This window comes from Lycium ferocissimum, chromosome 10 (assembly GCF_029784015.1).
Source record: "Lycium ferocissimum isolate CSIRO_LF1 chromosome 10, AGI_CSIRO_Lferr_CH_V1, whole genome shotgun sequence".
Taxonomy (NCBI): domain Eukaryota; kingdom Viridiplantae; phylum Streptophyta; class Magnoliopsida; order Solanales; family Solanaceae; genus Lycium; species Lycium ferocissimum.
The window spans coordinates 20,929,321-21,001,409 of NC_081351.1; the positions used below are offsets into that span (position 1 = coordinate 20,929,321).

Sequence of the window (72,089 nt, forward strand, 5' to 3'; positions counted from 1 at the left end):
GATAAGTATTAATACTCTCAGGGGAGTTGATATCATTTTTATATGCCAATGAGTCCATACTTATTTATTATTAGAAAGAATCAGATAAAAAAATTGAAACTAAATATAATATTTAATTCTTTCTTTCATTTAATGCATGTTAGTATTTTCAAAGTTTCTTTATGGGGTCTTGAAGAGTAAGATGCATCTTGGGTTTAATGTGTAGCGTGACTTGTTAAATATGATAAAATATATTTAGTGTAATATATGCTGTAAGTTAAATCTATAATAAATAATCTCTTGGCAATTTATAACTTGATATTTTGGATTACGAATAGTTTTATGAAAATGGAATTTTTGGCTATGTTCTTAGAGGACGAGAATTGCCAGTTGTTGACTTTGGGACCAATTAGAAAATGATATATGGTGGTACACTAGTATTAATAAGAGCGAATGGATGAGCATCAGGCAAAGTGAATTGACCGAAAAGCCCTCACTCTGAATGATACTTCCTCCCTCCGTTTCATAATAAGTGTCACTTTAATTAAAAAAATTTATCCTATAATAAATGTCATCTTAGGAAATCAAAACATAATATGACTAGTTTTTTACAACTCTACCCTTCGACTAAAACTACAAGTTAAAGTAACATCTAAATAATAATTGAGAAATAGCCACACATAAGAATTGTTAGATTAAATGTCAAAAGAATTACTATTTATGCATGCTCTAATTACGAGAAAAAAATAATTTATTTTTATTATATAAGGATAATTTAATAAATTTTATATTGTATTATTGATTTTTTAATATGCGTATTTTTGAAATTTAAAGTAATCTTATTATGGGACGGAGGTTGTAATTTGGATATTACACTGTCAGGCAAAAAGCTGCGCCTGAGCCATTCTTTGGGGGAAAACTGAACTTGCAGGACCACTTGACGGTCTTTTCCTATGACCCGTTGCCTTTTAATGTTAAGCTGTCAAGTGGCAAACGTGTATAGGCACAAAATCTATGGCCCCATGGAGATTGTAAATTGCTTCTGTAGTACATTTGGTTGCTTAAATTCTAATTATACCCCTTATTTGGTATAAAATATCTTAGTGGTCGTTTGGTAGGTAGTTAAAATTATCCCGAAATTATAATTTAGGGACTAATTTATCCCACTTTTTGGTATTATTTTATCCCATTTGGGTGATGGGATAAAATAATCTTAGGATAAGTGGGATATCCCACCCTTAGAATAAGGCTTCATTTTGTACAGTGTTTGGTAGGAGGTATAAATTTACCTCAGGGTAAATTTATACCTTCTATCAAATACGGTACAAAAAATTAATGCTGGGATATCCCAGCCCATACCATGTACCAAACGACCCTTATAGTTGTAGGACAAAAGTTTTGTTGGGCTATACATATTTTAGGTATTAATAATTGATTCACCAAATATTCAATTTGTTAAAAAAGTGGCACACTAATCAATTAAGTAACAACTCCAAGTTGAAGCGACGGAGGTGAAAACATCGTAATCCCTTTATTTATGTATCGCATAGCAATACAAAGAAATATTCTAATATTTAATATTCCACTAAAAATACCTAGATTAGTTTTAAAGCTTGACAGAAGCTGATGCATTAATTTTTTAATTAAAATTATCATAGTGAAATTATAAATTGAGGATCGAATGCTTAATTTGTACTACATTTATCGCATTGTATATGCCACAATTGCCATAAGGAGATTTTCACAACAATTTCATTATGAATTTTAATAATTTTCATCAGAAAAGTTATGGAATTTGAAGTTTGAAATTAAAAAAAAAAAATTAAATAGCTTGACCTAATGAGAGGCGATAGTACTTTTATAACTTAATGTTGTATTTAATTATTTGTCACACTCATAAATTAATAATTACTATCTAGATATTTATAATTTTGTAAAATATTATATAGAGATATTTTAATCTTTCTAATAGCATCACTTTTGAATTTCAGCCTAATTTCAACATCCTTATTGTGTTACACTGAATAATCATGGAAAGATACCTTTAAGAAGAATTATAATCACCATGCTGTGCCCGTGCTGAACAGAATGCTCACTTTTATATTAGCCATGTTTTGAACATACAAATTTAATGTTCGAGTAATTGCCATTAGAAAAGTTGAAGAATTAAGATGTAGTATTATTTAAAATAAGATCGAAAATAAATATTAAAAAAACTTGAGTATGCTCATAATTGTATCCACTGTAGCCGTGAAATGACAGGATTAAGTTACTTTATTACTTCTAAGTATTTTCTAATTATGCTTTGGGGTTAGTAAATGTTGATCATATTATAATACATGAACCATTTTTAATATATTCACTTTCTCTTTAAAAATTTTAAGGTAGACAAAAATGATTAGTTGAAAGTTTCAAATAGTGTATGATAAAAAAATATTTTGTTCATGTTGGGCCCGGGCAAGGCCGTTCTATCGTTACTAGTCTCTAATAAATCATGTTGAATCTTATCTTTGACATTTTGGATTGATTGGTTGGGGGAGAGACGAAATTATTTAGTAGATATATTTTTATGAAAGATAGATGTTTAGTTTATCGAATTAAAAGTAAGGTATATGAGGATAATACAAAGTAGGGGTTTGATTTAAATTGTATGATTTGGGTTTTAACCTTGTTTTTCTTAAAAACAATTGTGAAAGAAATTTTTTGGAGAAGGATAAATATGTCATTTTATTATTTGTATCAGGATTAGCAATTAATATTGTGATGGTTATCTTACATAGATTGTGGTATAAAAATAATTCCATATCAATAATGGTATAAACAATCTCTGGATTATTAATAATGAGATAATAATAGAAAAACGAACATGAGTATAAAGTTCTTCATTAGTTCATAAATCAATTGTATCCTATTACTGATAAACATTAGAATAAGCGATATTCACTGGACCGAGAGCACCCCCTCGAGTAAAATTTTCCATGGCCATCGACAAACGTAACGACGGCCAAATTGTTAGTGATATTGTTTGTTAGGCTGAAAATGGCAACTTAAAATGCGTTCTTATGAATAAGTATGCCGCATTAACTTATATACCCAACATTTCTTCTATTTTTTGCCCATGTAAAACTTTTCTCCTAAGCTAGGGCGTCATAATTTTCTTTGCAAAAAATAAAAATAAAAGAACAACTCCAAGTTTTCTTGCCGAGCAACATAGAAGAATTTTCTGAAGTCGAGAGAAAAGTTATTGCCAATTGACCTAAGTGAAAAGCAAAATATTTGTTAAAACGCTCAGCAGTACAGTAGCAATATCAAATCAAATACAACGAATAGTGGGGTCTTGAATGAAGCCTTTGCTGAATCTTGAAAATTCTATACTTTTCCACTCCTCCTGGTCCTAGTCATTATCTCACTGCAATAATGTGCATGCATGTTGTGACGATGCCACCTACAAGGTAGGAGTACTCCTACAACACGCCACTTATCTATCTCAAAGTTTATCTCGAGATTATAATTGCTTAACCGTCCAACCTATCAAATTTAATATAAAAAATTTAGGTTATTTGTTATAACATATTAGAATATACGTACTGATGCTATAAAAAAAATTGCGCTTCTGTAATAAATAATTTGCAATAGATTTATACAATGTTATCCTCCACCAACCATACATGTCATGTGATGTATTTAATAAAATCACGTTCAAGAAACCTGCTTTAGGAACAACTTAAACATTATGGAGGTCTATATATGTTTGAAATACTTAAAATTGGTATAAATATCCCGCACGACGTTTTTTTGAATTTAACTTGCAATCAGCATCTAAAGCCGGTTGACATGCATGACTAATTCAAATTCGTATCAAATAAATTTATTAGGGTGTAAAGCGTTTTCTATTGAATTTTTTTCATTACAAATTTACTAGAAAATAAAGCCTTCCCTACCGAAAATTTTACAAAATTTACTAGAAAGTAAAGCATTTCCTGTCAAAAATCTCCATTACTAACATTCAAATAATCTGAGATGCTTTGATTAAAGATGGGAGGATCACAACCCCTACTACATCCCTCGATAGTCAACATATAAATCAGTGTATACTTTCTGCAAGTCAATGCGTAGATTATGGTTACAATTACACGTGGTTCATGTGTTTGCTAATTTTATATTTTTTTTAGTTAAAATCATAACTTTGACACAGCTTGCTTTAGCTTAGTTTCTTCAAATTAGTTACATGAACATGTAAAAATTTGTTATATACGGAGGTACATCCAAAATTTTAAATTAGTTGATGTGATGTACCATACCATTTAGGGAAAATTTCACGGATGGATATATATTTAATTTTTATTTTAATGCAGTAAAATTATTAAACTATTTTTTCAAAACTCACTAACTTTACCTAAGTATCAGCAAGTCACTAATAATTTTCTAACAAAAAAGCCACTTAATTTTGCTTAAATATTGTAGAAGTATTTTTGTTGTATTCCTTATCGAGCTAGTGGCTTGATACCAGGGGCGGATCCACATGTTGTCGGGGTGTTGGCAACACACCTAAAAAAATTACATGTATATATAGGATAAATTTTACGTGTTTATGTGCATATATTAACTTTTGAACACCCTGAAATTAAATTATATTTAGCTTCTTCTTTTTTCTGAACACCCTGAATGAAAATTCTAGATCCGCCACTGCTTGATACATAGGCAAAATTGAGTGACATTTTATTTTAGTTAGAAATATTGTTCAGTGACTTTCTTTGATATATTTAGATAAAGTTGAGTGACTTTTTCATTAAAAAAATAATTTAATAATTTGTAACAAAGTAAAAATTAAGTAACCATCGGTGTAATTAACCGTACCTCTTATCACTGCTCTAGTATTGCTATATCTAAAGCATGAACTTTAAACGATTATATATCTTTCAAATAATTACTTATTTACGTATTATACTTTATTTTTGAGTAGAAGAGAAAGAGAGCATCTAGTTATTCTAGGCAAACACCAGAAGTCCGGCTCAAAACCAAATAAAACATATACTAAGTACTAATGCTAATAAAAAGAATGGAAATAGTGCTAGAGTCATATTTCTACTGCAGCAAAAAATGGTTATCTCAATTTCTATTAAAAAATCAATAGAATCTTCTTTGAAAAAAAAAAAAAAAGGAATTAGTTAATGTCTCCAAGTTTCATATATAGGATGTTAGACCACACGATTAAAAGAATCCGAATTTCTCACGATTCTGTTGGAAATTGGCTTGTTGGAGATGTATTCAACAAATCTTTTATCGCGCTTTACCTTGCTTAAAAATATATAATATGTGTTTTTTCAAGTACATATAATATGTATGAAAAAAAAAATCTGACTGTCCTTGTAAAACCACAGAAAAAAGATAGCCTATATTTTTAGGCCACACCAATGATAGATTGGTCCCAAGACTTTTATATACGATCACATCAAATAATTTTTGGTTCTTTTTTTTATCTTTCCAAAAAGACAAATTATTAGGCTGTCCATTTGAAAAATACATTCATGTAATTCATGCCCACCCTTGACCAAAGAACATTAAAGACAAAAGAAAAATAGTATGTCTAGAAATATTATAGAAAAAATGTGAGGTTAAAAATATAGATGTGCTTAAATGGTCCCCTATTGAAATAGTGAATTTATGATGAGCGATATGTATCATCGCGATGCGTTTAGTGATCAAGATTCTTATCGGTGTAGCATATTGCCAAATTGAAAAAACATTGCTAATGTTTCGTGTGACATCTTATAATTTGTCATGAAAAAGAAAAATACTTCAATAAACTTTTATATGTAAGATGTTATTGTGTGCTTGTATATGCACATGTTATGTCTGCTGGTCTTTTCTAAAAATTCTCGTCGTCGGCTACCTCTCACTTCATTCTGGCTGAATTACATCCACCCTCGAGGTAGAGTTTGTTTTGTAATAGGAGCTTCATTGGGCTTTTACGGAGCTTGGCCTGTGCTTTCGCATTGACTCACCATTTGGTGACTTGGTTTGTAGCAGTCCAAGTATATCCGGGAGGTCCTTTTACAAGCTTTGATAATAGCTAGCCCATGTTATGTTTAGAAGAGAAATATCATGAATAAACTTTTAATTACATAAGAAACATGAATTAGTGACGGACATCACTACATGAAAGTATAAAAATGGCAACAAAAAATTTAATATTTGGCAACAACTTAGTTTTATTGTTGGCAAATGAAATTTTTTGTTGTCAAAAATTTAAATTTGTTGCTTGTAATAGTATTGATTATTGTTGCGAAAAGCTTTTTTAGAACAACAAAAAAAGTTGCTTTAACGTTGTTGCGATAACGATGATCAAAGAAAAGTACATCAACGATTTTTTTTTTGTTCCAAAATCTTTTTACTGACAATAATCAATCCCATGTTGCAACAAAAATTTATTTTTTCTTGTAGTGATGCATCTTTTATCATAAACAACAAATATCTGTAACTATTCCTATTTAACGAGGGATTATTCATTATTGGCCACACATCCCAGCAACATGCATGGTTTTTGAGCTAGTTTTGTATATATGTCATAACATGAGCCTAAATATCTTTGATTTTGTGTCTAATAATATAAAATGATATAAAACTGCCATTACTCTATAATGACGACGATTTTACCACCAATAGTTGTGGTAGGATGGATAATTTTTCTCCACCCTTAATAAGAGATCTGGGATTTGAGCCTCGAGAATGAAAAAAATCTTGCTAGGGAGCGCTCCGCTTCCCCCTTAATAGGCATTAAGCATCGCAAATTTGGATTAGTCGAAGCCCAATTGGGTGCCAGACGCAAGTTGGGAAACAAAGAAAGAAAAGTTAGAGATTTTCAAGTGAAGTGAATCTAACATTATATTAGCAGCTCTGGAAAACATTTACTTCTTTTTCTTCATTCTAACGTCTGTTCTTGCCTATTTTTAGGCGGTCAGTTGCCATTGTGATAAACATATATTTTCAGCTGACCCCAGAAATAAAGTGACCATTTTTCAGTTCTTACACGGAGAATGGAGAAAATCAAGTAACTTAATGTATTACCTACAATTGCTATGTTGCTCGGATTCTTTAAAAATGTCGACGGCTCCATGCCGGATCCTTCAAGAGTAGTGCATTTTCACGGATCCGACATGTATGGGGGGATTGTAAGTGTAGTTTGTAATATGTGGGAGGAGTCCCACATCGATGGCCAATAGCCATTGATTGGCTATAAATAGCTAAGCCCATGTAGTCCAATAAAATGACATATTTATAAGATATGTGCATTTATATATATTTAATTATATATCTAAATGACTTGGACGGGGCTTGGGCGCGGGCCGGGTTGGATCTTTAAATATAAATTTTATTTTGAACAGTTTTCTTTTTGTTTATTTAAAATTTGAATTTAATATTTAATTTTAAATTTAACAAAACGTTGTGTCTGTTCAGAAAAAGAGTGTTTCTTCAAGAATAGTCTCCTTCTAAACTTCATAAGTACGGACCATCCCTTAAGAAGCGTACTGATTTGCATGTATACGATCAAAAAGCTTTATTGTATCACGATAGAGATTTGCTTGTAATCCCCAAAGAATATACAGACATAAACTCTTGAAAGATAGTGATCTTTCACGCCTCAAAGCCTTAATTTTCTGTTATTCTTCTATAATTTTTCTAACACGACAAATTTTGGAGAGTCCACATTTCTTCTACAACAAATGATTTTGTTCCTCTTATTGCTGTTTTGAGTCTCAGTTTGATCCATCCTCAGCAACTTTGCTAATCCGAAATCCGATATTCTTGGACCATAATGATCATCACGAAGTATGTTCTGTGGTTATGAATGATCTGTGTGCTGAACTCATCGAGCAAATACAGTTGCCCTCTTGCTATCTCGAGAGCCACTTGAGTCCTCCGGTTCCAGATCAATTTTTAGATCACCAAAAAGGAAACTTGCTTATGTCTCATTATTCAAGAATTCATAGACAAGCAATCGATAAGGACTGTCATCACAAAATCCGACTAAACGGATGATAGTCTTGCAAGTTCATTTCTTGAACCCTTCTGTGGATTTTGACAGATCTTTGTATGAAAAAGTATCTCAAAGTTTGATACATGGAACTTCCATTTCCATCAAACCTCGATATGTTGTTACGATAAATGAGTAAAAATCTCAGACAAAGTACTCCAAGAAGTAAGCAACAAAAACAGAACTACCTAAGCTAAGAACGCTGATATTAATAAGGATGATAGTATCTTGCACGAAATACATTATGCAACTTTTATAATCATCCTCTGGATCAACTAAAGAAAATGCTCGCGGGCATTGACAATCCGGTATTTTGTCTATGTTAATTCTCCAAATTCTGCTATGTCCACAAACTCCACTGCCTTTACTAGTAAATCCATAACAGATATTATCTAGAAATTGACCAAACAGCAGACCAAATCTCATCACCTTTAGGCTTTAGGCTTTTTTGGGTGCTGATACAAAGTACTCAATCAAAATTGAGCGTTGCTCGGTGCTGAAACCTTGTTGACAGTCCTATTGTTGCTTGGTGCTGAAACCTTGTTGATAGTCCTATTTCACCCTTTTAAAGAACAACCTTGAAGTCTTAAAAAATGTCGTCAGGCGCATGTTGGACTATCCAAAATTAGTGCAATTTTTTAAGGATCCGACACGGGGGCGGCAATACTTTTTGGGAGTCCGTGCAATATAGTTGTTCACCTAGAACATATAGCCCATTCATTGAATTTGAACTGGTAATTTGATGCATTAGAACCATCAATACTTCGAATCCAAAAATAATACTCATTCGTATGCTCACTTGGCAAGAAAAGTAGAAATAAACCTCTTGGGGTTGTACTATTTCTGTCCGAGTTAATGCATCTTGTTTTATAAAATCAATTATGATGCCACAATTTATCTTATTACTTCCTACTTTGGTTGTTGCTATAAGTTAATAGCTTACCTCAATACTTTTCTATAACACTGCAATTAAAATGCATGGCAACTTATACTCATCTCCTCAAATCTCGAGGAAGCATTTTAAAAGCATATCAGTTATTGCTTGATAAATTTCACTCTCCTGTTATCATTCATTATTTCATTTAACAAGGGGCATTTTTAGTTCATAAAACAGTAAAATCAAGATAAAGATATACAACTATGTGCGTACAATTGAAAAGTGAACCATTCGAAATAAAGGGAAGAACTGCTTCATGTATAGTACATCACTAGTTTCTAGATAAATGCGTTACACGTATATCCCATGTTAATTGATACAAAAATTGTAGACATTCAAAAAATACATATTGAACCAAAAAGTAGGAATTAAACTATGCAAAAGTGAAAGTTTGCAAGAATAATGGATATTTATCTTATTTATTAGTAGCAGCGTAATACATATATTAGAAATAATTGGTTATGTGTCGATTGAATAATTAAATTAAGGTAGATAGTATTTACAATTATGTAACTTTATATTGTAAGGCGCATACACATAATACTATTTCCTAGACGGTTATGGTGTATGTTCTGTATTTCAATTACCTTTTTTTGACCAAAAACATTTGTGGAAATTCATATTTTTTTATCATCATGCAATAAACAGTTGTCAATGCGGGAAAATAAGTTGTCACAAACTACTATTATTTAGGATGCTAGTATTCATACCCGCGCGATGCGCGGCCGGTATCAAAAGAAACTAATCATAGAAAATTATTATCTTATTTGTTTAACATTTAAAATTATTTAATTTGTGAAATATTAAAAATGACTACTGATTAACATCATGAGTAACGTAAAACTTAAATAAAATTTTATTGAAAATTAGTTGATGCGGGAATAATATTAAATTATAGTTTTACTTATTTGAGCACATTGAATTATATTAATTTAACAAACTGTAATCAGATTTATTTGAGCACATAAATCATATCGATTTAACAAAATTATAATTATGATTGTTTTAATGCAATATACCCGATGTCAAATTCTCTATAAAGTTAGGGAAAAAAAAAAATCAAATCATCCTCGAATTACTTGAACAGTTCATTCGCTTCTCTCACAATGTACTACACCACGATTTCAATAATATACATTACACATCAAAGCCAAAAACTTTATCGTATTTACATACATACACCAAACAAAAATAACATTAATGCCCCCTCCTGAACTTTAATTTATATTTACACCTTTATTCCTTTGCTCGAAATTCTTTCATTATTTAGATTTATCAATAATTTTAGAATAGTATTTAAAAAATATTTACTTTATTTCATATGCTTGTTTCTTATTTTTGTCATTTCATTACCTACTAATTAGTGTTAAACATTATAATATGACCTTTCATGAACTTCCCACTATGTTTGATCTCACTGAAACTGCTCCCAATTTAATATCTTACTCCCTCTGTTTCAATTTATGTGAACCCATTTGATTGAACACAGAGTTTAAGAATGTAGAGAAAACTTTTAAACTTGTGGTGTTAAATGAGTCACGTAGATTTTGTGTGACTATAAATTATTGCATAAAGATCAATTGTTTCCAAATATCCAAATATGGAAAGAAGTCTTCGTTTTTGACACGGACTAATAAGAAAATATGTTCACATAAATTGAAACGGAGGGAGCACATTATATGTATTACTATTAAGGACCTTTATTGAGAAAATAATAATCGACCTTCATAATCAAAGCAAACATGTCTAAATGCATCCATTTAAATTCCGCAGAAGATTCAATCATAACTTAAGAGAATGTGACAATGGCCAATGTAGCATGTGATGCTCCGCTAATCACTTAATATATAATGTGATATTAGGTAGAAGATAATCTAGCTGGAGCTTTAAGGAGTTACCTCAAGGTATTTGCTTTCATAATCACATTTTCAGAATGTGGCATCTTGAGTCTCCAAAGCAAAGTACTACATGAATAAAGCACCTGACATTTTTGGGGTGAACTACAAATTAAAAGCAACCAACTTATAACTCATCAATCAATATAATTAAGGAAAATATAACTCTATGTTATTCCCACTCATCAGTTAATTCTGTTAGCATAGATATGCATGCAGGACAAATATTCAGCATATTTTATAATTATTTTATTCGATTCAAAAATATTTGTTTATATGAATTCATATCTAAAGACTTTATCCTTATTGCTAGTATGACCGCGATTGGTCCGTAAGGCTTGTTTGAGTTTAACTTAATGTTTCTCGAGTATGTTAAACAGCAGGATATTCACTACATCAAAGTCATAAAGAAAGATTCACTCAAAGAAATAAAAACAAAGAGGATAATTGGTGAACATAATTAAACATACACACACTAATAAAGAAAGCCGATGAAGACAGATGCTCCTTAAACCCCCAATGTTTAAGAAAATCTTGACATTGTTAACAAAGTTTGTACCTTTATTAAGTTGATCTGATATTGTGTTACGATATATTATTCTAACACGTCGTTATACCTAGCATTAAAGCAGTAATCAGGTTAGATGAAAAGCAAAGTTAATCTAAACCCAGCTACGCAAGTGACCTGTAAGAATTGTTAATCAAAACATTATAAACCAAAAAAATATATCAATATACTTAGTGGCGATTCAATCATTTGGAGTTCTTCACTTCACCTTTAGAGAACACTAAGAGCTCCTCTCGTTCATCTTTATCCTCTTCAATTTAGTTGTTGGAGTCGACCAAGTCCATACAACAAAATATCACCTCAAACTGATGCTTACAACATCGAGAATAATACTGGGTATGAGAGGCTCATTAAGAAAAAGTTCTTCTTCTTCTTCTACGTTCAACTTAATTTGTTGCACCAATCTTTTCTATCATCACCTGTATGGCAAAACAAAATTATTTTCTTTTGATAGAAGAAAAGTACAAATAGACATAATGGTCAATAACAAGAAGAGGAGAATGAAGTCTAACATCGATTTGTTTATATGTCAGTCCGGTATATATATATATATATATATATATATAAGACATTAAGAAGTTAAGCTTCATTCGAATTCAAAATCATATAAGTTTGTTAGAAATAGTTCTTCAATCAAATTGGTATCTAGGTTGGCATGACCTGTCGTAAGCCCTTCAGTCTCACATCTATGATTATCAACATACTTTCCTATCTTCCAAAGGTTATATCCAACCTTTCGGCCTCGAACAAACCATAGACAACCTAATAAATTATAAAACCTGCATCTCACAACCCATAGAATTTTGTTTGACGTTACCACCTCGAACTCTTTATTTTTGCGCAAACTCCCAATCGTCACGGCCCGTTTCAACTTTGCTTTGCTGCTAAAATACATATTTTTTTCCAAGTCTTTTTTGGCATCCTCGGACCAAACTGAACAACATCCCATCTCAGATTCTCGTGTAGAGATAAAAATATCTTCCTCATTCTCCAATGTTGTAAAGTAGGGTATATCATGACATGTAGTTTCGGACACACCATGACCAAATTGATTATGAGGATTTATGCCAATATTATTTTGAAGTAAATCTCCAATATCATAGATATCTTCATCAGGTTGACTTTCTATTTCACTCTCTTCATCATCTCCTGAAGGATCGTCATCCTCTGAACTTTTAGAGCTAATTTCAGCATTTGCATCATTATACAAATCAACGTTGGCCTCTGTTTCTCCGTGGAGAAAAGGAAGGAACCATGTTAATAAATTGTAGTAAGATTGTAGGATATATAAGAAAGTTTTTTATCGATCTTAGCAAAAAATTTATACGAGTACTAACACATTTAAAAGTTAAAAAATGCAACAATTTTGAGGTTTCTAATAAACCAGTTCTAGCACTAAATAATAGTGCAACAATTAAAAACATGTAAAGTGCAACAATTGGTAGTACAAATATCTTCTTGGGAGTACATGTAATTTGACTAATTTTTTCGTTGAAGATATATAAACCCAAGCTATCGGAAAACTATAATTTGTTGCTTTACCTGACCTCATATTCTCTGTGGTTACTACTAATATGTCTTTGATTACTTAAGCCTTCATCAAATGATCGATAACCATGCCTGCTAGGACCTGCACCAAATGATTGACGGAAACCATGTGTTGCACTATATGATGACACATCGGTGTGATATTGATTGTAGAAATTTGGATTGTCGTGCATCGGCAATTGGAACGATGGTTGAATAATCGGTTTTGCAAAATGAGGTTGACTGGCCATAGAAAATCCATAATTTTGAGCCAACAAATTCATGTGATAACCATATTGACCACTCATTTGAAATACATTATTTTGATTTGTTGACTTGGTCTTTACATAAATCTCCAAAATATTTATATCGATTTTATCTGCAAATTTTTGAGGTATGGCAAAAAATTGTAGCAAGGACTGGTCATTCTCAATTTTAAACTAAATGAACCTTGTATTGTTACCTTGAAATGAGCATGGATATTTTCCAGAAATATCGATTTGAATATTTTCACTATCTGTCCCCATTTTCTCATGCAATAGTTCAACCAATTCAACATAGTTTGTTGAAATAGACATGCTAATCATTTTGGCACCTTCAGTATACTTGAATCCATTCATTTCAATAATTATTTTGCCACTCCAATACAAAGCAACCATCGCATTATGTTCAAAATTGGCCATCTTTACTCCTACACACGACAATAAGACACTTACTATCATTAATATAATAGAAAAATAAATTAAAACTATAGTCTTATTTTAACATATTACAACATATTTGACGTAATTAACTCATACCTGTTGAATTTTTGAATGTTGTTCCAACAATAGGCCACACAAGTAGAAGCTTTGCTGAAAATTGTTGGAATGTGTTTGAACATTCGTTAGTAAGAAAAGAAAAGATAGAAAGAGAAAGTCTACCTTCTCTCTAAAAAGTCAAAATTACCTTTACCAAATTATAACCGTTACAAACCCAACCAGCCTTCACCGATGCCGGTGACCCTCCAATGACGATGACACACCAACTGAGCAACCCTCTAGAACCACCCGCCATCGCGGAGGCTGTAGCAGGTGGCTCTTATGCCACCACTCTATCGGAATCTCCAAAACAATCAATTCATGGCAAGGAAAACTGCTCATAATGGATTACCAGCTCTCTTATTCAAAACTCGAGACTACTACAGTCCGATGGCTAATCTATGTAGACGGACCATTGTCGGACGCTACTTGAAATCAAGACCCCAAATTGACACAATTAGATCAAAATTTGATGAAAAATTCTCTCTAAAAGGTACAGTCAAGATTGGGGTGTTTGATAATTTTAACATATTTTTGACTTTCAATAATGATGAAGATTTCAATGTTATTCTCTACAAAAGAGCAATTGATCTTGATGGGTATCAAATTTGGTTTCAAAAATGGTCACTAGACTTCAAACCCGAAGAAGATATTCCGATTGTGCCGGTGTGGTTGCTACTGTCAGGACTACCATTTCATATACACACATGGCACTACGTGAAGCAAATCACTGAGGCAGCAGGTACTCCTACTGAGCTTGACACAACCACTGAAACTATGAACAGACCAAGCATGGCAAAGGTACGAGTTGAAATTGATCTTATGAAACCTTTAGTTCATAAAGTTTGGATTGTAACTGAAGATGAAAATGATCCCATAAGAGGTTTTGTTCAAAAAATTGAATATGAAAATATCCCCAAATACTGTAAACATTGTAAAAAACTTGGGCATGCTCTGATGGAGTGCTGAGTGTTGGGGAAGAAAAAGCAAAACGAGAAGAAAGAGGCTGAGAGGATTAAGCAACACAATACTCTAATCGAGCAGGCTAATCCCTCTGGCCTTGAAGCCCAAAATGACGAGAGTGATAAGACGAAAGAGAGAGAGCAGGGTAGGAAGAAAAAAGAAGTTATTGGTGGACCTGATTTTCAAAGAGGAAGGGAGCCTAATAGAAGAAACTTTTATAAAGATCAAAGGGGTAAAAGTGCTTCTGCCAAACAGAATAGAGGGAAAAGCATTCCTCCAAAACAGTCTTTCAAGCCAACTGGTGTTATTTTTGGAGTGGATAAGACTCATCCCTCTAACTACATCAATAATGAGGATCAGAATACTGTCAAGGATCAAGATGCTATCTTGGATCAGGAAAAAGATGTAGAAAGGGAGGAAGTCATGGTTAACTCTGTGCAAAACGTGGAAAATGAGTACATCATTCAAGATGATGGGAGGAAAAAGTGACCAGAATAAAAAGGGTGAAGGTGATCTTATAATCAATACTGCTAATGATGATAAAATGCTAGAGGGTCAAACAATTGGTGGTGATGAAGTGGAGACCATAGCTACACCTTGTGAGGGTAATAAATCTATCACTTACCTCAATGATCTGCAAGTTATAATTAATCAAGAGGAATGGCAGACTATTAGTAGTAGAAAAAAAAGGAGATCCCAAAGAAAGGATATGAGTAATTTGGAGAAAGGGGACACACACAAGGACTAGAACAAGAATCAGATTCAGGACCATGATTCAGGATTAGGGCCCAAAATCAGTGACACATCTCAACAACATCTGATGAATGGGCTGAAGAAGCATCTACTGAGGATAATGCTTCTGATGAGTCCTCGGAGGGTTCTATGAAAGAAGAGGTTGAACAAGTAGATGACTGCACAAGCAGAGTTAACACTGGAAAAAAGGTAGGAAAAAGTGACATGAATACAAGGAAAGACCTTAGTTTTGAGGCTGTTACTAAACATCAGAAAGCAAAGCAGGATCAGAAACCTCCTTTAACTAGGAGACAAAAGAAGAACCTAAAAAAATTTCCAATAAGCACCTTAATGATTAAGGTACTTAATTGGAACATTAGGGGCATGAAGTCCCAGGCAGCTACTGAAAGACTTGAAAACACCATCAACCAATACGAAGTTTCTTTGTGGCAATTCAAGAACCTTTCATCAAAGAGGAAAAAATTGACGATAATAGACAAAACCTTGGCATGCAAGGTTGTTTTGTGAATAGCAGCAGCAAAATTTGGATTTTTTGGGGTTTTGACATTAAATGTGATGTGTATGCTAATGATGATCAAATGCTCACTTGCAAAATATGTCATAACAATAGTGATAAGGACTTTTTCATATCAACTGTCTATGCTAAATCCAGGTCTGCAGGAAGAGTCCAGTTATGGGAACATATGAGGGCTTTTGCATCTACTATTAATCACCCTTGGATGGTGTGTGGAGACTTTAACTGTATAGTGAGCCCAGAGGAGAAATATGAGGGAACACCACACAAACTCAGCTAAAGCTTGGATTTCATTGAATGTATTACGGATTGTGGGCTTGCTGATATGGGCTACAGTGGAAATCCATTTACTTGGTGCAATGAAAGAAAAGAGGAGGAGATCATATGGAAAAGATTGGACAGCATGATTGCCAATGATGAAATGGGGGCTATGTTCTCCTCTATATTAGTCCAACACATTGCTAGAGTGAGCTCAGACCACTGTCCATTACTTATAAATCTTCAAGATTAGAATGTCAACACTATTAAGTATTTCAAGTTCTTAAACTTCTGGACTGAGAAGGATGATTTTCAGGATTTAGTAAAGGAACACTGGAATCAACAGATTGATGGGAATATTTTTTGGATAATTCAGCAAAAAATGAAAAGAGTGAGCAAGGCCTTGAGTGATTGGTCAAGGAATAAAATTGGAGACATTTTTATCAAAACAAGCCAACTGGAGGAACATGTTTCAGATTCAGAAGAGATTTACACGAGATCTTTGGCTCAGGATGATATAATGACTTTGAATAAAGCAAAGGCTGATCTGGTCTTGCATCTCAAAACAGTTGATGCTTATTGGAGACAAAAAGCTCATCTCAAGTGGCAATTAGAGGGTGATGAAAACACTAAATATTTTCACTCTGTGGTTAGAGGAAGAAGACATCATATGAAAATTCATAGAATTAAAAAAGGTGATAATTGGCTAGATGAAGAGGATCACATTGCCAATGCTGCTGTGGAGTTCTACCAAGACCTCTTCTCTCAAAGTCATGCTTATATTGATTTGAGTGTGATGGAGTGCATCCCAAAATTTATTAGCAATGATGAGAACAAATTTCTCATTTAAGGATATCACCAGTGAAGAGGTCAAAGAAGCTTTGTTTGATATTGATTCCAATAGCTCTGCTGGACCTGATGGTTTCTCAAGCCTGCTTTTCCAAAAATGTTGGGATATAGTTGATAAAGATATGATCAACATGGTGAGAGGGCGTGCTTAAAGGGCATCCAATGCCTAAGTATTTCACCAGCACCTGTCTAGTGCTAATTCCAAAGGTCCAGCACCCCCAAGAGTTCTCTGAATACAGACCTATCAGCTTAAGTAATGTTACTCATAAGATTGTGTCAAAAGTTTTGAATAACAGGCTGTCTAAGGTCCTCCCTAATATAATATCTTAGAATCAGAGTGGGTTCCTGAAGAATAGGGCTATAGGGGAGAATGTTCTTTTAGCACAAGAAATTTTTCATGAAATTAGGAAGCCTAACAAAGGAGGAAATGTTGTGATAAAGCTTGACATGAATAAGGCTTATGACAGAATTTCATGAAACTTTATCTGTGCAGTTATGAGGAAAAAGGGATTTAGTGAGCATTGGATTTTTATTATTTGGAATCTCTTATCTAATGCTTGGTATTCTATCATCATAAATGGAAAAAGAAATGGTTTTTTCAAGTCTCAAAGGGGTGTCAAGCAAGGTGATCCAATATCACCATCCCTGTTCATCATTGCGACTGAGGTGTTATTAAGGAAACTAAACAAATTGTTTGATGACTCTAGATTCAATGGTTTCAACATGAATGATAATGGTCCTACCATAAACCATCTCTCCTATGCAGATGATTTAATAATTTTCTGCTCAGGGAAGTCCTATACTCTGAATAAGATCATGCAGTGCCTAAAAGATTATCAAGAGAATTCTGGTCAACTGATCAGTATAGGCAAAAACTGCTTTTTAATGGACAATTCCATTTCTTAAAAAAGAATCAAGATTGTGGAAGGGATATTAAAGTTTCAGAGAGCTGAATTCCCAATCACCTACTTGGGATGCCCCATTTTTGTGGGAAGGAAAAAGATCTAATATTTTAGTTTCATGGCCACAAAAATTTTGCAAAAACTTGACTCCTGGCAGTGTAAAACTCTGTCAAGTAGTGGTAAAATGATTCTCATAAAACATGTTTTATCTTCTATCCCTGTACACTTACTGTCTATATGTATGCCTCCTAAAACAATTTTTAAACAAATTGAAAGTATTTTTGCTAAATTTTTCTGGGGACAGTGTGATGGTAAATACAAGTATCATTGGTCTTCTTGGTCTAACTTTTGCTTGCCCACAGATGAAGGAGGTATTGGAGTGAGATCACTATAAGAAATTGCATATTCCTTCCAGCTAAATTATGGTGGATTTTCAGAACCTCCAAGTCATTATGGACTGAATTCATCAGGGCCAAGCATTCAATTAGACTACATCAGTGGCAAGAAAGTGGAACTATACACATTCTCACACTTGGAGGAAGCTAATGAAAATCAGAAACAAAGTGGATCACCTAATACATTGGAAAATCAACAGAGGCAACTCAAATATTTGGAAGAACAACTGGATGGGATGTGGAATCCTAGCACAGCCTAGTGGCACTAATACTTTAATCAAAAGCTACATCAACACCTATATTCATCAAAGCAGCTGGAATACCAACAAGTTATTAAAGATATTGCTTATGAGTGTGGTGGCCAAGATTTAGGAAGTGAAGATCCACTCTCAAGAAATGGATGATCAACTTATTTAGAGTGTCACTAGTGATGGAAAATTCAGTTGCAAATCAGCATGGAATGCCATAAGAGAAGCAAACAACACCTCTTTGACCAATAAGAAAATATGTCATAAAAAGATGCCATTCAAAGTCTCTTTCTTCATTTGGGGACTATTTAGGCATAGTGTGGCTGTTGATGACAATCTCAAGAGAATAAAAATTCAATTAACATCAGAATGTTCTTGTTGCAGGTCTGGAAAGCAGGAAACTCAGGAGCATTTATTCAACAAGAGCATGATTAGAGTTGAAGTATGGAAGCATTTTGCACAGATGCTTGGCATTGCAGAAGGACATGGGAATATCAGGCAAAGGTTACTATCATGGTGGCTGACAAAGAATAAGAATCCCATCCAAAGCATGATTCTACAAATTCTATCTTGTATCATTATTTGGCATATTTGGAAGGAAAGATGTAAGAGTAGATATGAGAATTATAACATGTCAAGATACAAAATTATCAACAATATCTGCCAACAGACTGTGATGGTGGTACATAAGCAATTCAAGGATATCACACCTTTCATGGATTAGAGGAAACTGTTGGAGATCAGTGAGCAAGCTTAGTATCATATTAACACTATTCTTGTAAGGTGGAAGTTCCCTGTATCTGGATCTGTTAAATTAAACACAGATGGTTGTTCCAAAGGCAATCTAGGGCCTAGTGGAGGTGGGGGATTAGTTAGAGATCACAAGGGGAACCTAATAACTGCATATGTGACTTGTCTTGGTAACACAAACAACATGGCAGACGCAATTGCTATGAAGATTGGAATTGAATGGTGCTTGAATAAAGGCATCAACAAACTGGAAATTGAGAGTGATTCAAAAATGCTAGTGGACTGGATTCTTAACAGAGCCAAGCCTCCTTGGAGACTGATGATCATTTTCGAGCAAATACAAGACAGTCTGGAACACATACAAGAGAAGTCCATACAACACTGCTTTAGGGAGTGCAACAGAGCAGCTGATAGACTTGCTAATTGGGGTCTAGAATGTGGAAGTATTGTATGGATGAATAGCTTCATGGATTTACCAAAAGATACAAAGGGAGAGATCAAGGTTGACAAAATGCAGCTACCATCTTTCAGGAATTCTGTAGTGAAAAACTCCTTCTATGTGAGTAGATCAATGTATAGGAACTACCTTTTTGATATCCCTTGATTTCATCTTGTGTGAATGTGAAGATACTAGCTTTATCTTCACTGTAAGATAGAATTTTCTTTTGAGAGCTAACATGAAATCCTACTTAGATAAGGTGGAGTATGTTCTACCACGTAGGTGCAGGGTGTCGTAACCTTGTATATGCTTTTGCCCACATGAATAAAATCTCAAGTCATTCTCCAGGGGAGATGGCTAGTTAAAGAAAAAAAAAATGTTTGAACATTCGTTTCATACATTATATTTTATAATGATCTGCGGTTTTGTTCGAAAAGTATGAGGAAGAGGGACTTTAGCATTTTTTTCGTTATTTTGTGTCACGTTTTACAAATAAAACGTAACTATAGATAACGTTTTATAGTCAAATCATTCAGAAGGATTCCCAATTTGCAGGATTCTTTGCAAGATTTGATTGCATGTGCCTAGTTTCAGAAGAAACGTTACTGCCAATTATGTTTTATGCTGAAGTTGTAATTGCGGTTATGACTTTAGGATCAGTCGATGTCAGATTTCATAGAAAGATTGTTTGTACCTGGAATTTCTAAATTCGTTACTGTCAGTAACGTATTAGCCATAATACGTTATCGGCAGTAACGAATTATATTTTAACGCCATTAACCCGTGACTTTTTGTCCGTTCGAATTTTTGAATAAAATAATATTTAATTTGTTACTCAGGAATATGTTTATGCTAGTTCTGTTAACTTTCAAAAAAAATTATTATTTTGGAGAATTGGCTCAAATAATAGCTTACTTCGGTCAAAAATCCTTCACTTCAATATTACTTTGGCTCTATCTAGTTCTTATAATTTTGGAAAACATAATTGTTTTTGTTACCTCATTTAATTTGACTTGCAAACCTTAAGACTTAAGTGCTATTTATTTCCTTAGAATTTTAAACATCGCCAAGTAACTATGAAGTTGTGCTAATACATTGTATCTAGACTTGCTTGAGATCTAACTTCTGAGAAGTCATTTACCTATATGTATTCTTCAGTTTTCTCACTGATAAAAAACGTATAACTATACAACTGAGTTCATGGAGGAATTAAATTGTAGTGTTTCACTAAGGGTTGTGCGGGAAACATAATAGGTGTCATTAATATGATGGTTTTAATTTATTTATTTTATTAGAAAACGTAACTAAATCTTTGTACAGAAAAGTTGTTATAGTATTTTTTGCTTGAATGATACAAAAGTCGTTTAACTTTTGATGAATAATATGGTAATTCAATTTTTCCCTTTTAGGCTTCCTACTTATACAATAAAATATGATATGCTGATATTACTATTAATGTGGAAGATCAAAGAAACAAACAGTAATGAATAAAATAGCTCTGGATATTACTAGTTTCCTTACTATTAATGGGGAAGATGAAAAGAAAAAAAAATGAATAGAGAATGAAATAAATGTAGGTAATTACTAAGCAAATTTACACCTACAATAATTATGGGTAGATGGAAGAATTCTCTACATTCACTTTCAATGTACTAAGAAATAGTAATTATTTATTCAACCTTTATGTAATTTAAATTTTAACTATTTAATTAAATTTTGATTTAGTCAGGGAAAAATGTTAATTCAACTTTGAAGGTGGGAGCTTCCTATTTTTAGTATAAATAATATATTATGATATGATATGATATGGTGATACAATTGCTATTTAAAGAATATTCAACATGAAAGCAAGTAATATAACTAGAGCACTCGAACTTAACAAAAAAGACATACGGAGGAGGAAATGGCACATAAATGACTCTTATGATCTTATATAGTAATGCTAAAATCATATGGACATGGTGGAGTAGTCACTTCAACAGATCCTTCAAGCATTTGAGCAACTTTCCTCATAGTAGGCCTCATCGACGGATCCTCTTGAATACACCAAATACCAACCATCACGAACCTCTGGAGCTGCTTCTTATCATTCAAGGCCTCAATATCATTTTCCACCATAGCTTCCAATTTTCCTTCTTGAAAGCAATCCACAACCCAATCCGTAAGAATTGCCTCTGCCCCATAGCTTTCCTCATTCTCATAATTTTTCCGACATGTGATGATCTCTAGTAGCAATACACCAAAGCTGTAAACGTCCACCTTAACCGTGACCTTACTATTCCTGAACCATTCTGGAGCAACATAACCTCTTGTTCCTCTAATATTAGTAAGCGTTCGACTCTGGTTAATCATCATCAGTTTAGACAATCCAAAATCTGATATTCGAGCAACGTGATAATCATCAAGGAGAATGTTTTGAGGTTTTATGTCGCAATGGATAATCTGTATGCTGCACTCTTCGTGGAGGTATGCAAGTCCCCTTGCAATCCCCGTTGCAAAATTTGTCCTCTGGCTCCAAGTAGGCTTCAGATCACCAAAAATGAAACTCGCAAGAGTTCCATTACTCATATACTCGTAGACCAACAAACGATGAGGTCCCTCGTTACAATACCCGATCAGCCGGACCAAATTCTTGTGATGAGTCTGGCTAATCACATTTACTTCAGTCATGACTTCCTTCTCTGCTTCATGAGCAACTCTATCCAGCTTCTTTATAGCGACTACATTTCTTGAACCGATAGGCATTACCCCTTTGTAAACAATCCCAAATGCACCCCTCCCTAGCTCTTCCTTGAAGTCTTTTGTGGCCTCTACAAGCTCTTTATATGTAAAACTATGACACGTAGAGTTTGCCACGCTGCTCATAGAGCTTGATGTCTTCGCTTTCATTTTGTAAATATGGAAGAATCCCCAACAAAATACACCAACGAAAAGAAAATTTACCAAGACCGAGCTTCCTAAGAGCGCGGACAATACAACAGCCCAATTTCGCCAATTCTTGCTTTGACGAGATGCTGGATTATTGGGAAGGCCAGGACTTAGAGGAGGAACACCATTTTTCCTTTTTTTGATAAAAGCCGTTGAATTCAGATTGGTGTCTATTCTCCCGTTCGACAAAGGCAGCTTCTTTTTCCAGCAGCTATTGCTTCTATAAATGGCAACAGCACAAAAACAATCATTCAAACATGCACTTTGGCATTCTTGTTCAGTTGAAGGATTAATTTGCTGAAAATCAGATTTTGGCCAATCAGTATCACGAATCGTGATAAAACTGTAAAAATCTTCAGGTGAACCCCTTCCAACTTCATCACAACTTATAGAAAAATCTGGTTTGCAGTCGCCATAAGCATTGTTCGGATCAACCAGTGAATATCCTTCTGGACAGTTACAATCTGGTCTATCGTTTGGGCCAAGATTGCATACATTGTTGTAACCACATGCCCCGGGTCCTTTTTCTCCATCAATTTCAATGCATATATTATTCGGTTGAGACCACAGAATATTCCAGCCACTGCTATTAGCAATCCTTGAATGATAATAATAACTAAGAACTCCATCAAAGTTAAGAGTCACACGATGGTAATTTTGTGTAGCTGGAGGAATGGAACGGGTAGGAAGACTTTCCCTTTGATTGTTTCGCCTCAATACGTACATCACGCCTTTCTCTTCGAAAACCAATTTATCCCCAGAATTTGTTTCATTTGTTGAGTCAGAGGTACCACTGTTATAGTACACATCATCATAGTCTGAATTAGAAGGCGCACTTTGTGTAACAAGCACCAAATTCCCATTATCAAGCATGCGAAGATAAAACCTACCTGTCGAAGGATAACATATTTCAATCATTAAAATTGTACACTCTCTAACAGTTAGGAGAGAGTCCGTGTTGAGACATATAACGACAACTACACCTCAATTCCAAACAAGTTGGATTCTGCTTGTATGAATCCTCACCAATCATGTTTCTCCATATAATTTCATCTAATACCATACAAATCTCAAATATGGGGCTAAAAAACTCCTAGAAAGCATAGAATATAAACTAACATATACTAACATGACTAAAATTTCTTCCGAACTCCAACTCATCAGCCTAATCCATATTGGAAGGCACACTTTGTGTAACAAGCACCAAATTCCCATTATCAAGCGCACGAAGCTAAAACCTACCCGTTAAGATATAGTCATCATCATATTTTATACTAAAAGTGGAAAGCTCCCACCTTCAAAGTTGGATTGTCATTTTGCCCTCACTAAATCAAAATTTAATTAAATAGTTAAAATTTAAATTACATAAAGGTTGAATAAATAATTACTATTTCTTAGTACATTGAAAGTGAATGTAGAGAATTCTTTCATCTACCCACGATTATTGTAGGTGTAGCTTCGCTTTGTTATTACCTATATTTATTTCATTCTTTATTCATTATTTTTTTTTTCATCTTCCCCATTAATAGTAAGGAAAATAGTAATATCCAGAGCTATTTTATTCATTTCTGTTTGTTTCTTTGGTCTTCCACATCAATAGTAATCTCACCATATCATATTTTATTGTACAAGTAGGAAGCCCTAAAAGGGAAAAATTGAATTACCATATTATTCATCAAAAGTTAAACAACTTTTGTATCCTTCAAGCAAAAAATGCCATAACAGCTATTTTGTACAAAGATGAAGTTCCGTTTTCTAATAAAATAAATAAATTAAAACCAGCATATTGATGACACTGGGTTTCCAGCTAAATTGAAATGCACAGCCCTTAGTGAAACACTACACTTACAATTAATTTAATTCTTCCATGAACTCAGTTGTATAGTTGTACGTTTTTTATCAGTGAGAAAACTGAAGAATACAAATAGGTAAATGACTACTCAGAAGTTAGATCTCAAGCAAGTCTAGATACAATGTATTAGCACAACTTCATAGTTACTTGGCGATGTTTAAAATTCTAAGGAAATAAATATAATTAATTTAATTCTTCCATGAACTCAGTTGTATAGTTGTACTTTAAAATTCATATTAAACGAGGCAACAAAAACAATTATGTTCACCAAAAGTATAAGAACCGGATAGAGCCAACGCAATATTGAAGTGAACAACAACGGTGAAGTCCACGATTTACAGCTTTTAAGGGCAATTTTTTGAGATTTACCCTTCTATTTTTGTATGTAGGTACTGATCTAGCAATAGCTGAACCATATATTTTTCTACAAAAAGCTCCATTTTGGGATGAGGATGTGTCCTCTAAATTTATATTATATTTAAAGATATTTTGGAGGTATTCATAAATGTACATAAATCTGATTTTAAAGATTTCATCTTTTGTAGTTTATAATTGTAAAAATTTCATCTTTCGTAGGATTCCAGTAACGAGGTTGTATGAAAAACTATATATATGTACTGAATGAGGCAAAAAAAGGAAGAATCAAGTCAGCACGTAAAATCGTTGAAGAACATGTATGAAGAGGATCAAATGATCATAAATTCAAGGAACCTTAAGCACGATTTCAATTTTTTAGTAACCAACAAGCTCTAGAAGAGGAGTCAGAATTTGAAGCTTGTGGGTTTGGGGTTTTAATTTTTAAATTTACTGGGTTTTAAATTAATAATTTGTACATATTTGACAAAAAAAATTAATAAAAATATATGGTTCGGACCAAAGCTACCACGTTCGGCCGAACCCATGCCCGAAGAGCTAACTCCGCCCCTGACAAGCTCCATATCTCAAATGTCCCTATTTATTTTGGAATTTCTATGTTAAATATATACATCAATCTTATTTTTTTTTCTTTTCTGGTTATCCTAAATAATAGTAGTTTGTGACAACCTATTTTCCCGCATCAACAACTGTTTGTTACATGATGATTAGAAAATATGAATTTCCACAAATGTTTTTGGTCAAAAAAGGTGATTGAATCACAGGACATACACCAAAATCGTCTACGAAGTAGTATTATGTGTATGCGCCTTACAATATAAAGTTACATAATTGTAAATAGTATCTAACTTAATTTAATTATTCAATCCACACATAACCAATTGTTTCTAATTTATGTATTAGGCTACTACTAATAAATAAGATTAATATTCATTATTCTTGCAAACTTGCACTTTTGTATACTTTGATTCCTACTTTTTGGTTCAATATATATTTTTTGGATGTCTACAATTTTTGTATCAATTAACATGGGATATACGTGCAACGCACGTATCCAGAAACTAGTATAATTAAATAATTGAAAGTGTGCTCTCGCTAACAGTTAACCATTTGGCTCGTGGAAAAGAATTAGATCACACATGAGTCTGCATGTCGAGACATACAACAACTACGCCTCAATCCCAAACAAATTTGGTTCGGTTGTATGAATTCTCACTGACCACATTTCTCCAAATGAATTCATCTCAGACCAATATTATAAACATTACTTTACTACTATATCGAAATGAGACTTGGGGGGTGTATGAACATAGCAAAGATTAGTTGTACAGAAAGTAAAGGGGATGGTACTATAAATGTGGGCCCTCTCTCAATGGTGATTAAATTATTTTGGTGTTCCCCTATAAGGCTATAAGCCAATAACACGTGTATTACCTCTTAAAACGCGTGTACTTCCAAATGTTACTCTTCTTTTCCTTTCATTTTACCCACAGCCCACATGTTGCTTCACTTCTCTCTGCAGCTACAACTGCTCTCTCTGTTGCTCTCTTCCACGTACTGTTGCTTCTAAATATCAGGTATTACATTGACTTAATAATTCAGGTGCAAATACCTCGATTCTGGGTTGACATGGACAAGATTGAAAGCTTGATAGCCAATTGAAACTGGATTATCATTTAAATAAATTACTACTTCTCTTTATTAATCCTATTCACATGATTCATTTACTTTATAGCATATTCATACACCTTTTTCTTCTCATTTCGTCTTTCAAGACATTGAATATAGTACGAAGTGGTCCATCCTCTGAAAGTTGAATTTGTTTTAAAACTATGATTTGTAAGCCCTTAAAGTGAGAGTGATGTTCATATTAGTATAGGGGAGTCTTGATGATTTTGTACTAAAGTAAATATAAAAGCTCTCATTTGGCAGCATATGTGAGTTGTAGTATAAGCAAATAAATTATGTTGTTTTGTGTCCCTAATTCAATAGTGTTTTCGTTAGCTTCATGTCCCTAATTCAACTGTGCATTCGTTAGCTACATTGGCCTTAAAGAATCCTTTTTTTTTTTTTTCATCCCTACACCAAAAGATATTAGAGAAATCATAAAAGTATTTAAGCCATTAGCCCCCCTATGCTACATAGATCCTTCAATGGCTTACTTGTGTCCAACGGGTATGGATACTTCATGCGGTTTTTCTAAATCTAAAACCTGAGAGAAAACTACATTTACCAATATGGGATAGCTATTAACACTCTTAATCAAATACTTTTGAGTAATACCTTCATAGTATCTGCTTCTAATGCCCACAGCTTAAGGGAAATTACAAAAGAACAGTATCATTTTTCAGTGGGGGAAGAGAAGATTTTATTGAGTCTAGAAATGGACAGTGCAATTTGACAAAGTTTCATGTGGTGGTAGTAGAGGAATCACAGACAGTTGTAGAGATCGCATGAGGCAAAGAGGACGAAGATGTGGTCTCTACTTTCACATTAAATTGAAAATCCTTTTGAATAAGTGTCTTGGGTTTGGAAAAGTTGCCCAAACTTTATCTTATTAACAGTGGTAAATCACATTGTAATTATAAGGAAAACAGTTTATATGTCTTTCCACTTATTAATTATGTTCAAAGTTATTCCCATGAGCATCCAACAACAGTAGTTCATGATTTGTCTGTGCGTGGCTTAAAATCTAAGGGAAGATTAATTTGTGACAAGATACTATGCTATCAAGACTATGTCTTTTTATGTTATATAGGGGTCTAATTAACTAATTCCTCCCCTCTTTGATAGTTTGATGTCATATAGGCTTTACACACATAGCTTTGCTTTTGGTGCTGAGATCAGGCTTTTGGTAAGATTGTGATTGTGTTATATAAACTTATTTTGATAGTTAATATGCTTACGAAAAAAATTCTACTACTATTTATCACAGTTTTAATAATCGTCTGGACTTTATCTTGTAATTGGAAGCTGCTTATATGCGAAAATGGCCAGAAAAGAAACGAAGTCTTTTGAGGTTTGTTCACTTTTATATACATTTCTTTTAGATGTTCATGACTAGTTCATTTACTTCTTTGTACTTTTTAGTATTTGATATGTTTCAAGAAGTAGTCTTGATACTGACATTTTTTTTTTACAGTAGCGAAGAAGAATAAACTGCACGTATAATTGAAAGAGTTTTCTTGAGTACTTCACTGTGAATTATTATGCTTTGAAGTTTTGATTGTGTTTGAGTCTCATTTTAGCAAAGTTCCACAAAACTAAAGAGTTTAACCTCTTAAAACTTGATAGTTTTTTTCAGACTTGAAGTTTGAACTTGGCTTTACTCTTAAGAAATGGGAAACAACATGGGTTGCCTAGAAGAACTTTACAAAGGCAGCTAACAGGAATACCACACAATAATTTCATTGTTACATCTTTTAATCTTTTTTTTTTTTTATTTTTTTTTATTTTTATTTTTTTAATTTTGAGCTATGTACGCTTATATTTTGTCTTTCCCATTTTTTAGGCAACTAAATTTCACGCCTTGGGTGTTTTTGAATTACATTGTAACCTAATAATACAATTTATATTTGCTGGTTACTCTATCCATAGTTAAAGTACGTTCACTCTCAAAAGCTTTCATCTCTTGAGATTACAAACGGAAGATACGTCAAATAGATTTAAAACAAATTTGTATCAGCATTGGAAGATTAGATTAGTTTCTTAACATTCAAGTTTGAGTAACTATAATTATAGTCATGATACGTAGAATATACTTTTGTATATGTTGCTAACTTGCTATAATACATGACAGATAGTATTTGCACACAACTTCTTTACTAGAATACTTTAGCTAAACAAGAAAACCATGTTGGGCTCGTGTAGCGCATGGGCTTGCCTTGCTAGTAAGAATAGAAGGGAAAAGGGTCAGATTTACCTCTCTACTTTCAAAAATTATTTACATTTAACCCCTAGTATACTTTACAAACAAAAATACCCCTGCTGTCAGCAACGTTGTTGAAAATGTCCCTTCGTTCGTTAATCCCTTCCGCCATGGCCAACAACATCCCACATGGCACGACATTCAGGTGAGGTGAATGGCACGTGGCATGCCACCTCACCACCCCAACCCAATTTTACTCTCCCTTCACGTAATCCGACCCTTTTTCCTTTTTAGCATAAAAGTCTCAAATAGCGCTAAAAGACTCCAAGAAAGCATTAAGCGTAGGATATAGAATGTACTAACATGACTAAAATTTATGTTGTTTGGACTCTCAAAAAATGTTGCCGCACTTGTGTCGGATTCTCCAAAAATGCACTACTTTTGGTGAATCCCACGCGAACCCGTCAACATCTCTGAAGAGTACGAGCAACATAGACTAAAACTAGTCAATTCATGATGAATCCTCATAATACAAATACTAGTGAGAGATAATATAATGAGACAATTAACTCAGTTGGTCGCACAATTCAACACATACCTTGAGTGAAATTAGCTTCTGATCTTTGCGAAACAAGGAAGCTTCCTCTTTCTAGTTCTTGATTTGGCAACAACGTATCAGTTGGATTTCTAAAGCTTTCCCACAATGAATCAGTAGAATCACTTCCCATGATAACAAAATTCCCAGTATCATTCATGAGGCCATAATCAATATTACTAACAACTAAATCAGTTTTCCAAAGGGTAGTCCCTTGAGGATCACTAAGTATTAGACCCCTTTGAGGATCAAGATTCAATCTTGATCCTTGTGGCACTGGATCACTCATATTTGCATGCCAGACTATGGTTTTTTCTTGTATTTTTGCATACCATATACCAAGCAAGAAGTGATCTTTATTATCTTGAAGTTTTTGGAACCCAAATGCAAAATCACCAGATGGTGAAAACCATGGAATACTTCCATCTGTTGCACTAATAGAACTATTAGTAGATATTCTACCATTATTTTGAGCTAAATTGTGTAATGGAATGAAAAAAAGAAGTAATATTACAAGAAAATAAGAAAAGGGAATAGCCATTGAAAGAGGAAATATGATTTGTTGAACAAATCAAGGACATCACTATATACAGAAGAAAAGTTGTACTATGAGTTTTGGATGAACTGTGAAGATTTCAGAGTCAACTTCTACTTTTCTCTGTTACGTTAATCATGAATGCTTTCTGCCCTTCAAGGGTATGACTAATAGTCCAATTGGCCAAGTTTCCAGGAAGCTTAAAATAGTTAAGACTAGACTATTCATATCAATAGTTTGTATTTATCAAATTAAAATTTGTAACTTCCTTTTTCATAAGTTGATACGCAAGGGCACCTTTTGAACTATATTGGTCAAACTTAAACTATTAACAAAGCATTTTTCAAATAATTTAGCCAAACACAAACTACTACTCCCCAAAGGATTGTTGATAATAAGTATTTCTTAAAATAAGTTGATTTCTGTAGTTTAACCACACAGACTAGAAAATCGTGGTTAGCTAGCGTTTTAGTTGGACGATGTTACATTTTATCTTTGAAGTCTTGAAAGGAAGTCTTCATTTCATGTTAGCGTTCAAGTGCCGATATCAAATATTCATATAAAGGGGCTATAAAGAAACTAGAATTTCACACCTAAGATTTCATACATAGAATTTGGACTGAGACCTAAAATAAATTTTGAACCCCCGCCCTTCTCTATTACACCAAAATATTTCCTTATGTCAAGAACATGGATTTCATACATAGAATTTGGACTATGACCTAAAATAAATTTTGAACCTCCTTTTCTATTACACCAAAATATTTCCTCATGTCAAGAACATTCAGTTGTTTATATATAACTCTATTTACTCGATATAATTTTTAATGAACCCTTTGTCACAACCTAACTCTGCCCCTGCATGCATGTAAGGGTTTATGAAAAACATTTGTATAGAGTAGTGATGCATGAAAGGAAGTTAAGGTTTTATTTCATTTTTTGCGTTTTTTTTTTTTATTTTAAAAGAGAAGATATTAATTAGACTATTGACTAGGTCAATTCTATAGTCGAAAAATTGATAAAACTAGGCAATCAACTCTGTGGTGCTAGATCTATTGTCTTGATGGAACATTCAATGTATCTTTAACCAAAGTAGTTGGGGAATTCAATATAACTGCTGATTCTTCTATGTCTATAACTGGAATAAAGAAAATATCAAGTATTTTGAAAGTGATCCTTTTCTTGTCTATTCCTAAAATTTCTACAAATGATAGGTAATGAAAACGCGCATATGTTTTAACTTTGAACAAAATATTTGCTTAGAAAAAACAAGATTTTGTGGAAAATACCTTCACTTATGATCTTGATCTTTTCTGACTCTTCATACTCCTTCCTGTCTTTATTTATCTGTCCTTTAAAATTTTGGCACTCATTAAAAAAAACTATTTAATGAAATTAATCTTAAGTGTTATTTGACTGGATTACCAATATCTTTTCCCTAAATGAGTAGTTAATGATAGTATGCCTTCTTGGAGCGTAGTAAGGATGGAATTAAAGAAAACAGTAACACCTTCTTGTTTATCTTTAAGTAACAAATATTTTGTGTTACACCCCTTTCTTCGCCCCCGAGCTAAACGCACAGAGTTTTATTATTTAAATGATTTTTTCAATTGAAGTGACAGTTTTGAGTAGGAATTATTTATTAATAGAGTCGTCACTTGGAATTGAGTTTTGGTGTTTCAAGTCACCTCATGAATCCCTAATCAAAAGGAAATGACTCTTTCATTATTGGTCTGTGAAAACAAAAGACTGGGTAAGGAGTTCTGTTGACCGGGGAAAAAAGGTGCTAGGCATTCCCCGAGTCCCGTGGTTCTAGCACAGGTCGCTTTATCAACCTATACTTAGCTTAAATTATTTTTGGATAAATTGTGTTACGAGCCTTGGTTTGCTCGTGCTTTTATTGTTGAACTTTTACTAGTCTTAACCCGGATGCTTAACCGCATTCCGAATCTTGACATACACCGGCTTAGAAGCGTCTCTGGGGGATTTTGGTCATTTGGTTAGAAAACTAGTTTTAAGGCGTTTGGGGTTGACCAATCAAGATGACCTCTTTTGGAAATTTCGAGTACGCGAGTGAGTTTGTAGAGTGACTTTTAGTTAAGATGCATATTTGGTTTGTGTCTGGAGGTTCCGGATGAGTCTCGGAATTTTGGGTTGAAGGAGCGAAAAAACAGATCTTTCTGGTTCACTGTTTTATGGTTTCCTGTCGTGAAGCTTAGTGGACTCGGAAGGGTCGCGATCGCGAGAAGCCCCTCCTGTTCATGTTGAGGAAATGAGGTCTAGGCCGGGTTGACAAACCATCACAATCGCGATGGTCAGGCCGCGTTTGCGAAGAAGGATTTATTCCTGGACAGATTTTAAAACCCCAAAATCGTGGTTTGACTTCTCATTCACTTAATTATCATTTGGGAGCTCGATTAGAGAGGATTTTGGAAGATTTTGCAAGATACATTCATTAGGTAAGATTCTAACCCTTCTTCTATGATTATTTCATTAATTAGTAGAGATTCCCATGGTAGAAATCATGATTTAAGAGTAGAGAATTGGGGGTATTGAATCCTAGGCTTAAATTAAGAGATTCTTCAATTAAGCATGAAATTGAGGATGAATTTGATTCAGTTTTGGCATATAGACTATATAAGTCATGGGAAACTAATTTGGACTGAATTTCCTATTTTGCCCTTCGTGACTCGAAATCCTATTTTGGGTGACTTTTTGGGTTCGGATTTAAAGTATGCTCATATGGGTATCATTGGGTTTTTATGACTTCCTAGAATAAAAATTTGACCTTATTGAACCCAATTTTCCAATGAAATTATGGTTTGACCTTTGGGGTTTAGAACAGGGTTTTTGAATTTACTTTCTTGACCCGAATATCTTATAAGGCAATATGGGTGTCGATTGACTCGTATTCTTACACTTAATCTGAATTTGAATAGATTGGGATTGCTCGGAGGCTTTACGCAAGGGCAAGGATCTACAGTGATTGTTGGACTTCTATTTGCAAGCATGTTGAGATTATGAACCTTAACTTAAGCGTCTTGGTTGGTTAAAATGGAACTAATAAGAGGGGATAATGGGGTAACGAAAGGGGGTTCTGATACTTGTGAGGTGACGAGCACTCGTATCGGATACCAGTGTCATGTTAAGGGCATTTATGTAATTTCAATTGTATAATCTGGTCTGAATGTCATGCTTTAGGCATTAGCTGATAGCATAGAATGACTTGTGTTTGTGATTGGGATATGAGCTCCCTCGTTTATTGCATCTATGCTTATTACATGTCTCATTGTGTTTTTGTGTTTTCATCACTCCTAATACTCGTTTAAAAGTGGAAAAGAGCTAAAGATTGGGTCTTTATTGCTTAGTTTGATGGTTTATTATGTTGCATGCCATATTCACGCATATCTAGTATCGCATGCACTTTTGAGGATACATTTGTGATGTCCGAAGGGAAATGGTTCCGGATGGAGTGATGATGGTTTCATGAGCTAGACTGACTAAAGACAAGTAATGTGAGCCAAAGAGCTGGATATTATGATTTGGAGCCTACGGGGCTGAGTTTTGTGATTTGATGCTAAATGTGGCTTGGAACCCGAAGGAAAATTTCGGGTTAGTATATGGACCTCGCGAGTCCCCCATGGGACATGATTCATAGAATTTGAACGTCTATGTATCGGGAGCTGGAAAAAGGCCTTGCATTGCATTGCATATCATATGACTTCATTGATTACTTTGGTTGTGAATTGCTTGAGTTGTTGCTTGATTTACCTTGAATGCCTACTTGGAAACTTGACAGACTTGTGGATTAGAAGCTTTCACTTAGGCTTATAACCTGATATTGTTGAGATTATTGTGATTAGAATCATTATAGACTAATAGTGGTTAAGTGTGGAAGTAGAAATAATAGGTCAACCCTTGTCTCCGTTTTTGTTAGGGTCGGTTGACGATGATGCTGAGTACACGTCTTTTCCCGTACTCATGGTACACTTGCTGCACCTTTTTGTGTGCAAATTATGTCCCTAGCACTAATGTGGCTTGAGGCTTCGTCGATCGTTGAGGAACCTGTGTTGAAGGATTCGGGGTGAGCTGCTAGCTGATCCGTGGCACCGGATTCTTCTTTTTCTTCTTCTTCATTTATTTATTTATTCTTGCCCGCTCCTTGTTTCAGATAGCGTATTAGCTATTATCTCAGACTTGGATCAGTTTCTTAGTGGTTCTTGTATTAGTGACACCAGATTTTGGGTGGCTATACTTATTCCGCATATTTGTGATTAAGAGATTTAGTTTATGTCTCTTAAATGACTTTATTGATTTCTTTCCGCTTGATATACTTGTTGAAATTGGTTTAATCGGTTGTGGATGGTTTGCCTACCAGGTGGGGGTAGGTGCCTTCACGGCTTTGGAATTTGGGTCATGACAAAACCTCTTTGGATTATACTATTTTGGTCTGAATTAATGCATCTCTTTTTATAAAATCAATTATGATGCCACAATTTATCTTATTACTTACTATTTTGATTGTTGCAATATGTTAATAGCTTACCTCCAACTCTTTTCTATAACACTGCAATTAAAATGCATGGCAACTTATCTCCTCAAATCTCGAGGAAGAGTTTTAAAAGCATATAAGTTATTGCTTGATAAATTTCACTCTCCTGTTATCTTTCATTATTTCCTTTCAACAAGGGGCATTTTAGTTCATAAAACAGTAAAATCAAGATAAAGATATACAACTATGTGCGTACAATTGAAAAGTGAACCATTCGAAATAAAGGGAAGAACTGCTTCGTGTAGAGTACACCATACAATTTTTAAAGAATATTCAACATGAAATCAAGTAATACAAGTACAGAACTTGAAAGTGAAGAACAGACTTACAGAGGAGGAAAGGGTACATAAATGATTGTTATGATCTTATATAGTAATGCTAAAATTATATGGACATGGTGGAGTAGTCACTTCAACAGATCCTTCAAGCATTTGAGCAACTTTCCTCATGGTAGGCCTCATCGCCGGATCCTCTTGAATACACCAAATACCAACCATCAGGAACCTCTCGAGCTGCTTCTTGTCATTCAAGGCCTCGATATCACTTTCCACCAGAGCTTCCAATTCTCCTTCTTGAAAGCAATCCAAAACCCAATCCCTAAGAATTGCCTCTGGTCCGTAGTTTTCCTCATTCTCATAATTTTTCCGACAAGTGATGATCTCCAGTAGCAATGCACCAAAGCTGTAAACGTCCACCTTAACCGTGACCTGACTATTCCTGAACCATTCCGGAGCAACATAACCTCTTGTTCCTCTAATATTAGTAAGCGTTCGACTCTGGTTAATCATCATCAGTTTAGACAATCCAAAATCTGTTATTCGAGCAACGTGATAATCATCAAGGAGAATGTTTTGAGGTTTTATGTCGCAATGGATAATATGCGTGCTGCACTCTTCGTGAAGGTATGCAAGTCCCCTTGCGACCCCCTTGCAATATTCATCCTCTGGCTCCAGGTAGGCTTCGGATCACCAAAAATGAAACTCGCAAGATTTCCATTACTCGTATACTCGTAGACCAACAAATGATGTGGTCCCTCGTTACAATGTCCAATCAGCCGAACCAAATTCTTGTGATGAGTCTGACTAATCACATTTACTTCAGTCATGAATTCCTTGTCTGCCTCGTGAGCAACTCTATCCAGTTTCTTTATAGCGACTATGTTTGTTCAACCGATAGGCATTACCCCTTTGTAAACAATCCCGAATGCACCCCTCCCTAGCTCTTCCTTGAAGTCTTTTGTGGCCTCTACAAGCTCTTTATATGTAAAACTATGACACGTAGAGTTTGCCACGCTACTCATAGAGCTTGATGTCTTCGCTTTCATTTTGTAAATATGGAAGAATCCCCAACAAAATACACCAACGAAAAGAACATTTACCAAGACCGAGCTTCCTAAGGGCGCGGACCACACAACAGCCCAATTTCGCCTATTCTTGCTTTGACGAGATGCTGGATTGTTGGGAAGGCCAGGACTGAGAGGAGGAACGGCATTTTTCCTTATTTTGATAAAAGCCGTCAAATTCGCAACGGTGTTTATTCTCCCATTCGATAAAGGCAGCCTCTTTTTCCAGCAGGAATTTATATTGCTTCTAATAAATGGCAACAGCACAAAAACAATCATGAAAACAAGCATTTTGGCAGTCTTGTTCAGTAGAAGGGATAATTTTCTCAAGGTCAGATAATGGCCAATTAGTATCACGAATCGTGATAATACTGTAAAAATCTTCAGGTGAACCCCTTCCAACTTCATCACAACTTATAGAAAAATCTGGTTTGCAGTCGCCATAAGCATCGTTCAGATCAACCAGTGAATATCCTGGTGGACAGTTACAAACTGGTCTATCGTTTGTACCAAGATTGCATACACTGTTGTAACCACATGCCCCGCGTCCGTTTGCTCCATTAATTTCAATGCATATATTATTCGGTTGAGACCACAGAATATTCCAGCCACTGCTATTAGAAATCCTTGAATGATAATAATGACTAAGAACTCCATCAAAGTTAAGAGTCACACGATGGTAATTTTGCGAAGCCGAAGGAATGGAGAGGCGAGTAAGAATTTGCCTTTGATTGTTTCGCTTCAATAAGTACATCATGCCATTCTCTTCAAAAACCAACTTATCCCCAGAATTTGTTGCATCTGTTGTGTCAAAAGTTCCACTGTTATAGTACTCATCATCATAATCTGAATTGGAAGGCACGCTTTGTGTAACAAGCACCAAATTCCCATTATCAAGCATCCGAAGATAGAACCTACCTATTGAAACATAATATAATTAGATAATTTAAAAGTGGGAAAATACATATCCCTCCGCCGCCCCCCCCCCCCCCCCACCCAAACGTATAGCCAGATTAATTATGACGCACCCAACCTTTGCGGGCGACCTATTACTCCCCCAGTCTTAATTTTTCAGTATTTTAGTACCAGTTTCGACTGACGTGGCAAAAAAAAAAATTATGGCGAGTCAAAGCAGAAAAAATATTTTTTATATTTTAATAAAAATTAATTTTTAAAAATTTATTTATATTTTATCCTCTCACCCACCCCACCCTCCCTCTCTTTCACATTTCAATTGTTAAATGCAATTTATTTTGCTCTTTCTTTTTCTTTCTCCTTTTTCTCTTTCTTCTTCTTTCTCCTCAACCGCCGCCGCCACACAGCCGCCGCCATGCCGCCGCCGCCGCCGCTACACTGCAGCAGCAGCAACACCGCAGCAGCAGTAGCAACAGGAGCAACAGCAGCAACAACACCAATATGAAAATGGGTCTGACCCATTAAAACATAATGTCATTTCGGTGGAGGAGATATTTTGGTGTTTGATTTACCTTCAAATGAATGTGTGTGTTAATAGAGGAAGAAAATGGGTTGAATGTGTGTGTGTTAATGGAGGAAGAAAATGGGTTGAATGTGTGTGTGTTAATGGAGGAAGAAAATGGGTTGAAGAAAATGGGTTGAATGTTTCTTGAAAATAAGCTCTTTATGATTGATGATTAAATTGAATGTGTGTGTTAATGGAGGAAGAAAATGAGTTGAATGTGTGTGTGTTAATGAAGGAAGAAAATGGGTTGAATGTGTGTTGTTAATGGAGGAAGAAAATGGGTTGAATGTGTGTGTGTGTGTTAATGGAGGAAGAAAATGGGTTGAATGTGTGTGTACTAATGGAGGAAGAAAATGGTTTGATGGATCTCTTGAAATGAAGAAGAAGAAGAAGAAGGGTTTAGTGATGAAGAAGAAGAGTTTAGTGATGAAGAAGACAAAATTAATGGTTAATTAGAGGTTAATTAGTGTAAATATAATTAATAAAAGAAAAATCAAATGAAAAAAAAAAGGAAAAGTGGCGGATTGACGTGGCAGCCTGGCACCAATGTGGCGAGAGTGTGCAACACTCTCATCATAATCTTCAATTTTTTTTTGCCACGTCTACAAAAAATGGTACAAAAATACGTAAAATTAAGACCAATAGGTCGCCCGCAGCGCGGGTGCGTCATAATTAATCTGGCTATAGTTGTTGGGGGGGGGGGGGGGGTTATGTATTTTCCCTTAAAAGTGTGCTCTTGCTAACAGTTAGTTGTTTGGTTAATGGAAAAGTGAGGGTGCGTGGGACACACAACAACTACACCTCAACCCAAACAAGTTGGATACCAACCAGTTTCTCCATATAAATTCATCTCAGTTGAAAAATGAGCCTTTTTTTGGGGAAGGAAAAAATCTTTTTTGATACATGAATTGTCTTAGTTCATGTATAGAAAATTAATTATGATACATGTATTATTTTGTTTTATTCATGAATTAGAAATAATGAAAATTGTTCATGAACTAGGAAAATAAATACAATTTCTCGAATTAAATTAGGTTCATGTATTAGTCTAGGTGCATGCTAGAAAATTTCTATAAATATATAGGTACTCTAGTCATATGATATGGGAAGAAAAAAGAGAAAATAACCATCTATGACTATTTAGGAAAAATAATTACCCGAAATAAACCATGCTTGTAAAATTACCCAAAATGGCCCAATTTGTACCCCTCTCTTCAAAAGCCTGTTGTATATTTGTACCCTCACTACAATTGAGAATATATTGTATATTGTTGTATACAATTGATTTTTCTTGGATATAAACACCTCTTATACATTATTATTCACTCTATACATTATTATACAATGTTGATACATTGTCTACTCCAGATGTATAAAGTTGTAGATTGTTGTATAATGTTGTATATTGTGATAAAGTAGCTATGCGGGGTGTAATTTAAAAATATGGCTACGCAAATGTAATTTGTATACTAGATTGTACATTATTGAAATTTCCCCTAAATATGTAAGCCTAAATGTAAGTTGAGATGGTGGAAGAAAATATTCCCATTTTTCTTCAAAGGGAATGATTGATTATGGAAGTCGAGTGGAACAAAGAAGAGTTGTTGCCTCACTTGTCTTCAAGAGAGAAATTAAGTGATGGAGAGTACTCTTCCTCCCCTGATTATCCAACATTTAGTATCAAAGCCACTAGTCTTGAGGGACCTATGGATAATCCGAATTTTCAAAAGATTCGAAATAATGAATATCCAGATTGAAATGAGTCTGAATTACATTAGCTACTATAGCTAGGAGAATGTCGTGCTAGAGAAGCACCAACTTGAAGAAATTATTTTGGTAGGTGTGGGAACTACCAAAATTTCAAAAGTTGAACATCTTTTGAAGGATGTTTTTTAGGGCAGGGAGGCCAACAAGGTGTCCAACCTTGATGAAGCAGTTGCACTTGAAGTAGCTGCATGAGGAAAAATCTCGAATAGAGAGGTGGCAGCTGATATCCATGCGAGGAATTTGAATAAGAAATCCACACTTTCATCCATCAACAGATTGATGAAGAGATGTTGGATAAAGTTCCTTTTTGTGAAACCCGAGAAGATGAAGATGAAGATGATTATCACCACGAGAAAGCATGTTGTTGAATCTAACAACACTAGCTTTGATGAAAATTTAATGAAGTGAATCCTAAAGAGATGGACGCTTCTAAAATATTATCTATTGTTGTAGAATCTAAAAGAATTTTTACAATAAATATGATAATTGAGAAAATGATGAACAAACTATTCTGGCTACTGAGAAATCTCCAAGGGGAGAGCAGTGGTGAAGAGGAAAGTTCTGATGAAAATGGTGATGCACCTTCTGAAGCACAATTATTAAACATGACAACCTCAATATCACGAAGGGAACATCTTCTGAGAAGATGAAGATCTTTTGGAGAATGATGAGATCACACAATGAGTATGGTCTTGAGCTAGCTTTGCAAGCCAAGGCTGTGATCGACTCAAAACTCGTCGAAGAAGAAGAAGAGGAGGAGGAGACAACTTTGCTACTGGCACTTCAGGAGGAAATGTTGAAATCTAGATTTGAGTAGTTGAAGAATATTTTGTGAATTCCGACACAAGGTTCAAGGGAGAGTGTTGAAAAATGAACCTTGTGTCCGGAAAAGAAAAAATCTTTTTTGATATTAGAATTGTCTTAGTTCATGCATAAAAAACTAATTATGATGCATGTATTATTTTGCTGGGAAAAAGCTCAAATATAACCCTCTATTTTCTTTTATTAGCTAACTTTATCATCCGTTGTGTACAAAAATACCCCTGCTGTCTAATAAGTATACCTCAGTACCCTTAATCGGATGGAAAACCCAAATTCCAACAAAATTACCAGATTTCATTAAAATAACCTATCCTCATATAAACCCCCCCCCCCCCCCCGACCCACAAATTAAACCAGCCCCACCCAAATACTTGAAAAAAAAAAAGAATCTAACTCATGTCCAAAAACTTACTAAATCTAGTTTAACTACTTAAGTAGTTTAAGATACTGGTTTTGAAAATAACACCTTATGAAAATCCGTATGGGTCAAAATTTCGAACTGAAATAAGAAATGTATCAAATGTTAACCTCAACACTAATTAATTTTTCTTCCAAATAGAATAGACAACTGTGAAAGCACAACCTTTTACTACTATTATACTACTTCCATATTATTGAACCTTAACAAAAAAAAAACCAAAAACCATTAGTACAGTTTCAATCTCCGTGATTTATCTGCCATTCCCAGTTCTCCAGAAAATCAAGAAAGTAAAAAAAAAATGTTCTTGAAAGCTTTTGTTCATCCCTTTGCTCCAAAGATACTGTTTCCTTCTTCTGCGATATCAGATTTTGACTACTCGGGTTTTCTTGGATTAGGGTTTTGATTGGGTAGGGGTGGTTTAATTTTTGTGTCAAGGGGGGTTTTATTTTAATGAAATCGGGTAATTTTGTTAGAATTGGGGTTTTCCATCCAATTAAGGGCATGAATGTATACTTGTTGAAAGTTGTGCGTCCACCAAACATTATATAGAGAGACCTGGTTGTCTACCAATTCTCTCAGACAGTGCAGTAAGTAAATAACACAAGATTTTACCGTGGAAAACTCCTTGCTCAAGGGATTAAAAATCACGACCTACCACGTAGGATTCCACTTCACTACACTGAGCAACTTCAGATTACACTTGCAATCTAGGGATTTAACTCTCATAAATCCCTTATCCTTACAATACACCTATTGTAAGCTACAACTTTTGACTACCCTTAGCCAAGTACACAACCATGTTTGATTAACTCTAGCCAAACCAACTAATACACTTGACTAACTCTAGCCAACGGTACCACTCAATAGATTGAATAGGTAAACCACCTACCAACTACTGAGAATTTAAGCTACCTACAATAACTTCTTGTAAAAAGAGTAGGTTTACAATTTAAAGAACAAATGAACAAAGACTCATAACAACCTAAAGAACATTGTAGTGGATCTTAAATTCCACTAAGTTGAAGAAGACGGGTTAAATGTTATTGGGCTTAATATGTTAATGGGTCATTAGTCACTCTTGTTGGGTATTAGTACTAGTCCTAAAGCTAGCCCATTGTATGGCCCAAAGACGTGTCCAGTCCTTTTATTTGTATTCCGATATTTTCCTATCTAGGTGTCCTCTTATTATTAGACTAGTACACATAGCTAGTTGGGAGTAAAGGGTAAACGTTATATATCAGTAGTAGTGGCATTGTAAGAGGTATCGAAGGAATGAAAAACCCTATTTGATATTTTCTGCAATTTCTTAGGATGGTGACTATCATTAGTTACCAAGAATCACAGTCCTTGGGCCCAGCCGATTCACAAAATAATCGTGGGCTTTTACGAAGAAGTGGATGCAACTGGGTGGCCCAAATTCGACAAGTGGAATCAGTTAGGTCCAATAGTCTTGAAACCATTCCAGCTCCTGTTGAAGCTTTGCTAGACAAATTTAATGACGTTTTTAAGGAGCCCAATTAACTGCCACGCTCTCGTTAATATGATCATGCTACTGAACTCAGTCATGGATCAGGCCTAGTAAACCAAAGGCCTTATAGGTATTCACATGAGCAAAAAGATGCTATTGAAAAGATGGTTAATGAAATGCTTGAGGCCCAAACTGTGAGGCGTAGTACTTCCACGTTCGGTTGTCTGATCATTCTGGTTAAAAAGAAAGATTCAACATGGAGATTATGTGTCGACTATCGTAAGCTCAACGACATTAAAATTAAAAACAAGTATCCAATTCCGGTGATGGAGATTTGCTTGATGAGCTTAATGGGGCGCACTATTTCTCTAAATTGGATTTGCGATCGGGGTATCATCAAATTAGTATGAAAGAAGGTCATAAGCATAAAATAGCTTTCAAGACTCATCATGGTCTATGGGAATTCACTGTTATGCCTTTTGGCTTGACAAATGCCTCGGCAACCTTTCAAGCTTTAATGCACAATATTTTCGGTCCCTACCTTAGAATTTTTTTTCCCTGATCTATAGCAAAAATCTTCAAGAACATTTGCATCATTTGCAATTAGTGTTTCAACTCTTGGTAACTCACCAGCTTTATCCTAAACTCTCAAAATGTAGCTTTACTTAAGATAAAGTTGAATATGTGGGACATGTTATAATGGGTGATGGTGTGAGTACCGATAGTGCAAAAATAGATGCAATGGTGAGATGACCACTACCAAAATACATTAAAGGATTGCATGGGTTCCTTGGATTAACCGGTATTACAGGCGTTTCATTCAAAATTATCCAATAATTAGTAAGCCTTTGACTACTTTGTTAAAGAAGGGTGGCTTTCTATGGACTACTGAAGTAGCTTTGGCTTTTGAAGCCCTGAAACATGCCATGACCCATGCTCCTGTGTTAGCCCTTCCCGATTTTAATTTTCCTTTCACTGTGGAAGTTGATGCAAGTGGGTTGGGCGTGGGAGCAATATTGTCACAGGATAATAAGCCCATTGCTTTAATGAGTCAAGCTTTGAGCCCAAAAAATCTGGGCTTGTCAACATACGAAAAAGAGCTAATTTCTCTATTGTTGGCTGTAGAAAAAATGGAGGCATTACCTCCAGCCCGCTCACTTTGTGATTAAAACAGATCACTTTAGCTTGCAGTTTCTCAGAGATCAACGCATCACTACTTCATTACAACATAAGGGGGCAACGATATTGATGGGATTAAGCTATGAAATACATTACTGCCAGGGGAAAAGAAAACATTATAGCAGATGCGTTGTCTCTAAGAGGTGAGGAAGCCAAAGAAAATGATCCACTGGGCTCGTGTATGGGTTTATGTGTGTCACAACCTAAATAGGTATAAGATGTAATTGAGAGTTATGATGGTGATCTTGAAGTCCAAACATTGATCACTAAACTCAGTTTAGACCCGAAAGTAGTGGCTAAAATAACCTTACAATCAGCTCTATTGAGGTTTCAAGGAAAAGTGTGGATCGAAAATCAAAAGAACCTTAGACCAAAATTGATTCAAGACATGCATGCAACCACATGGGGAGGGCATTCCGGAGTACATGCCACTTACAAAAGACTCCAATTAGTATTTTATGGCCAAGGATGATACAGGATATGAAGCTAGCAGTCTCAGAATACGAAGTTTGCTAACAAAACAATGGTGAAAGTTGTGCTTACCCTAGTTTGCTACAGCCATTACTAATTCCAAATAGGGCTTGGAAGCACATTTCTATGGATTTCATCAAAGGCTTACCCAAATCACAAGGAAAAAATGTCATCTTAGTAGTAATTGATCGATTTACTAAGTATGGACACTCTATAAGCCTATCCCTTCCCTACAATGCATCTCAGATTGCCCAAGTATTTTTGGATCAAGTGTCCAAGGTACATGGAGTACCCTACTCAATTGTGTCACATAAGGATCCTATTTTTGTGAGTCTCTTTTGGCAAGAGTTGTTCAAAAATCTGCAAGTTCAACTCAAGTTAAGTTCTGCCTATCATCCACAAACGGATGGACAAATAGAGAGGTTGAATAAGTGTTTAGAATGATACCCGAGGTGTATGACGGGACAGAAGCCAAAGGAATGGTACAAATGGCTTCCTTTAGCTGAATTTTGGTACAACACCAATTTTCAATCAACTATCGAAATGACACCATTCCATGAACTTTATGGATAAGAGCCTCCACAACTAACATTTGAAGTAGTTGCCCAGTCCAAAGTTGAATCGGTGGACCAATTGCTGAAAGAAAGGCAGATAGTAAGCAAGCAACTCAAGGAAAATTTGGTCAAAGCTCAGTCCTGCATGAAACAATATGCAGATAGCAAAATAAGTGAGCGAGAATTAGAAGTGGGCGATTTGGTGTTCATCAAACTACAACCCTATCGACAGACATCAGTAGCACTAACAAAAAATCTCAAGTTGGCTTCTAAGTTCTTTAGTCCTTACTCGATAATTAAGAAGATTGGCCCAGTGGCGCATGAACATCAATTGCCCAGAAAATCCAGAATTCATCCAAAGGTTCCACGTCTCCCAATTGAAGAAGAAGATTGGACTCGATGTTTTTCCCGTAAAAGAGCCTCCTTTCTGCACCCGGGATTGTCACCTCATAGCGGAACCCATTGCGATTCTTGATCGGCGCATGGTGAAAAAGAGAAATAGGGCTGTGACTCAAGTTCTTGCACAGTGGGCTAATCAGCTTCAGAAGATGCAACATGGGAAGATTCACTTCCTTCTCTGCACAATTTCCACATTGCAACCTTGATTGAACAAGGTTCTTAAAGAGGAATGGGATGTAGCGAATCTTAAATTTCTCTAAGTTGAAAAAGACGGGTTAAATGTTATTGGGCTTAATATGTTAATGGGTCGTTAGTCACTCTTGTTGGGTATTAGTAATAGTCCTAAAGCTGGCCCACTGTATGGCCCAGGACGTGTCCAGTCCTTTTATTTGTATTCTGATATTTTCCTGTCTAGGTGGCCTCTTGTTGTTAGACTAGTACATATAGCCAACTGGGAATAAATGGTAAACGTTATATATCAGTAGTAGTAGAATTGTAAGAGGTATCGGAGGAATGAAAAACCCTATTTGATATTTTCTGCAATTTCTTTTTGTTCTTTATAATTTTCAGTAGTTGTTTTGCTACAAATATAGACATAATCTTGTCTCTGGATCAGGTTCTTCAGCTTGTAAGTGGCTTCGGTCTTGAGAGCACTTGAGAACTTAAGGCGGCAAGGATTTGCACAAGATAGTTTAGGTTTTCAAGTGATACCCAATATGTTGGAACAAGTTGTATATATATATATATATATATATTGGGGAACATGCGGGTTAGATAGAGACCACTCATCCTATGTTTGACTCAAAGCAGGGCCACAACACTACTGTATAGTTGTGTAGTTAGCAGTACCGCTTTATAGCTGCTGCTGCTGACTGCATGATGTACAGAGAGAGCCGATTCCGAACCAGGTCTCTCTCTATTTCTCTAGCAATTTGACAATCATCAAAACATGGAATGTACTTTGTTTTATCAATTTCTCCTTTTTTGATGATAACAAACTTTCAATATTCCCTCTGAGAATCAAGTCCCACTTGTTCTCCCTAAAACATAGACCAATTTTAAAGTATAATATCATCTAGCAAGAGGATTCAAACACTTCCTTCCCCTTTAGTCACATCATCGCTATCAAACACCTCCTATTTCCCTCTTTTGGCATCATCGAAAAGTAATTAACTCAGAGCCAATAGAATAGTGGTGAGCAAGTTAGCATTAGAGTACAAAAATAAAGTAATTGCCTAATGATAAATTGACAAGGAAACATATAGTAACCAACTCAGTACATATATATAATGATTAAACTGCAATTGTTCCATATATATAATGATTAAACTGCAATTGTTCCAAAAGTCAATAGAAGGCAACAAAAGGATTTACAAAAGCTTAGACAAAAAAGGTCACGTTTGGAGGGAGAAGGACTAGGAAGGATGGCTGGGGCAGTTAAGGGCTTGAAGGATTTTATCCATTCTATTGCTATGTGCTCGTTGGTCCTTTAATTTGGTCTCGAAGTTCATCCACTCTGACTTTAACTGATCCCTCTCAGGTCACAGTGTTTCATTTTATGTTGCTGCTTCCGTGCCAAAACCTGGTGCTTCTGTTTGTTTAGCCAATTTTGCTTTTAGAAGAGCATTTCCTTAAGCTGTTGAATCTCTGCATTTGCCGCTTCTTGAGCTTCAATCAATATTGAAATGGTGAAAGGGTTGGCACTACCTGCTACTTTGGGCGCATATCCATAGTCTTCCAACGAGGCTAGAGAGAACACGTGCTTCTTTGTTCTTAGAAAGGCTGTTCCAGTGCTCACTTTGAAGTATACGAGTACCTTTGTTATAAAGAAACCATAAGGGAGACCAGGTTTCCCTTGCACAGTCCTTGCCACTTTTATCATTCACTCAATTATTATGGCTGACAAGTTGATTGGTTCAATTTTGAGCTTTCATGAGGACCAGGGCTTCCAGGGTGACGGTAGAGCATTCCACCATTCTTGGCAAGAGCACTTTGTTGACGAATTCAAAGACAAGTTGGTGCTCAGGCTTAAGCTTATTTTTATAGAGACTCGCTTTTGTAGCTGACCTTGCTACCTTGACGATGACTTTTTTGAAGCCAGTGGATCCGTTCCCTATTAAGGCTCTCACTCCATCTATTTTTACTCTTAAAATTTCTGCAAGTAATCGACTCGGTCAACACGAACTTGGTTCTATTTACCGTTAAAGCCAGAGCGCCATCATCGATCTGCTTTGTACACGCTAGGTGCTGGTGAAGTGAAGAGATGAGTCCATCCTTGAAATTCCACCATCTTCATTAATTCTTTCATGCTAGATTTCTCGCATAGGTTGAAATCAAATATTCTTCCAAAAAGAACCTTTTGTTATTGCAAGTGCTCTTTTTCTTGTTGATTTTTGGAGGAACCTGGTTCCTCATTAATACCCATTTTTCTCTTCTTTTGGGAAGAGGATTGAATATTCTGATCCTCTCTTTCCTTCTCCCTTCAACTTTCATTACCTAATTTTTCACTCTCGTTACCCTCAGACTTAGGATTAAGTGAGCTTTCCATCTTATCCACCACCTTTTTCTTCGAATTTCTTCTTATTAGAGGAGTTTCTTCTTTGTCCTCTTCTTCCTCATCACTTTTCCTTTCAAGGGCATGGCTTCTCTCTTTCTTTCCCATTGTTTTTCTTTTCTTACTCTTAATTCGATTGCATTGTTCATTTTGATTGGAAATGGCAGATAGTGACACGAATTTCCTTGTCCTCCTACGCTTACGGGTTTCAGAGGGACCATGTGAGAGAGATTTTGGTAAGGATTCATTTGTATTTTGGTTAGAGGAGGATAAAAAATTTGAGGCTAAAGAATTTGAGTCCATTTTGCTTTGGTTTGGAGAGGGTTGATGACATGAGGAAACACTTGGTAATTGGAGGGAGATGCAGAGAGGCCCAGACATATTTGTGTAAGAGAGAAGCTTAAAGGGAAATGCTATCGATCGGAGGATTTTGGTGAATTGGAGAGAGAGATACAAGAAGGATGTTTTTTAAGGTGGCATAGATGACGTTTTAGAAGAGGTGCGAGAAGAGGGAACAGGTCGATTATGGAGAGAGGTAATGATTCATCGGAGATGTGATTTTGAAAGATGTTTTGGTAAAAGGTGCACGACTTGATTAGCACATTCTGCAGTTCAAACACATATATGAGCGCTAAAAGGATTACTAACCTGAGTCATAAAGACTAGGTCCCTGGATAAATTCTTGAGTGTCTCAGGCAAACACTTCGAAGTGTGCGCCATTGCTTGTGCTTACGCTCTCCTAATTCAGTCATGCAGATGTACCTAGTTCTTTGATTTCGAAACTCCCAGAAACATATCTTCCTTTTTGTCACCAATGTCATACACCTTCCTATGAAGGTTTCAAGGGGAGAAAAAAATTTGAACTAGGAGCTGTCATGACCAATCAACTAAATTAGCAGCATCCTTTCGCTCTCCCTAGCCTGTAGGTGAAATCATTGATTGGTTTTGAGAACCCAGACAAGTTTTGGTCCCTTATAATTATAAAAGGGATGAATCAAGCTCCTCTTAGCCCACATAGGTAGCACATTTCTTCTTACCTTTTGAGATCCTTTCTTTTGAGGACCTGTTCCTTTTTTTTAGAACCTTTCTTCTGAGGACCAACTCCTTCTATTTTAACTCCCTTTTTGACAAAATTCTTATTCATCTGAAGAGCGTCAATGCTCGCGTTACATGCCTCCTTGTAGTGTTCTGCTTTACCATAGTGAGTGCACAACTAATTTTTAGTTGTGGAGTCATACTTGTTGTGTGGATTGTACGACATTTTCTCCTTTTCAAATCCAAGCCCTTCTTTACTATCTCCTTTACTTTTATACATGAAGGTAATCACGTTAGAAGACCAGGTAATTTAGAGCTTTGTCAAGATTGAACTTGACATTTTTTAAATCCTTTTTTAGTACCTCATTCTTCTCATCTTAGAAATGAGGCTTACTTTTGCTAATTTAACTCATTTTAGCACTAGAAGAGTTTCACTTGCTTCACCTTTTCCTTTGAAAGACATTTTCACGCCTTCTCGCACTTGATTTTCCAACAAAATGTTTTGTTGGTTTGTCTCATAGATTTGTTTCTTCATTTCTCTATTGGATATACGCAGATCGTCCCTTTCTTGCTCTATCTCATCAATTACTTGATTCAGCTTACCCTTCTTAGCAATCGGATCGTGATACGCATCAATTAATTAACACGCTTGATAATGATATCAGTTTTCTTTGAGAGTAAGCTTTCAAGTTTTTCTTTATGTCAATAAAGTTTTTCCCATTATCCTCCTCCTCCTCCTCCTCCTCATCATCCCTATTAGACTCAACCATAAGTGCAAATATTGACTCATTTTCAGTGGCTTAATCTTCAATGGCCATCATTGATGTGTCCTTTTAGTCATTCTCATCTTTAGATTCACTAGAGGAATCTCCCCATGCAACAAGCGCTTGCTTCTCCAGCTCTTCTGCAACTTCTCTTCTTCTGAATCTCTTGTCAGGAACCCAGTTCCTTCTGGCAGTCCTATTATAATTGTCCTGTTTATTTTGAGGACAATCCTTCATAAAATGACCAGGTTTCCCACATTTGTGACAACAATTGTCGTTTTCTCTAAAGGTTCTGCTGGGGCTTCTTATCATGGTGAATCCACCATGCTTCTTGATTATCTTATGAAACCTCCGCGTAAGATAGGCCATTTCAGATTCATCATCACTTGAATCCCCTCTGGCATCTTTAAGAACAAGATTTCTTTCCTTCTTTACTTCATTCTTTTCTACCTTCTTCAATGTCATCTTCATCTCATATTTCTTGAGATTTCCATTAGTTCATAAACAGTCAGCTTAGCGAGATCTTTGGCTTCATAGATGGCATTTACTTTGTTGTCCTAAGAATCAGGCAAAACTCCGAGTAGCTTCCTTACCAGTTTAGTAGATGTGATGACCTCCCTTAGAAAGATGAGTTCATTAATTATAGAGGTGAATCTAGTGTGTATGTCATGGATAGATTCGTCCTCTTTTATTTTGATCAGCCCGGAACCGTAAAAGTGCAGTAAGTAAATAACACAAGATTTTACCGTGGAAAATTCCTTGCTCAAGGGATTAAAAACCACGACCTACCATGTAAGATTTCACTTCACTTTACTACACTGAGCAACTTTAGATTATAACGTCTTGCAATCTAGGAATTTAACTCTCATAAATCCCTCATCCTTACAATACACCTATTGTAAGCTATAACTCTTGAGTACCCTTAGCCAAGCACATAACCACATCAGACTAACTCTAGCCAAACCAACTAATACACTTGACTAACTCTAGCGAACAGTACCACTCAATAGATTGAATAGGTAAACCGTCTAACGACTACTGATAATTTAAGCTACCTACAACAACTTCTTGAAAGAAGAGTAGGTTTACAATTTAAAGAACAAATGAACAAAGACTCACAACAACCTAAAGAACATAGACATAATTTGGTGTCTGGATCAAGTTCTTCAGCTTGTAAGTGGCTTCGTTCTTGAGAGCACTTGAGAACTTGAGGCGGCAAGGATTTGCACAAGATACTTTAGGTTTTCAAGTGATACCCAATATGTTGGAACAAGTTGTACATATATTGGGGAACATGTGGGTGAGATAGAGACCACTCATCCTATGATTGACTTAAACCATGGGCAAGAAGATCCGAAGACGGTTGTGCGGTTAGCGTAAACTTTACAATTGTTGTCGCGATCGTATGACGTATAGAGAGAGCAGATCGCGAACCAGGTCTCTCTCTATTTCTCCAGCAGTTTGACAATCATCAAAACATAGAATGTACTTTGTTTTCTCGATACTTATTTGACGGCAGGGGTATTTTATACGCAATCGCTAATGGAGGTCAAAGTTAGCTAATAAAAGAACGTAGAGGGTATACTTGACCCTTTTCCCTATTTTGTTTTATTCATGTACTAGGAAAGATGAAAATTGTTCATGAACTAGAAAAATGGAAAGAATTTCTTGAATTAAATTAGGTGCATGTTAGAAAATTCCTATGAATACCTAGGTACTATAATCATATGGTATGGGAAGAAAAAATGTAAGTTGAGTTGGTGGAAGAATATATTCCCCACTTTTCTTCTAAGGGAATGATTGATTATGCAAGTCAAGTTTAGTGGAACAAAGAAGAGTCGTTGCCTCACTTGTCTTCAAGAAAAAATTTAAGTGATTGAGAGTGCTTCTACTCCCCGATTTTCCAACAATCTCCAGCCAACATTATATAAAATCTACCGGCATAAAAATCTCATAAAAAATCTCAAACAGCGCATAAAGACTCCTGGAAAGCATAGCATCTAATTCGTGATAAATCTTTATAATACAGACATACAACAAAATGCGATTTGCCACATTAGTTTAGTTTCATGTGACTACAAAAGAATTTAGATAAATTCATTTAATTAATCACTATCAAATATCTTTTAGATTATATCCTACTATTTATAATAAAATTTATCGACAATAAGTCGCATTGCTTTCTAAATTAAAATTCAGTAACACAACGCAGCATTTCAATTGTCATATACAAAGGATATGTATAAAAAACCTCTAATACTAAATAAAAGTTATGTCAATCCCAAACAAGTTGGTTTCGGCTGTATGAATTCTCACTGACCATGTTTCTCCATATAAATTCATTTGCTAGCATAAAAATCTCTAGTATGGGCTAAAAGACTCCAAGAAAGCATAGGATCTAAAGTAATACTATCATGACTAAAGCATATTCCTAACTCCACTGGTCCCAAGCCTGAATAAAGGACGAGGGTCACGGTAGGCTGATAGCCACCATAAAACTAGCCAATTCATGATGAGTCCTCATGATACAGGTATCGTATTGGGACATAATATATCAAAAAATTTAATGAGTTAAATCACACAATTACCTTGAGTGAAATCAGCTTCTGATCTTTGAGAAACAAGGAAGCTTCCTCTTTCCAGTTTTTGATTTGGCAACAAAGTATCAGTTGGATTTCTAAAACTTTCCCACAATGGATCAGTAGAGTCACTTCACATGATAACAAAATTCCCAGTATCATTCATGAGTCCATAATGAACATTACCAAAACCGAAATCAGTTCTCCATAGGGTAGTTCCCTGAGAATCACTAAGTATAAGACCCCTTTGAGGATCAAGATTCAATCTTGATCCTTGTGGCACTGAACTACTTATATTTGCATGCCAAAGTATTGTTTTTTCTTGTATTTTTGCATACCATATACAAAGCAAGAAGTGATCTTTATTATCTTGAATTTTTTGGAACCCAAATGAAAAATCACCAGATGGTGAAAGCCATGGGGTACTTCCATCTGTTGCATTAATAGAACTAGTAGTAGCCACTCTACCATTATTTTGAGCTAAAGTGTGTAATGGAAAGAAAAAAAGAAGTAATATTACCAGAAATAAGAAAAGGGAATAGCCATTGAAAGAGGAAATATGATTTGTTAAATAAATCAAGGACATCACTATATACTGAAGGAAAATTTGTAGTGTGAGTTTTGGATGAACTGTGAAGACTTCAGAGTCAAATTTACTTTTATCTGTTACGTTAATCATTAATGCTTGTGTCCTCTGCCCCTCAAGGGTATGACTAATAATCCAACTGGCGAAGTTTTCAGGAAGCTTAAAATAGTTCAGTACTAGACTATTCATGTCAATAATTTGTATTTACCAAATTAAAATTTGTGACTTCCTTTTTTGTAATTTGATACGCAAGAGCACTTTTTGAACATATTGGTCATACTTAAACCACTAACAAAGCATTTCTCAAATAATTTAACCAAACACAAACGATTACGCGCCACAACACTTTTGATAAGAAGTATTTCACAAAATAAGTTGATTTTGGTAGTTTCACCAGACATACTAGAAATCGCGATTAACTAGCGTTCTAGTTGAATGGTGTTACATTTTATCATTGAAGTCTTGAAAGGAAGTCTTCATTTCGTGGCAGCGCACAAGTGCCGGTATCAAAATTTCATATTTAGGGATTATAAAGAAACTAGAATTTCACACCTAGGATTTCATACAACGGGGTTCAAAAAAATATTAAAATGTCACACATAGGATTTGAACTATGACCTAAAATAAATTTTGAACCCCCTTTTCTACTACACCAAATTATTTCCTTATGTCAAGAACATTCAATCATATATCATATATATATATACAAAAGCAGGCAAAGGGCCGCTGACGTGGCACTCTCTAGGATCAGGAAATGTATTTATCTAATTTCTCAATTTTTGCCTTTTTCTTCCCATTTAAATACAATACTTAACTATTAAATGCAAGCAATTACAGTTTAATTGCAACTATAAGGCCAAAAGCACCGTTCCACACTTCTTTTTAGACCAACTGTTTCAAACCGTAACCGTTTCGCAAATCGTTGACATGCATCCTTTCAAACTTCTAGGAAAACCAACTTAATTATTAGAGATACTTTAGTAAATAAAGAAAGAGAGAAAAATATTGTTTCAACATAATTCTCCATAAACACGCCGCTTCTAACAAAATCTTCGACTTCTCGATTATAACGACAACGACAGAGAAAAAAACATTGTTTCAACATATTTCTCCAAAAACTCGCCGCTTAATTCAAACAAGTATCTTCGAGCACTTGATTCACACGACACAAAGGCAGTGAAGAAACTAATAGATGAGAGGAAATCTTCATCGTCACTGGTAAATCTTAACTTGATTTTAGATCTGCCAGATTTTAATTTAAATTACTATAGCGTGTTATTCTTTCTTTGTTTTAAATTTTTGGTTCTCTAATTTTATCATTGGTTTTCCCCCCTATAATATGAGAGTTAATCAAGAGTTATGCACTTTATTACGTTAAAGTACTAGCGCAATACCTGTGATTTTTTGATAGTGTTGAAAAAACTACAAAGACGGTAATAACACGTGCGTGTAATTACTATCACCATCTACAGTATATTATCTTTCAACGTTTAAACTGCATACGCTCTTTATTGCTATTTTTATAGCAATGCTGCTTTGTTTAGAATAAATTAAAGAAGTAATACAAAGAGAGTGTGTGTGTGCCTATATATATTTTCACAAGTGTGGTCTATAGTATAATGATTTGACATAATTCTTCGGCCAAGAATTCTGCATTTTGGCTTAATTTTTCTCTCATTTTCTTCTTTTCATCATTCAACTCAATTGTATTTTCATAAGTATTATGCAATCCAATTGAAATTGATATCAACTCGACGGATTTACCTTAAGGGATCAAATTAAATGTTGGCTCTTCATTATTTCTGTAACATTGCATAATACTTATTATTTCTTGTAAGTAGCTATAAATAATTTCTTCTTCTTTCTTGAGCTATAACGTTACCTATAAGATTTTCCTTCTTTTAAGAGCTATTAAGTTTTACTTCTTTTGAATAGATAGAATTTGTCTGCTTCATCACATATGTAATTGATTTGCATTGGATTGTGTATTATTTTTAAGACAAAATAATAATTTTTCTTCTTTATTTTGTTGATAGATACAAATAATAATCTTAGTGAGCCTTCTTGAGCAAATTAAGTAAAATTTTGTAAGTACCATTATAACTTTTGATTTTTCTTTAACTATTATGATTATTCTTTTTTTTTTTTTTTTTGTTCTTGTATCATTAGTAAGGAATAGATGTTTCTGTTAGATTCGATTCCATGGCTGATTTGAACGAATCTCTATATGAGAAAACCCTAAAACGAAGGAGAGAAGAAAATAGAGAGAGAAAGCGTCACTTTCTTTATTTTGTCCAAAATGAATTGATTGAAATGTGTAGAAGGTTCTGTGATTACAAATACATTTTGGGCCACGGGTCATTTTCCGAACTGGGCCATCAGTAATTAAATGAAAGCTGGACTAATTAAGTAGTGGGCCTATTCAGCTGAGCTCCATTAGGCCCAACACCCCCCCTCAAGCTGGAGGGGGAAGCCACTCCAAGCTTGGAAAGAAGAGTATGATGAGTAGGCCCTAACAGAGACTTTGTCAATATATCAGCAAGTTGTGAAGATGTCGACACATGATGTAAGGAAATCAGATCAGCAGCTAAGCAATCTCGGACATAATGGCAGTCAATGTCGATGTGCTTGGTCCTCTCGTGAAAGACAAGATTCTTGGCAATGTGGATAGCTGCTTGACTATCACAAAATATGGGAACTGGGCCAAGAGAAGGCAGACTAAGATCACCAAATAAACGAAGCAACCATGAAATTTCAGCAACCACCTTGCGTAAAGCCCTGTACTCAGCTTCAGCTGAAGATAATGAAATGGTAGGCTGTTTCTTTGCCTTCTAAGAAATAGGAGAACCACCAAAAGTAATGAAATACCCAGTGATGGACTTGCGAGATCGGCGCAAAGCCCCAATCGAATCGAATAAGCCAATAAAGAAGTATCAGGAGAACTTGACAACAGAATACCCAAGCTAGGATCATTGAGTAAGTATCGTAAGACATGAATGACAGCTAGCATATGTGGAACTTGAGGATTTTGGAGAAATTGACTGAGATGTTGAACTGAAAAGGCAATATCCGGTCGAGTGTGTTGTAAGAAATTAAGTTTGCCAACCAATCTTCTATATAAACTTGGGTCTGAAACAGGTTCCCCCATGGTAGAGTTTGGTGGAGGATTCGAGAGGAGTCACAACAGGAGTGTAATTTTCACAGTGAAACTCATGGAGCAAATCAGTGACAAACTTATGCTGAGTCATAAGGAAACCTTGGGGATGTTTGGTCACTTCTAAACCCAAAAAATAATGGATGGAACCCAGATCTTTAATCTTAAACTGGGAATCCAAGAAGGACTTCAGACTGTCCAGTTCAGAAACATTGTCACCAAAGAAGCAAAATATCATCGACATAGACTGCCAAAACTGTCAAAGAATCCCCAGAATTCTTGGTGAATAAGGAGTAATCATTCTTGCTAGAAATGTAGCCTCTAGTCAACAAGGCTTCAGACAATTTTGAAAACCATTGTCTAGAAGCCTGTTTGAGACCATAAAGGGACTTTTTCAGTTTACAAACCAACGGAGAAGAACCATGAGAGGGAGAAGAGACCTGGAGACCAAGAGGCACTTTCATGTAGACATCTTCATGGAGATCACCATGCAAAAATGCATTATTAACATCCAATTGGTAAACTGTCCAGTGCTTTTTGACAGCCAAAGATAGAAGGCATTTGATGGCGGTAAATTTGACCACTGGGGAGAAAGTTTCTGTATAATCAATGCCTTCCTTTTGTGTATCACCCCTAATGACTAACGTTGCCTTATACCTTTCAATGGAACCATCAGATCTTTGTTTGATCTTATAGACCCATTTGCATGGAATAGGCTTCTTATTAGGTGGTAGGGGGACAACATCCCAGGTGTCATTGGCTTCAAGAGCTTTAAATTCTTGTAGCATGGCCTCTTGCCAAGCAGGATTAGAAACCGCCTGTTGGTAAAACTGAGGTTCATGCATATGTAGGTCAGAGGAGGAGAGTTCGGAGGAGGAAAGAGGCTGAGAGTGGGCAGTTGAACAGAAATAATCATTCAAATATGATGGAGGGTGGTGAATCCTGCTAGAAGCTCTAGAAAGAATAGATAGATAAGGGTCAGGTACTAAAGGAGGAGGTGAATGAGCAACCGGGCCATGTGGTGGAGAAGGATTTGAGGAATGAGATGGAGGGATGACAGCAGCAGATGGGGAAGCATTGGCAGGTGGAGAAGCAGGAGGAGGAGGAATAATATCAAGAGTGTGAGGAGCAGAAGAGATAGATATTGGAGGGGATAGATCAATATCAGTATAAGAGGAAGGTGGAAACACATGAGAGGAAGAACTGGAAGAGTAAGGAAAGATATGTTCATAAAAGAGAACATCTCTTGAGAACATGATGGAGTGATTAGACAAATTAAGTAATTTGTAGCCTTTCTTACCACAAGGGTAACCTAAGAAAACACATTGTGTGGATCTGGGCTGAAACTTGTCCCTGCCAGGCTTAGGGGTTGTAGAAAAACATAGGCAGCCAAAGGATTTCATGTGGTCATAGGAGGGAGGCTGATTGTGCAATTTTTCAAAGGGAGAGACATGACCTAGAACTGAAGAAGGCAGCCTGTTAATGATGTAAGTGGTCGAGTACACAATCACCCCAATATTTAGTAGGTAGATTGGATTGAAAAAGAAGGGATCGTGAAGTCTCAAGGAGGTGTTTGTGTTTACTCTCAACCACCCCATTTTGTTGTGGGGTGTGTGGGATAGTGGTCTGATGTAGGATGCCAGAATCATTAAAAAAGGAAATGGCTTCAGAACTTCCTCCAAGTTCAAAGGCATTATCAGACCTAATTGTGTGGGCTGAGGTATGGAAATGATTTTTAACCATAGATACAAAGGCTTTAATGACAGGAAGGGCATTACTCTTAGAGGACAACAAATGTGTCCAAGTGACTCTAGAAAAGTCATCTACAATGGTTAGAAAGTACCTAAAACCATTGTAAGTTCTAGTATTGTAAGGACCCCATATGTCTAGGTGACCAAGTTGAAAAGGTGTTGTGGTGTGGATGGTGCTGGAAGGAAAAAATAATCTCTGTTGTCTAGCCATAGGACATATAGGACATATAAAAGATTGTTTAGAGGAGACTTGAGAGGCTAGGGAAGGAATTGATTTCAATTTAGAAAAAGGGATGTGACCTAGCCTTTGATGCCAAAACAAGTCCATTTTATTCAAAGCAGAAAAAGCATTACAACTGGGAACAGGGGATTGGGATATAATAGGAGGAGATTCTGCAGAACAGGAAGAATTACAAGCATGAGCAGAAATGGAAGAATCAGTAGATAGATCAGGAAGCAGAAAATAAAGCCCACGTGCTGCTTTACCAATTTCTAATGGCTTCTTCAGAGAAGGGCCCTGTAGAAAGCATGAGGAAATGCTAAAGATAGCCAGGCAATTTAATTAATTAATGAGTTGGTAAACAGAAATAAGATTAAATTAGAAAGAAGGGAACAACAAGACATTATGTAAAGTTACGTCTTGTTTCAAAGATAGTGAACCATTAGACACAACTTTTACTTTATATCCATTTGGTAAGGTGATTAGATATGGCTTAGCTAAGGGTTGTATATGGTGAAGTAGATGTTTAAAAGGGGTCATATGATTTGTGGCACCTGAGTCTAAGATCCAAGGGCTTCTACCTAGCTGAGCAGACAAGCATGTGACAGCAAAATTAACAACAGAAAATTGTGAAGCAGGGAGATTAGACACACCTGCAAAGTTTGCAAAACCAGTTTCGCCTAAATTTGTAAAGGCATGATCAGGAGTAGAAGAAGTTGTAGCTGGAAATGTTGGAGAAATATTTGCTTGATGGAAAAGAGCTTTAAGTTGATTGTATTGCTGGAATTGTTCTCTATTTAACCCATAAACTGGAAGCTGAGGATCATTAGGCCCAACAGACAAGGGTCTAGGAGAAGCACCACCAGTGAAGGTATCATCTATTTGAACACAAGAAGCTAATTTCTTGTTCTTTATGAATTTGAAATCAGCAGGGAAACCATGGAGTCGATAGCACTTGTCTATGTTGTGATTTGTCCTTTTACAATACTTACGGCAAACAGTGCGGTGAGCTCTTTTTAGGATCAAAATTAACCCTCTGATTGTAGTTTTTGTTGGAGTTGCTGGATGTAGAAGCAGAGAATGAGGCTGAGTCACCAGAAAAACCATGAGTAGAGAGGAGCGAGATTCTTTTTGACTCTTATCTTGCTGAAGAAGGGAATAGGCTTTGCTGATGGATGGTAAAGGGGACATCAATAGTAGACTACTCTTAACGGTTGAGTAAGAGTCATTGAGACCCCTGATGAACTGAAATAGATGCTGGTCCTCAATAAATTTGTGAAGAGCCCCACAAGTACAAGTTGGACCAACATAAGCTGAAGAGAGCTCATCCCAAAGACTCCTAAATTTAGTGAAGTAGTTGGCAATATCAGAGGAACCCTGAGATGTGAGACTAATTTCCCTCTGCAGTTGTATGTACTTTGACCCATTAGACTGTCCAAACCTATCATTGATATCACCCCATACCTCCTTGGTAGTGGGGAGACACATGACACTGATGCCAATTTCCCTAGTCAAGGAGTTAGTAATCCAAGCCTTGACCATGTCATTACACCTTTCCCAAAAGGGGTAAAGAGGAGAATTCTCAGTAGGTTGAGCAACCTTCCCAGTTATCATTCCTAATTTGTTTTTGGCATATAAAGATGTGACCATACTACTATGCCAATGTACAAAACCTGTCCCATTGAAGGGAATAGCAACTAATTGGCTACCAAGGCTATCGGAGGGATGAATGTAGAAAGGGTGTGAAGAGTCTATTGTGAACTCTTTAAAACCCTGAGTGTTACGAACAGCAGTAGAAACACCAGAATTTGGCATACTAATAACAACCAACAATATATCCAAATCTAGTAACAATCACCAACTATAGACTAACTACTCAGAACACACAACAACAATGTGATATCAATCAATCGAGCAACAAGTAAACAACTACGAATCAAATGAACAACAGTAATCGACTATGTGTTCGAATACAAACCCTAGTTTGTAGCAGTGACGAAAAATCACAAAATTGACCTTGTTGATGCGGAAATAACAGATACAATAGAAAGCAAGGAAAGATATTACCGAATTAGTCACAAATTTGAAGATTTCTACACAGACTTGCACAAAAATTACCCAAATCTGCAAACTACCCGAATGCTTTTCAGTTTCAAACATGGGTAACATCGCACGATAGCTTGTGACTAGCTGAATCGATTTCCATGCTCTGATACCATGTTAGATTCGATTCCATGGCTGATTTGAACGAATCTCTATATGAGAAAAATCTAAAACGAAGGAGAGAAGAAAATAGAGAGAGAAAGCATCACTTTCTTTATTTTGTCCAAAATGAATTGATTGAAATGTGTAGAAGGTTCTGTGATTACAAATACATTTTGGGCCACGGGTCATTTCCCGAACTGGGCCATCAGTAATTAAATGAAAGCTGGACTAATTAAGTAGTGGGCCTATTCGGTTGAGCTCTATTAGGCCCAACAGTTTCGGCTCTAAGCAAATATAGTTCCCACTTCTCGATCCAAAAATGTAAAAATAATCTTTTCCTTTTGATCAATTTCTACATTGCCAATTTATTGTGAGGTTTCTATTTCTTTTTCTTTTTTTAATGTAGATTTGTTAGTATGCAATATTAGTCTCGGATCTATGTAAGGAAAATATTATCTCTGTCTTAACTTAATTTACAAAATAATTATTTCTAATTAACTAATATACCGCGCGAAGCGCGGATAAATTCTCTAGTTGTTTATATATAACTCTATTTATTTGATATAATTTTTAATGAATCCTTTGCCACAACCTAACTCTGCCCCTGTCTGTTTATGAAAAACAATTTGTATAGACTGTTGATGCATGAAAGGAAGTTAAGTTTTTTTTTTTTGTGTGTATACTTTTATTTTTTTTAAAAGAGAAGATATTAATTAGACTATTGACTAGGTCAATTCCATAATCTAAAAATTGATAAAACTAGGCAATCAACTTTGTGGTCCTAGATCTATCGTCTTGATGGAACATAACTGTTGATTCTTCTATGTCCATACCTAGAATAAAGAAAAAATCAAGTATTTTGAAAGTGGTCCTTTTCTTGTCTATTCCTAAAATTTCTACAAATGGTAGTTAATAAAAACGCGCATTTGTTTGGACTTTGAACAAAATATTTGCTTAGAAAAAACAAGATTTTTTGGAAAATACCTTCACTTGTGATCTTGATCTTTTCTGACTCTTCATACTCCTTACAGTCTTTTTTTATCTGTCCTTTAAAGTTTTGGCACTCATTAAACAAAACTATTTAATGAATTAATCTTAAGTGATATTTGACTAAATTACCTATATCTTTTCCCTAAATGAGTAGTTAATGATAGTATGCCTTCTTGGAGTAGTAACGATGGAATTGAAGAAAACAGTAACACCTTCTTGTTTATCTTTAAGTAACAAATATTTTGTGTGACACCCCTTTCTCAGCCCCACCTTCATATGTTTATCTTTAAGTAACAAATATTTTGTGTCACACCCCTTTCTCAGCCCCACGCTAAACGCACAGAGTTTTTATTATTTAAAGGGTTTTTTCCAATTGAAGTGACAGTTTTGAATATGGATTATTTATTAACAGAGTCGCCACTTGGATTGAGGTTTGGTGTTTCAAGTCACCTAATCAAAAGGAAATGACTCTTCATCCGTGAAAACAAAAGACCGGGTAAGGAGTACTGTTGACTAGGAAAAAGGTGTTAGGCATGCCCCGAGTCTCATGGTTCTAGCACAGTTGCTTTATCGACTTATACTTAGCTTAAATTCTTTTTAGATAAATTATGTTACGAGCCTTGGTTTGCTCGTGCTTTTATTGTTGAACTTTTACTAGTCTTAACCCGGATGCGTAATCGCATTCCGGATCTTGACATACACCGGCTTAGAAGTGTAACTGCTTTCTTCGCTCGTTTGTATCTCACCTAAATTGTCTCTCTCTACACGTCTTGATTTGAATTAATGAAATTTATTATTAGAACAGTTTGTCCAAGGTGCGTAACCGCACCCTTGAGTTTCTTTTAAGTGTCTCAACATAAGACGCGTGCCGCATTCTTAATCGAAACAAACATTTTAAAGCGTTCCTAAAGCTCGTCTAACGTCAAAAATAATTATTTGTCTCTAAAATTCGAGACTTATTAGTATTTTGGTTAAACTTTCACTCTTTTAATAACGGGTTTTGAAACGTGCTCGCAACCTATCTTGCTCTTATTATTATTTTGGTTAAACTTTCACTCTTTTGACAACGGGTTTTGAATGTGTTCGCAGTTCATCTCGCTCAACGGGCTTGAAATAATTCGCATCCCATCTCGCTCAACTCACATTAATTAATCTTTTTTTTTTTTTTGCGCGGAGTGCCCTTCTTTTGGGCTGGTCTTTATCTTTTGCCCATCATTTGGGCCTTCTTTAATTTTTTCCCCTGCCGCCTGTTTAATGAAAGTTTTTTGACGAAATTACCCTTACCCCATTAAAACCCTTTCTATTTCGTTATTTTCCCTTTTTTTTCTTCCTTTTTTGCTTCTTCGTCCCTCCTCTGTTTGTGTCTGTCTTATCTGTTCGTAAATTTAGGTACGAATTTGGATCTTTTGCTCGTTTGAATATTTTTTTTTATGTTAAATTGTTGTTTGTTGAATTGATATCTTTGTCTTCATCGTGTTTTATATTTAATTGATCCTTTTTGATTTAAAACTATTTTTTAACGTGTTTTTGTTAAAGTGTTTGTATGATTTTTTGAACTTTAGTTTCGTTCCCCATGTTATATCTTTGTTTTTTGAATGTCATATTATGTTGTTGCTATGTTTTTGTTGATTTTGAATGCGTTTTGGTTTTCTTTGTGTTGAATCTTCGAAGTTTTGCTTGTGAACAACTGTTTTAGGTTATTGGTGTTGTTTTTGTTTAATAATCTGGTTTTTATGAAGAATGTGATTGTGTGAGGCAACATATGCCTGTTCCGGCATAATTTTTATTTTTTGAAACTTAATTTATGCCTATTCGGGCATAATTTAATGACTTAAGTTAGTTTGTATGTGTTTTGCTTTTTTGGTGTTTTTTTTGTTAATAATGTTGGTTTTTATGAAAATTTATATGTTTTCCTGATTATAGGGAAAAAAAATTAGGCATTTTTTGAAGTTTGGTGGTAATATTTTGTATGAATAAAGTTATTTTGTATGTTTTTTGGTTTTCAATGTGTTGAATCTGTTTATTTTTGCCTGTGAACACTAGTTTAAGATTTTTGGTGTTGTCTTTGTTTAGTAATCTGGTTTTTCATGAAGACTGTGTTTGTCTGAGGCAACATATGTCGGGACCGGCAGAGTTCTCATTTTTTGAAACTAAAGTTATGCCTGTTCTGGCATTAAGTTATGCCTGTTCCAGCATAACTTCAGGAATTAAGTTAATTTATGTGTCTCTTGGTTTTTTGGTGTTGTTTTGTTAATAATTTTGGTTTTTTATGCAATCTTATGTGTTTTTGGTGTTGTTTTGTTAATAATGTTGGTTTTTTATGCAATCTTATGCGTTTTGGTTCTTTCTTCTATTATGTAGGTACTTGTGAACCAGTCTAGGGGCTGATTTTGTATTATGGTATATGTCAATTATTTTCATTCTCATTTTTGGTTTTTTCTTATCTAAATTCTTAGTTTCTGTTGACATTAATTTTTCTTTTATAGGAGGAACATGCCTTGGTTAAGTTTGAACACTAGGTTGAAGGATGTGGCATGTGGAGTGGTGATTTTCATTTTCGGAGTTTGATTTTGTCCTTTTTGAGTTTCTCTCAATTGGACTTGTTGAAAAAGGGTGTTTTTGGACAGTTTATGGATTTGGGTGATGTCCACCTGAGTGATAGTATTTTCAATTGCTTGAGCTTATCCCAACTTTCATCTAGTAATGATAGTGCGTTAAAGTTAAAGATATTTGATCGCGTGTGTGTATTTGATTTTGAGGCTTTCCGTATTATTACTGGTTTGGATTCTTGTGTTGGTGATTTTAGTGTTGTGTTTAGCAGACCAAATAGACTGTTGAGAATTTATTTTCCAAATCAGGATAGAATAAGGTTGTGTGATCTCAAGAGTTTCTTACAGATTAAGTCAAGTAATCGTAGTGGTGGTTTTTGGGAAAGATCTAGTGATCCTGTTAGACTTGCTGAGGTCTATATAATGGAGAGGGTTTTGTTGGGTCGTAATGAGAAATGTGTTGTTAAAGGTCATCTAATGAAGATAATTGATGATGACAGTCTTTGAGTGTCATATTCTGGGGGTTCTCTTAGTTTTAATTGATTGGTACGGCCAATTCGTGGTTGTGTGAAGACTTTCAAGAGCATGCCATCTACAAGTTATATGATTAGTGGTTTTGCTTACGCTTTAAATGTGTGGCTGTTGGAGATTTTCCCTATCTTCCGAGGGTTTTCAAGTTTTCATGGTCTGAAGTTTCCTCGTATATTGTCTTGTGGTCCTTCAAAGCAAGTTGATTATAAAGTTATTACTGAGAATTTCTTCCATGCTGAAAAAGTATGTGTTTCCTTTTTGTTGATGTTTCTTTTTCTTGGTTCTTTTTCCCTGTTGTTATTTTTTGTGTTTTGTCTAATTCATGTGTTTATATTGTGTTATAGAGATTCAAGAAATTTATTGTCCATGCTGTTGTTGTTGCTACGAAACAAGAGATGCTGGATTGTCCAGTTGCACTTAATTTTCCTGATGATTCAGGCTCTTGCTCTTCCAGTGCGGTTTTGCCATCTCAACTTACTTCTCAGATAGTTGATGTAAGTTGTACTTTGACTTTTGTGTTTTTGGTTGTTCAACTGAATTCTGAGTTAGAGGCTTTTACGGTAGACTATTTTAGTAGGTAACACATTTTGTAGTCTTTTCTGTTTAGGGTATGCAAATGAAAGTTTATGCCCCTTGAGGCATACTTTTTGGTTTTGCAAACTTAAAATCTGCCCCTTCCGGCATACATTTCTCCTTTCATATTTCAGTTCTGCCCCTTCCGACATATTTTTCTCATTTTCAGACTTATTTTAGTAGGGAACACATTTTGCAGTCTTTTCTGTTTTGATTATGGAAATGAAAGTTTATGCCCCTTGAGGCATATTTTTTTGGTTTTGCAAACTTAAAATCTACCCCTTCTGGCATAAAGTTTCTCCTTTCATATTTCAGTTCTACCCCTTCTGGCATACTGTTCTCATTTTCAGACTTCAGTTAACGCCGAGTTCGGCATACTTGTTCGACATTAATTTAATGGCATCAAGAGTAATTTGTTGTTTTATTGATCTGTCATACAGGATGTTTTGTCTAGTATGAAGAAGCAACTTGATGATGAACGATCTACAATTGTTAATCAAGTAAAGGTATGGCTTTTTATTTTTATTTTTTTTATTTTTGAGTTTGTTATATACTTTGCATGTAGCATTCATTGTTTTTGTTTATTCTCATTTTCTTTTCTTCTTTGTTTAATTTTTTTTTCCTTGTTTTGTAGTCTTTGGATAGTCGTTTCGAAGAATTGGAAAAAAAAATTGTTGTTGTGATTAATGCTGTGGATAGCTTAGTTTGTGTACACGATGAAACGAAGTCATATGTAGCAGCTTCTGAAAGTGCTAAAAGAACTTGTTTAGAAAGTAGAGTTGACAGTTTGGAAAGTCAATTTGATTATGTGATGCATTGTGTTGAAAGTTTAGTTCGACTGCATAGCGCAAACAAATCTTATAAAGCTTGTGCATCTAATAAAAGACAACCTGATTTAGGTTATTCAGTGAATGATGAGGTGAAGTTAGATGCACATCTTGGAAAAGATTTGTAGGAACATATGGAGAATATGCTTTGTAAAGCAAGGTCTATGGAAAATGAGACCTCTCCCATGCTCGATATGCTCTGTGATGTTGCTGTTTCTTCGTCAAGTCAATTGTCTAATAAAACTCTAACTCTTTCTCAGTTTGAAAGGGAATTTATGAAACAAAATGAAGACCGCGCAAAAAAAGAAGCACTTAAAGAAATTGCTGCAATTAATGATGCTTTTGGACTCGGAGATTATGTGTTTTCTTCTAATGAAGCATCACAAAATGTAAATGAAGTAGCAGCTGCTGTAAAAGATTGTAGAAAATGTCCGAGATGCGAAGATGGAAACAAAGAAGATAATGGTTATCCTAATTGGAATTTGATTACACCGAGCGTTACTTCAGTTGAGAAACGGTTGAGTTCTGGGATTGATATATATTGTATTGCAGAAGAGTTAGGGAAATGAATTGATTTTTTTGTTGTTATTTAAGGCAAGTGTTATGTTATTATGTTTCGCCCTTTTTCGAATAATGTATCTATAAATTGGTTTTTCATTTCTCTATACATATAATGCAGTTTCACTTTTTTCAAACTTTACTCTATTGTAGTCTGCCTTAACAGGCAGAGTTTGGGTTTTGAGTTATTCAAAGAAATTTGACGTCCTCCGGCATACTTCTGCCATTTGTAAACAAAAGTTCTGCCCCTTCCGGCATACTTCTAAGATGGGAGTAAATGTTTTTCCTAAAAGTAAAAAAGATAATGAAAAAGTGATTCTTGTTCCAAATATCTCGAATAAGTGCTACAGTTACTGCCAATCAAAATGTATTAACTGTTTTGTTTTTTAAAAAAAAAAAGGAAAGAAAAATTGAAAAATTCTTTGTATTTTTGCCATTAGTTGCAACAGTTACTCCAATTCAAATGTCACTAACTGTTTTTGGTTTAAAAAAAAATGCAAAACTTGTTGTATCCTCATCCAATTGAAATCCAAAGAGCTTAATATGCAAAAGACAAGCCAAATGAGCTTGCCGCCTTCGGCATACTTTTGCCCTTTGTGAACAGAAGTTCTGCCCCTTCCGGCATACTTCTAAATTGGTAGTAACTGTTTTTTTTTCCTATAAGTAAAAAAGATAATGAAAAAGTAACTCTTATTCCCAATATCTCGAATAGGTACTACAATTACTTCCAATTGAAAATGTATTAATTCTTTTGTTTTAAAAAAAAAAAGGAAAGAAAAATTGAAAAATTCTTTGTATTTTTGTTAATAATTGCAACAATTACTTCAATTCAAATTTCACTAACTGTTTTTGGTTTTTTTTTTTTTTTTTTAGAAAAAACTGCAAAATTCCCTGTATCCTCATCCAGTTGAAATCCAATCGTTTCAACAGTTATTCCAATTTAAAATCGACTAATTTGAACTTCTATATAAAGCCACACAGTTATGCCCACAACAACAAACTTTTATTCTTAGCACACTTACATTATGCATCTTTCGTCATAAGTTTTGTCATGTGGTTAGCACGTGCACAGTTTTAATTTTTTTTTTTGTTCAATATATATTTGCCTGCTCTTCCTTTATTTTACTTTTTATTTTCATTTGTTCATTTTAAAACTGAAAAAGGCAGTTGCTTTGTGACGTTTCCTATATCATCTTTATCAGTTTTTGGATTGATTTCTCTTAGTGGGGTTTCAATTTCATCTGTAAGTTATTAGTTACTATGTTATTACTTGTGGATAAGTTATTTCCTTCAATTTTTTGTGTATGTATTTTTTTTTTTTTTTTTTTGCTTCTTTTACCTTTCTCGTAATGCATTGTGTTAATGTATTTTTTGGTAATTTTTTTTATGTGTTTTTTTTTTTTTTTTTTTCCTGATTGAATTTTATATTTTGTTCATGTCAGTGTGTTAAATCATGAGACGTTAATTTGGACAAATTGCTGACTATTATATTCCTCCGGAAGAGTGGACAGACACACGCATCAGTGCTGTATGGAGAGGGGACGAAAAGTTTGTTAAATTTATTGAGAAATTTCTTACAAAAGAACAGTTGGTAATTTTGAAGAATCATCCTTTTGGAAAATTTATGGAATTGCATAATTTAAAAATGCCGGGTATCTTGGTGAATTTTATGTTGTTGTCGGCAGTTCGCTGTTCTGAAACCAATGAAATGCATTTTAATATACAAGATAAACTTGTGACATTTACAGACCAATCATTTAAGAGAGTCACTGGGTTATCAATTACTGAACCTCCTAGATCTTTTTATGCTAAATATAACAAAACCAATGGCAGTCGTCTTTTGAAAAGATAATTTGACGTTGAAGATGGTAAAAGGAATTTGGAAATGAGGGATTTTAAGAATGTGATGAGTGCTGAAAATGTAGATTTTGAAGATGACCTTTATGCGATGATGCTAGCAGAGGTATATATTCTTGGTCGTGTCTTATTGGGGGGTACGATTGATAAGAACGTATTGTGGCAGCATATTGTATATATAGAGGACAATGAATTATTTGAGCAGTTTAATTGGGGGTTTTTGTGTTTTGCTGAACTCCTGAAGTGTTTCAAATCAATATCTAAGCAAGGGATAAACGGACATACCATTGGTTATGGTGTTGTTGGTTTTGTTTATGGCTTTATCATTTGAGTTTGGTCTAGGTTCAATGACTATTGCAGACAATATGTTGAAATTGTTGACAATTGTCGTGAACCTCTAATGTTGTCGTATGTCAGTAATAAATCTCCACAATTCAATGATGTCAAGAAATTGCTTGTATCTAAAGAGTACACGAGAAATGTAATGGTGTTTATTGCCCTTTACTTTTCATGTCAACTTTTAATGTGGTTTTCTTTTTCTGTTGCTTTTTATGTTTTGATGTAATTATTATTTATTGTTGTATAGATTTTATTTCAATAGCGAGGTAAAGGGGTGGTTGATGAATCTCCGGACAATTCAAGTGTTGATGGAAGTGAATCAAGATGCCAATATTCTTGGCAAAACCACTGAAAGCTCTTCTCTAGAGCGTCGCATTGAGGTATTTCTCATGGTTCCTCTCTGTTTTCCTCTAAAAGTTTTGTTCTTTTTTTTTCTTGAGTTTAACACTTTGCTGTATTTGTTTTTTTCACAGTTCCTGAAAAATGTTTGTGATGTTAAATTGGATAGGATTTTGAATAATCAACAGCAGGAGAAGGACCGGATGAATCAACTGATTTCTACTCTGCAAAAAGCAAGGTTAAATTTTGAATCCCAAACTGATGCTGATGTTGAAAATGTTCGTCAACGTGTAGATTCTCCTCGTCATGTTGAAAAGGGTAGATGCAAGAGCACAAGATCTATTCATAAAAGTGCTGCTGCTAAAAGGAAAATTAAACAAGCCAGGTCTCATAAAAATGTTAAACAATTTTCCGTTGGGCAACGAAAAGATTGTTGCAGTCTTATGTTGGTGAAGATATTGCTGATATTGAACAGGCATTTTGGGATGCTGAAACTGCCACCAGAGACGGGCAACTTATTTGGTGTTGATTTGTCTAATGTTGAGGCTGAAAGTAATCAAGAAATTCAGACGGAAGATGTGCAAGACATTTCTACTGAAAGAACCACTGATGAGACAGAGTTGAGAGGCAAAATCCAGTTTTACAAGAGAAGAAAATTACGCAAAACATTACAAGATGCAGATGCTTCTCCTTATCCATAGCTTCCGGATGGTCCTCAATCTACAAATGTGGTAGCTGATAGGGACACGGCATTTGAACATGTTTTTGGAGAAGGCCAAGCAAATGTGACACGTCCTATGGAGACGGATGTTGAACAAGTTCAATCTCCAATTAGAGATGCAACAACAAAAGATGACGCTGCGGTGGTGTCTGATCATCTCGAACGAGATTTATCTCCTGCCAGAGATGATAGGATAGAAGAGGGTGATACGTTGGTGTCGCCTCATCATGATGAATCCATTATATCTCAAGCTGAAGGAAATGCAACTGAAAATATTGAGGCTGAATTGCCTTCGGTAAATTTACATTATACTTTGTTGTTTTCTAAACCTAAGTTGCCCGGCACACTTTTCTGGTAGTTAACACTTTGTGTGCTCTTTTTTGTTTTGCTTATGCAAATGATGGTTATGCCCCTCCTATCATAATTTCCCCTTTTATTGCAAACTCATGTTCTGCCTACTCCGGCTTACTACCTTTTTTTGCAAAGTTATATTTCTCCCTATACCAGCATACTTTTACTTTTTGAAACTTAGCTCTTGCCCCTTCTGGCATACTTTCACCTTTTATTGCAAACTCATGTTCTGCCTCCTCTGGCATACTCCCGTCTTTTGGAAAGATATTTTCTGCCCACTCCGACATACTTTTACTTTTGGAAACTTAACTCATGCCTCTTCCAAAGATACTTTTCCCTTTTTCAAGCATAAGGTTTGCCGGTTCCGAGCATATTTTTCAAAACTTCTTGATAACTTTTGTTACACCTCGGGAATTCCCCTTAGCGTACAGTGAATAGACTCACAAAGGGTACGATGAATACGAGGTTTGGGATATTGAGAGCAATCATAAACATGAGCGGTGTTCGGTGGATTGTTAACCAGGATACCACATGGCCCGTAGTTCGGGTGATGGAGTGGGTATCAGAGCAGTTCAGTCCTAGGAAGTGTCTACGAGCCGTGTCTAGTAGAGTCTTGTTTATGGTGTGTTGCGCGCTTACGCTAATAAACAAGAGGCTATAGGGCATTTAGAAAAATGACCATCTTTCTTCATATGAGATCGTGCGATGAGCCGTGTATAAGATATAATCCTCCCTAACGAGTATATCAGGATTTGTAAATGCCGCCAAAAGCTAAAGCCGCCCCCGTGTTGGGCAAGACTATGACAAAGAGGCGGGCAGAAAGAGAGCCGCCTATGAATATAGATGAAGGAGAGTCACATCATGAGGCTCCATCTAATGCCTCTACTACTCCGCCTATTACAGAAAAACGAGAAGGGGCATCCATTTCAGCTCCTATGCCTCCCGGGCCCTCCACCCAAGCTGCTTCGGCCAACATGACCGAGGCTATTAATTTATTGACACGGTGGTTGCCGGCTCAGTACAACGGCAAAATGTGAGCCTAAGTGATCGTTCAGCTAGTGCTAGAGCCCGTGACTTTATGAGCCTAAATCCTCCGGAATTCTTTAGGTCGAAGCCGAATGAAGACCCGCAAGGCTTTATTGATGAAATGTTGAGAACGTTACGGATTATTCATGCTTTCGAGACTGAATCAGTAGAGTTGGCATCATATAGGCTCCGGGATGTAGCGGTTTTATGGTACAACAATTGGATAGCATCGAGGCAAGAGAATGCGCCTCCTCCCGTGTGGCTTTGTTGATGCTTTTATTCATCATTATTTGCCGCCCGAGGTCCGCCGAGCTAGAGCGGATAGATTTTTAAATTTGAAGCAAGGTAACATGAGCGCCCGGGAGTATAGCCTTCAATTTAATTCTTTGGCTAGATATGCTCCCACTATGGTTGCCGACATGGGCGATAGGCTGATGATTTGCAGCGTGCTTAGGGCCACATTTATTCAAGGAGTGCTTAACGGCTTCATTGCAAGACGGAATGGATATTTCCCGCATTCAAGCCCATGCCCAAAATCTCGAAGGACAACAACCTCCACAAAGAGGTGACCGCGATGCTGGAGGAGGGCAAAGCGTGCGGCTGTATCCATGGGCACAGGTAGTGATTATAGGGGGATCGAGGCGTACATATTCCCACACTCGTGCCGCCTGGGCCGACGAGCGCACCTCCCCTGGGCTGTGCAAGATCCCGACCGCTCTTTCCGTTCGTGATAGGCTGGGAGCCCGAGAGCCCCAGCGGTCTCGCCGGGGGAGATTACGCCTTCGGGGGAGACCACCCGTTCCCTGATGGGGCCGCGCAAAATTACACTCGTGGTCGTCGCTGTGTGGGCAAGACGCTTGTTATGTTTGTGGGCACCATTTGATGCGAGATTGTCCTTCGAGATATGGTAGAAAGGGGTTCAGCCCACAGATCGGCAAAGCAGATCCCTTTTCAAGACGTCCCCATGTGCGTACTCCCGTACCCGGTGAGGGCCGAGGTAGAGGCCGAGGGGAGCATCTCCTCTGTGTGCCACACACACCGCTTATATAAGCTAGCCGGACGACAGATCTTCGAGTCGTCCCCGTACGTGGTTACAGTATATTGGACCGTGTTTTCTCATGACGTGTATGACAGATTGATAGATCCTGCCCACATTATCTTATATTACTCCCTATGTTGCTAATCGTATCAAAGTGAACCCCGAGCCAATTAAACCTTTTAGGTGCTCACTTCTGTCATGCATCCCGTGATAGCTAAACAAGTGTATAAAGATTGTATAATTGTGATATGTGATCGCCAAACCAAAGTCGATTTAGTTGAGCTGAAATGTTAGACTTTGATGTTATAATGGGTATGGATTGCTGGCCTCATGCTATGCTAATGTTGATCAGCAAGTGAAATTAGTTCGATTTCGATTTCCGAGAACCCGTGGTCAACGGAGAGGTAATACGGCAACTCCAAGAGGTAGGTTTATTTCTTACCTTAGAGCAAGAAAGATGATAGCTAAGGGCTATATTTATCATCTAGTCCGAGTTCATGACACCGAGGCAACATCACCAACTTTTCAATCTGTTCCGGTAGTGAATGAATTCCCGAATGTATTTCCAGATGAACTTTCAGGCCTTCCTCCAGAAAGGGAGATTGACTTCGCCATTGATGTGTTGCCGAATACCGAGCCTATTTCTATTCCTCCCTATCGAATGGCTCCCAATTAAAGGAGTTAAAGGCTCAGCTTGAAAGATTTGCTCGAAAAGCGGTCATTAGACCCAGCTATCACCGTGGGGAGCGCTAGTTTTATTTGTGAAAAAGAAAGATGGCTCCTACTAATGTATTGATTATAGACACTGAATAAGGTGACGATAAAGAACAGGTATCCTCTTCCAAGAATTGATGATTTATTCGATCAGCTACAAGGTGCCAAATGGTTTTCCAAAATAGATTTGAGGTCGGGTTATCATCAAGTGAGAGTTAGAGAAGAAGATATTCCCAAGACAGCTTTCAGGACAAGATATGGCCATTATGAATTTCAAGTGATGTCGTTTAAGTTAACTAATGCTCCGGCAGTGTTCATGAATTTAATGAATAATGTATTCAGGCCTCTCTTAGATCTGTTTGTGATAGTATTCATTGATGATAACTTAGTGTATTCTCGCACAGAAT

At 35.6% G+C, this 72,089-nt stretch overlaps 2 protein-coding genes and 1 pseudogene across 2 annotated transcripts; all 3 read right to left on the bottom strand.

Moving 5' to 3' along the window:
- Positions 1–21,616: 21,616 nt before the first annotated feature.
- On the bottom strand, positions 21,617–30,309 carry LOC132032777 (G-type lectin S-receptor-like serine/threonine-protein kinase RLK1). Its single transcript, XM_059422484.1, has 2 exons — positions 29,434–30,309; positions 21,617–23,630 (listed from the first exon to the last, which is right to left on the bottom strand). The coding sequence occupies exons 1-2, from the start codon at positions 29,969–29,971 to the stop codon at positions 21,742–21,744; spliced, it is 2,427 nt and encodes an 808-aa protein (XP_059278467.1). The 5' UTR covers positions 29,972–30,309; the 3' UTR covers positions 21,617–21,741.
- Positions 30,310–34,882: 4,573 nt separating this feature from the next.
- LOC132034701 (G-type lectin S-receptor-like serine/threonine-protein kinase RLK1) lies at positions 34,883–35,914 on the bottom strand (annotated as a pseudogene).
- A 192-nt stretch (positions 35,915–36,106) lies between these two features.
- LOC132034702 (G-type lectin S-receptor-like serine/threonine-protein kinase LECRK2) lies at positions 36,107–51,480 on the bottom strand. The gene is made up of 2 exons (XM_059425071.1): positions 51,362–51,480; positions 36,107–36,777 (listed from the first exon to the last, which is right to left on the bottom strand). Exon 2 carries the CDS (start codon positions 36,758–36,760, stop codon positions 36,107–36,109), a length of 654 nt encoding a protein of 217 aa, XP_059281054.1. The 5' UTR covers positions 36,761–36,777; positions 51,362–51,480.
- Positions 51,481–72,089: the final 20,609 nt, after the last annotated feature.

Coding starts and splice junctions, on each gene's coding strand:
- LOC132032777 (XM_059422484.1), bottom strand. CDS start 29,971: ATGGCTATTCCCTTTTCTTATTTTCTTGTAATATTACTTCTTTTTTTC. Junction 23,631..29,433: donor AGAAGCTAATTTCACTCAAG/GTATGTGTTGAA, acceptor ATCCTTCGACAG/GTAGGTTTTATCTTCGCATG.
- LOC132034702 (XM_059425071.1), bottom strand. CDS start 36,760: ATGCTTGATAATGGGAATTTGGTGCTTGTTACACAAAGCGTGCCTTCC.